The sequence below is a fragment of the Magnolia sinica genome, chromosome 4 (genome assembly GCF_029962835.1).
Source record: "Magnolia sinica isolate HGM2019 chromosome 4, MsV1, whole genome shotgun sequence".
In the NCBI taxonomy this organism is placed as follows: Eukaryota; Viridiplantae; Streptophyta; class Magnoliopsida; order Magnoliales; family Magnoliaceae; genus Magnolia; species Magnolia sinica.
The window spans coordinates 1,788,576-1,850,065 of NC_080576.1; the positions used below are offsets into that span (position 1 = coordinate 1,788,576).

Here is a 61,490-nt window from a genome sequence, read left to right on the forward strand (position 1 = left end):
TCAAGAGCCGAGAATGGGGTACTACGGAGGCTGTTGTGTCTAGAACCGACTATCGGATTCCTCGTGAGTCCGGTTACCGAGTCTGGGACGTGACAGTTCGTGTAAACCCCTAAGTGTGGTCCATTTGAGTTTGGATCAAGCTGATTTTTGTATTTATTTTCTCACACGTGGTTTGTGAGTTTGAAAGATATACACCATGGTGGGCCCCACATGAGTTGTGGTTTTGGATGATATTTTGTCTAGCACCTTGATTGATAGGGCATGGACCCAACAACTGTTAAACATAGACAATTTAAATTAAACTACTTAATTAACATGGAATTCACATTTTGATGCTTTTTCGAAAATGTTTTCAAAATGTTACCTCATTAATGATAGAATTGTCATTGGACGGCCTCCGCTAGATGATAGGTCAATGGCCGGGGTAAGCTCCACCCAATATTCATGTAAAATCCATCCTACCAGGTGCTTCACATCCATGTTAGGAAAGGGTCAAGCAGCCTGCATAATAGGAAATAGCGTACAAGGCAACACTCGTCCTCTAAATTGTTTTCATTAGTGTAGATCAAGTGAATTGCAAATGAGTATAATTCTTGGGGCATGGACTTCAATTTTTATATAGAATATCTAATGGTTGGAGTGGATTTCATATAATTGTCAAGGTGGGCCCCATAAAAATCAAGAGTGCACATATTTCTCCCAACTATTTCCTTTTGTGTGGCTCATGAGAGTCACGGGCGACCTAATTATTTGTCTCTAGGCTTAATATTAGACTAAATATCTAATGGCTAGAGTGGATCTTATATAAACATTCAGTGGGCCGCTCAAAATCAAAAGTGGCCTTATAAATTCAGTTCTTTCTTTAAAAAATCCCTCTTGATGTCTAAGTAATAAAAAAATAAAATAAAAAATCATTGATTTAAAGTCAGCCACACCAAATAAACTAGTTGAGAGAGATTTTACAGAGTTGATCATGATGATGACATGATATTCACTTCAATCATTAATTGTGTCATACTATTATTTAGACATGGAGCCTAAATGTAAAGTTCATCTATTTAAGTGATCTTCACCAGGGGAAGTAGTTTGAAGGGTGATCATTGAACTATACACTGTTTCAAATCATGTGGTCCACTTGTACCTTGGCCTAACATGAGGTGATGCACTTGATGGCTATGATGAATTTTAATGTGATTGGATCCACCCAAGCAGCCAACTTGTTTGCTTGGATTGATAAATTTTGTCAAATAAATAGGTAGCTTTTTGGAAACTTTTTGTAAAAAGGTACCAGAATGTAATTCCTCATTAATCATGTAGTTTGTTGTAAAATTCCTTTCAAAATATCACAGGGTATGCTCCATGGTATTGCCGAGGATTTCAGTACCAATAAAAATCCCCATGAATTTCTAAATTTCTAAAATGGGCAAACTGAGCTGATGGCTCTTAAACAAAGCTAAAGTGCCAAATGACAACTATTCAAAAATCAAGTAGGCCATACCATAGGAAACAGATAGAATGCCCACCACTAGTTTTTTGTAGTGCCCATCGTGGAGTCTACATTTCCTCTAATCCATTCATTTTACTTCTCGGGGTGAAAGCATTCTTTGAAAATCACGCTGTTAAGGGTGAAAATGAGTTGGTCAGACAAAGAGGTCGGCTCCGATGCCCATAAAGGGTCATATGGTCAACCTGTGCTAGTCATGACCAAGTAGCTCCTAAGAAATGATATTCTTGTGTTTCAACTGCACGATGTCGAGCTTTCCCAAGACTTTGTCCATGCTCGAGCTGATACTCAAATCTTCTGGAAGAGCCATTGAAGCACGATATCGTATAAGACCGAACACGCCCTGCTCGGACAGCTTGCAAAAGAGCCCCTGCACTGAACGATAAGATGAAGATGATGATCATCCTGGATTTAGCCTTATGACCTACTAAGGAATGGAGCTCGATCCCGATGCTCGAATGCAACACTTGAAATCAGGTCGGTAGGTCGGCATTTTGTTCAATACTAGGGGAAAGCTTGGTGACGATCATCAAAAGCCTAGGTCGGTAAACTGCTCCTCGGGACAGCCAGGCAGGCCAGCTTGGCTGCTCAACCACGGTCTTCCAAAGCATGATAAGAGGATCCCCAGTGGTGAAAGGGACACTCAATCCTACGCACAAACCTCTCTCGAAAACCATACGTTCTATTAGATGTAACTTGCCTGTCTGACTTTAGTATCGGATAGTCCTCTGTTACAGCTAGAGTCACCATCTTTGTCTTTTCTTGCAAGTGTCAAGTGGTTTAATGAGAACGTGTAGATTTCCACATACACATGCTATTTCAAAAGGTAAGTAGGCCATAACTAGTGAATTTACATATTTTAGGCATAAGTTCCCGTTGGATGGCACTCCTGGGTGCTGATTCAGTTGATTTTTCAAAGTAAAGCCAAACGAGAGGTGCTGTGCGTGATGGACGGGTGAATCGCATGCAGGTAAAGCCATAGCCCACACAGATAGGGGTGTCAACGGGCCGGGCTCAGGCTTTAATTTTGAACAGGTCCAGCCTATCGGCCGGGCCGGAAACAATTCAAAATCCGGGCCGTGGCCTACCCAGTTGACAGACCTACTCACAGAGAGAGATATGCATGCGCAGGTCTCGCAACAGTTTTCGTAAACACTTTGCAATGAGAGCGGAATAGATGTGACCCCCGGGGCTGTGTGGGCCCACAGAGATGTTCGTGACAAATCCACTCCACCCATCTTTTTTAAAAGACGACAGTAGGAATAAATCTAATAATCAGACGGATTAAAAATTCAGATGGGTGATACCATGCTAAACAGTGTAGATTGAACGTCTGGGGGTGATGGAAGTTTTGTATCAGGATAATATTTGTGACTGCAGTTTATCTGATTGGTAATAACCCTAGTAACGGTTTGGATGGCATATAAACATCATAGTCAACTCTTCAACGGTGGACATATCCGTTCCCATTTTTTCGTATGGTATGGCCCACTTGAGTCTTGGATCCACATGATTTTTAGGCTTCTCTCCAATTGTGGCCTTTTAAAACAGATGGACGGAGTGGATTTGTCATGAACATCTACATGGGCCCCACACAGCCCCGGGCACAGAGATATCTCTGGACCCGGGGTCACAGGCAATCCGCTCCCCGTTGCAATATGCCGGGATGCATTAGAGAAAAGCTCCTTGGTGCACACTTTGAAAGTGTACTCGCATCGCATGTGTAAGACCGGGCTATCTTGTGATGGGACCCACTGCCTTAGTCCCATGCATAAAAAATCAGGAATTTCACCAGGTGGGCCATACATGCACAAAGTAGGCGAGCCGTGTCAAATTTCCATTAACCATTCATTTGCTTCCTACAGGTATGGCCCACCTAGTGATCGTATAAGCCTGAATTCCAAGATCCAAGTTGCTTGGATCGCCTGATGAACCTATCTAAAAGATTAACACGTGTACGTGGGGTGCGAGGCGAGGGAACTATCGAAGTACACTCGAGCGAGTGCAGAACTAGCATTTCCCCTGCTCTCAGAGCAGCTACGGCCTTCGCTCCATTTCTCTCGCTTCTTTCAACGGAATGAAGTGAGAAGCTCTTCTCATTGCAGCCTTCTCCAGATCTGGAATCCGTTTTTTCCTTCTCCGGTGATTGTTAAGATATCCCTTCTTTCGCTCCAGAGGTCCTCTTCTCTTCCTTTTTTTTTTCTTCATACTCTGTTTTGGAGATTTTCGTTCGTTTTGATTTCTATGAAACAAGTGATTATGTTTTCTAGTCTTTGCTACGATCAGATCTTTCATCTTCTTTTTCTTTTTCTTCAATTCGTGTGAAAACTGTTATGGATTCCTGACGTTTCTTCTATTTCGAAAATCTATTATCCTGTTCTGAAATATAATTTGAATCCATGGCTTCCTTTTCTTCTTCTTCTTCGTCTTCCTCTTCTTCTTGAAACCGGAAGCTTCGATTCGAGATGCATGCGAATTTCATCGTTGTTTTTGAGTTTTCTGGGATTGAGTAACGACATACGCTGGGATTGGCTGCATTGACCGGATCTCGAAGAGATAATACGGGGTCTCTCCACAGAAGAATTCTGAATGTATGTACAAACACGCAAAATGCAAGGATGCGTATGAGGAAGATGAATTTCATCGTAGGAAGAGTGACAGAGAGGTGTCGAGAGAATGCAAGGTGCACCAGCGACCATGCATGCGTTGGTTTGTGATCCAAGTCGCTCATCGGGTTGGGCCCACCAAGCAGATTCCCTGGGCTAAAAATCATTCCAGTATGTTCATCCGAGTGGGCCATGCGAGCGGGCTGTTCGTTCCTATCTCAGCCATCCATTTCTCTCACCCATGCGTGGTGCACCAGATGTGGCTATGGCATACTGATTCTCAGCTCAGTGAATTTACACCGTGGGGCCCACTTGATGAGCAGCTTGGATTCGCATTCCCACTTGCAGTGGCGAGTGGCTTGAAAGGTTAAAGAGAAAATTCACTAGAAAAATGGAGCAGTACATGGTGGGCCAGAGAGAAGGGTCACGATGTTGAGATCGTGGTTTTAATCTCAGTCCGGTCTGAAAAAGGAAAAAAACAAAAAACCAACAGTAACTTTTTTTTTAAAAAAATGTTTTGACTAACAAAAATCTCCATTTCAAAGACATTGGAGAATTCCGTTATGCATGCATATATCTTGGGCATGTGCTTGTATTTCTCCAGCAGCGATCTGTACAGGGTTGGTTTTGCATCATTGAACACGAGTCTCAGCTCTGTTGAGCGCCAAATCCAATTAATTTGCCAATGGATAGAGCCTTGTTAAATTACATTTATTACAGATTACTCGGTGTTAAATAACGTTATTACAAATTATTGAAATAGAGTCATATATTTTTTATGGTTATTGTTTGGATTCACGTTGGTCTTTTATGTCTTTTATTTCCTTCCATCTACTAACAATATCAATCTTAGAAAAAAAGAAAGAAAGAAAGAAAGAAAGAAATATATATATATATATATATATATATATATATATATATATATATATATATCTTACAAATGACAATTTCCATGCCCTTTGATTTTTACATAAATTGTTTTGTTCTTATCTTTTAGTCCATGTAATTATACTGAAGTAGCTGGTAATTATTTCAGGTAAATCATGGCTCCGAGAGTGAGTTCTGCAGAAAATAGGACAAGGAGCTCTGTGTCTATATTCATCATAGTTGGTCTCTGCTGCTTCTTTTATATTTTAGGTGCATGGCAGAGGAGTGGTTTTGGAAAGGGAGACAGCATAGCGATGGAGATTACTAGGCAGACAAATTGCAGTATCCTGTCCAATTTAAATTTTGAGACCCATCATGATGGCTCCGCGGATGTCACTGACATTCCAGAATCAAAAGCTGAAGTATTCCAGCCATGTGATTCTAACTATATCGACTATACTCCCTGCCAAGAGCAAATGCGGGCGATGAAATTCCCTCGAGAGAATATGAATTATAGAGAGAGGCATTGCCCTCCAGAAGAAGAGAAATTGCATTGCCTTATCCCAGCGCCCAAAGGATATGTGACCCCATTTCCCTGGCCAAAGAGCCGTGATTATGTATTCTATGCAAATGCTCCATACAAGAGTTTGACAGTTGAGAAGGCTGTTCAAAATTGGGTTCAATTCGAGGGCAATGTATTTAGATTTCCCGGTGGAGGGACACAGTTCCCTCAAGGGGCAGACGCGTACATCGACAAACTTGCTTCCGTAATCCCAATTGATAACGGAATAGTCAGGACTGCGTTGGACACTGGTTGCGGGGTACGCTGAATTCTTTTGAATGCCGTCTAAATGCCTTTCCACCCACACGATTGCTGCCTACCTTATTGAGGATTTGGCACTTATTTTGTTTTATTTCAAAATATGTTGTGGCTTTAAACTTGGGTCTCATTCAGTTCTAATATGTCTGATGGTACGAGTTTTGCTGATAATCACCTTGTTATTTAGTCAATGGTTTAAAAATTCAAAAACTTTAAATTGGGCTCTCCAGATTGCTCATTCTGAGAGTTGATTCAAATTATCGAGCCTTTTGGGTTTTGAAAAGGATTCGACAGTCTAGTTTTGGAAGTTTTGAGCTTTTTGAGTACTTCACCAAGGGCTTGCTTGATAAGAAAAAAAAAAGATAGGAATGTTGTGTCTTTTTCACAATGGGGCATTTCACTACATTTGATTAGCAAAAAAAAGAAAGAAAGAAAAAGGATTTGGCATAGCCACCATTATCCTTTTCTATAGTCAAATTCTTATGCACAAGAGACCGGGTGACCATTATTTAAAAAATATGATATTTCCACATGCTATTCAAATAGACCCTAAAAATGGGATCCATGTTTCAAAAGTGCTCATGGAATTCATCATTGGATAATTATTTCATTTTCTTTTCTTTTCTTTGCCCACTAATCACCCCAAAGGTGTTTTTTCTTTTCCAATATTGGCTTTAGAAAAGAAAAGGAAAAAAAAATGAAGTTCCCCTTTAACTTGACCTTTGGACCAAAACAAGTTGACTCCTCAAGTCTTTTGAGCACTATATAGTTATAAAAACTTCTTTTTGTAGTTGATCCACTAACTATGGAAGCATACATAGGTTGCAAGCTGGGGTGCATACTTGTTGAAAAGGAATGTACTGGCGATGTCCTTTGCACCGAAGGACAATCATGTGGCACAGGTGCAGTTTGCTTTGGAAAGAGGTGTGCCTGCAGTTATTGGCGTGCTTGGAACCATACAGCTTCCATATCCATCTAGAGCCTTTGATATGGCTCACTGTTCACGGTGCCTAATCCCATGGTCATTAAATGGTGAGGACTAATTAACCACAACTCTTTGATTTTGCACCGACTACAATTAAATCAGGCAATGCAGGGTCTAAATTAAAAGAAGTACTTTTAATCTAGTTAGTTGGCATCTTTGGATGTGATCTCGTGTTTTGTTTAGTAACAGACTCTTACAGCATTGCTGGGATTTCTCTTGCAGATGGAATGTACATGATGGAAGTAGATCGGGTTCTAAGGCCTGGTGGATACTGGATTCTTTCGGGTCCTCCAATCAATTGGAAGAATAATTATCAGGCATGGGAGCGAACTAAGGAAGACCTCCAGGAGGAGCAAAGGAGGATTGAAGAGTTTGCCGAACTTCTTTGCTGGGAAAAGAAGTACGAGGGTGATGAAATTGCCATATGGAGAAAGAGAACTAATGCTTATTCTTGTCCTGCTAGACAAGGTGATTCTAGTGTTGCCATATGTGGAGCTGCAGATGTGGATGATGTGTGGTAAATTTCTATTCTGATGTTTTTCTATTTTAGCTACTGTCTTGAAGGAAATTGGATTGAAGTTGAATTATTTGTATGTTGAACAAGTACAATAACTCATTGGGACAAACCAACGCCATGGCTACATATGCTCTTCGTAGAAAGCAAATTCATGATGGATATGGTTGCAGAGTGTAACCACATTTGAAAACAATATTGTGTTGTTAGACTTGCTAAGATTTCAGTATTGAGTGTCTTTGGTTTATCGAGTGTCTTTGGTTGCAAATTTGGAGCTTTTCCAGTGAAAAATGCACTCTAAAGATCCACCAACATTCTCTATCATTTTTACCCATCTCCATGCGAGCTCTAAATACTAACATGGATTAGCACCCATTTTTTTAATTCATCTTAATTGCAGCTACTGTTTCTCCTTTACCATTTTTCTGTCATCAAAATTGCATCTCCTCTACTTTTATTACTTCTTCTTCTTCTTTTTTTTTGGTTCCATCAGTTTTGCATCCTGAATTTTTTTTGGGCGATGTCTTAGGTATAAGAAGATGAAGATATGCATTACTCCTATGCCCAAGGTTGACAGGCCAGAAGAATTTGCAGGAGGCGAGTTGAAGACTTTCCCAGATCGGCTCAATGCTGTCCCTCCAAGAATAGCTTCTGGATCTATCCCTGGTGTTTCCATCGAGTTTTATCAGGAGGATAACAGATTGTGGAGAAAGCATGTTAATGCTTACAAGAAGATCAACAAGTATATTGACACCGGAAGGTATCGCAACATGATGGATATGAATGCAGGTTTTGGAGGTTTTGCAGCAGCACTTGAATCTCCCAAATCATGGGTTATGAATGTGGTGCCTAATATTTCTGAGAAAAATACACTGGGAGTCATCTACGAGAGAGGGTTGATTGGCATATATCATGACTGGTATGACTTCAGGAAATTTGGGCTGTATTTTGATGTAGAGTTATGTCATCATATGTTATTCCAAAGAATCTTTTCTTTTGTAACTGATGATAGTTTGCCATTATAGGGTTTTTTTTTTTTTTTTTCTGAAGTAATGGCCCTTGATAGAGTGGAATGGCTGAAAAGGATTCATGTAGCCGACCCAATTAGTTGGGATAAGGCTTAGATGATGATGAGTAGTTGACAAATAAAGACGTAGAGATCTTGTGATGGATGCAGAAACTGGAAGGAAAGATTAGTATATCATTGTCTTACATATGCTTGTTGTTGCAATCTGCCAACATGTCTCTTATCACTCATGCACTGGACGTACATTTTGCTTGTTTGGGTTCCACTCTGTCTTTTCAATGGCCTTGCATTTGAAATGAGGTTTTCATTTCATGTAAGGAAGCAAGTCTACTAATAAGTTGTATGACATTGTTGAAAGCATTGGTGTAAACTAATAATGCATATTTGCATAGTATTATATTGCCTCAGTGAAAATTTTGGTATTCACTTCCCTAAGTTTTATGGCGATTATATAACAGAACTGTCCGGAAAGGATAATAATTTGAGAGGTAAATATCTCTTGAAATGTGGACGTGCCATTTCCTCATTTGAAGGTTATATGGCAGTAGATTATGAGAATAATGTGAGCTCCTGAAAGGAGATTGCTCTTGAACTGACCTCATCTTACAATATGTTTGTTTGATTCATATAATGAAAGAACGACTCCCTGAATTTCAAGAGTTGCAAGATTTAGCTGATGATATAAAATTGCAAGTAGTGGAGTATTGACAATATGAAGTCATGATTGGTGAAACGTGTATTATTGCAAGTAGGTCGTGTCCTTGCAATGACTTTCTCAATATGTGGTTGGAGAAACATGGGAGTTCTGTAAGGAGGTTGCCCCATTGAAGTGCTTTCCAAAAGTTTGTTTGTTTTTTTTTTTTTTGGGCTTTATGTGATATAAGAACAATTATCAGAATTGCAAGATCAGCTCCATCCGTGTGCTATTTATTTTTCTCACATGTAGCTTTTGGCCTCGTCATCATTGTCTGATGTTTTTTTTTTTTTCTAATCCTGGTTCAGGTGTGAAGGTTTCTCCACTTACCCAAGGACGTATGATCTTATTCATGCCAATGGGCTTTTCAGCCTTTACCAGAGCAAGTAAGTCAATATAAGATTCAGTTTTTTGTACTGTGCACAACACATCACCAATGTATGGTTTTGGACAAACTGAGTGAGATGACGCAACTCTTATGTTTAGTGCAACTATAGACCCTTCAGGAACTAAAATATCTTGTTTTCTGCTGACCTTTGGACATGTGGGTGTATCGAATTGCAAACATTCAGTTTAATCATGAGGAAATTACAAAATCAAAGCCAGGGCTCAAACGGCTGGGGCCAGTGTTGTCTTAGGTCACGCTTTTGAACTGTCCAGGCTTGGCCGTCATGATGAGCATATTCAAATTTTTGCATTTTCTACAGCCCAAGTCCGTCCCACTAACAGTCCTAATCAATGGCTAGGGCCGTCAATGAGTACCTGGATCTGCTGGTACCCCATGGATCCGACCGAATTTTAATGGGTCCAGTTCTGGGCCCCTTTTTTTGGACCCGTAGAGAAATCCGGTTGGGTTTGGGTCTCAACTTTTTTTAACCCTGTTAAAAAACAGGTCTAATCAGATTTGGGTTAATGACCTGGTTAAAATCGGGTTCGGTCAACAATGTAAATGCTCTTATTTGTCTCAAGCCCAACTCATAACCTAGATTTAAAGATCTGATGGGTACCTGAATTATCCAGTTCTTCAAGAATGAGACCTGAGCCTAGCCGGTGACGGGTAATATAGGACCCAACCTGTTGAGAGCCTTATCAATAGTGTCTCCCACTTCCTAGTGACCATTCTCATAATCAGTAGGTAGCTGCAAATTACAATTATGTTTCTATTGAATCCAGGTAATGTAAATACAATCTGGAGCCTATATCCTTAACATGAATTTTAAGGAAGTTACAGTTTTGATTATATCTACTTCACTAGAATAATAGTTGCATTTCAATTCAACGCTGCATCGAAACACTCCTCTACTATTCATAATAGTGTCTCCCCTTCTGCTGGGCAATCTTATGTTTATGTCAATTGAGCCCCAGGTGTAAGCTAGAGGACATTCTTCTGGAGATGGACCGAATTTTGCGACCTGAAGGGGCTGTCATACTCCGTGATGGAGTCGAAGTCCTGATCAAGGTGAACAGGATCACTGGGGGGATGAGATGGAAGACTAAAATGGTGGATCATGAGGATGGCCCCATGGTGCCTGAAAAGATATTGGTTGCTGTCAAGCAGTATTGGGTCACCGACGGTAACAGCACGTCTAGCAAATGAAATGAGAATGCAATTTCAGAGACATGACTCTAGCAGGCAACGCCACCGATCTCTTGCGCATTTTTCACCAGGGAATTTTCGGCAGGTGGTTTGGACAGATCTGAAGAGTTCTAATTTAGTGTTAAATCAAAGTGGTATTTTTGTTGTTATGGATGCTTAGCCGTAGATTATGTTATTAATGATTCTTTATCCATCTGTTTGCTGATATTCTTGCAAAACAAGGGTCGGGCTGTAGGGCTGTACCTCTCAGATTTTGATTTTTGATTGGACGGTTTGTAAACTAAGGCTTTAATTGGTTTTCATCTAATGAATAAGTGGATCTTGGAATTTGATTGGTCTTAATTCGATCGTCTTAGCTGCCATATTCGTGAAAACTCTTGAGCAATGTTACATCCATGTAAGGGCCCACCAGATCAATGGTCTTGAACCACATGTAGCTGGAGTCTCTGGTAATGGCAGGGAGGGGGAGATTGGAGAGAAACGTTCAGCTACGGTGGCAGGCAAAAATGGCAACGGTTCGATATAGATGGGTAAAGATTGAACAAACCCCACAGCTAGAATTGCCTGCCATTGACCATTCGTGTAATGGCCCACCAGATCGATGGTCATTAACAGTGGATGCCCTTTGTATACTTTGGTAATGGTAGGGAGAGGATAAGGTGGAGCCATCTTTCCATAGTACACATGGAATGGAGATGTATACGGTCGGGTCCATCCATCTATTGGGTCCAAATATCCAACTGCTCATGCATGAAAATCAAACATGTTTCCCTCCAGTGGCAAGCCTTCCTTGGATTTCCAAAACTGAATTCATAACAAGAAATCCCTTTTTCTTTTTCTTTTTTTTTCGACAAGAAATCGCCGAGCCCATGCACAATTGTCCGCAGGTGATTGCATGCCAATGTTATGGTCTTGGATGACCTGCCTAAAAACAAGTGGCCAAACGTGTTTTAACCATTAGAAGTTACTCAAAGCTCTCCGTTGTTCTGATAGATATATGTGCCATAATGTCGATGTCTGGCTGCAAGAGTCGCACGCCTACACTCAAATTAGGTGGACCGCAGTTTACAAAATGGATGGCCAAGATTTTCTTAGCTGTCCATTCATTTCTAACACGGCATCTACATACAGGGACCCTCTAGATGGACGGACTGGATCTCACACTTGTGTGTGCGCAATGGCGTGTCTTGGTGCCAGGGACGACTTGGTGGCCTGGCCGGGCACCGGTCCTATATGTCAAGCCATGCCTGACCGGCTCTGGGCCGAGTTTAGGAGCCCAGGGACTGACCCGGCGCATTGCCACCCTAGTCTACTCCCGGTTTAACTTGCGAGTCGCTTGTGAAAACCCGAACGAGTCAAGTCCGAGTCACCGCTTCCAAAAGAATCTTCGTGGTGTAGCAAGGTCTTAGGGTTTTGGCCGGAAAAACTCCCGCCAACGGAAGCGGATTGGCTGGTGTTAGTCACACCAGCTATGTAGCTGCTGTATTGACGTCAGCAACTTGTGTGGGTCTGATCATGACGTCTGTGTTATATCCAAAAAGTCCATCCATTTGGCGAGGTTTTTATAAATCTTGAGACGGAAAATAAGACAGATATAACTATCAAGTGGACCACACTACAAAAAGAAGTGGGGGATTGAACGTCTACCGTTGAAACCCTTTTTGGAGTCACATAAGTTTTAGATCAATATGAAATTTGTTATTCCTCTTCATTCAGGTCTTTTTAACCTTATGAACAGATTGGATGGAAAATAAACGTTATGGTGGGCCCCACGAATTGTTTAATGGTGAAAATCATTATCTCCCCTGCTATTTGTGGTGTGGTCCAGATGATTTTTAGATATGATTAATTTTTTGGATAATGATCTAAAATGATCTCTAAAAATAGATGAACGGTGTAGATATAATAAATACATCACTGTGGGGCCATGTAAACTTTGATCTCCTTTGAACCGTTCGTACAACTCGGAGCTGGAGGAGCGTCAGTGCTCGTCTTCGCACGACACGTACCTACAGCAGCTATATAGCTGGTGTGTGGTACACCAGCCAATCCGCTTCCCCCGCCGACACTTCACCTCTTTTCACTCTCCTCCCCTTTCTCGCTTGCCCTCCTTTTCTTTCTGGACAGGAAATTCCCTTAAATTACCATTTCACCCCTCAAGCAGAGTTACAATCTGTAATAAGCTATTATCTCCTCCCTTTATTTTCTTTCCATGGCGTGGGTTCTTCCACATTAATGGCGAGAGTTCCTGCAAAATCATCTCTCTCTCGAATATATTCTTCCCTCAAAACCATTTATACGGTTAGGGTTCCTCTATGCACTCCGTCTACCCTTTCAGAATGCCGTTGTCCGAATCCCCGAAAAATTTCGGATTTTCTTCCTTCAATCGATTCCCAAAGCCGTCGATTTTCGTCGGGTTTGATACACCTAGAAACCTTAAGATTAGGGTTTCAGGGTGTGAAATTCAATGGCGTTGATCTTGTCAACAAGAAGCGGTTCTCGACATCGATCGAAGAAAACGAGGACAATCATCTCAACCAGGCGGCAGTGATCGAAAACAACCGGACCGATGTGGATTGCAGTTTTAAGAGCATCGCCTTTCGTGATCCTGTCGAATTGTACCGAGAGATTCGACATACTGAAAAGGGCACGAAGCAGCCCCGATCTGATTGGGAAACCCTAGTTCAGGTCTTCCGATCGTTTGCAAAATCCGGTTGGGCTTCCAACCAGGCTCTCGCGATTTACATCAGTGGTTCCTTCTTCCCCACTGCTGCCCGCAAGTTCCGGTCATTCTTCTTAAAGAAATGCCCCGACGATGTTGGGAAGTATCTGGTGTCGGTCGGCCCGTCAGAGACTTCCCATCAGTTTCTACTCCCGATTTTTGTGGAATTCTGCTTGGAAGAATTCCCTGACGAAATCAAGCGATTCCGGAGTATGATCGAATCTGCAGACCTCACCAAGCCCCACACATGGTTCCCATTTGCGCGGGCAATGAAACGAAAGATCATCTACCACTGTGGACCCACAAACAGTGGTAAGACATACAATGCCTTGCAACGTTTCATGGAAGCGAAGAAAGGTATTTACTGTAGTCCGCTTCGGCTCCTGGCCATGGAAGTATTTGACAAGGTGAATTCCCTCGGCGTATACTGTAGTCTCCACACTGGACAAGAAAAGAAAACTGTGCCCTTTGCAAACCACGTTGCATGTACGGTGGAGATGGTGTCCACCGACGAGTTGTATGATGTTGCAGTTGTGGATGAAATTCAGATGATGGCCGACCCTTATAGAGGATATGCATGGACAAGGGCCCTGCTGGGATTGAAAGCTGACGAAATACATCTCTGTGGGGACCCAAGCGTTTTGAAAATCGTCCGGAAGATATGCTCAGAAACTGGGGACGAGCTGATCGAAAACCATTATGAGAGGTTCAAGCCACTAGTAGTGGAGGGTAAGACCCTGTTGGGTGATCTCCAAAATGTGAGACCAGGTGACTGTGTTGTTGCGTTCTCGAGACGGGAGATATTTGAAGTGAAGATGGCAATAGAGAAGTTCACTAAACACCGCTGCTGTGTCATCTACGGTGCTTTGCCGCCAGAGACCCGGCGGCATCAGGCAAACTTGTTCAATGATCAAGGCAATGAGTATGATGTTTTGGTGGCAAGTGATGCTGTGGGAATGGGGTTGAACCTCAACATCAGGAGGGTTGTCTTTTATAGTCTTTCAAAATACAATGGGGACAAAATTGTGGCTGTTGCAGCCAGCCAGGTGAAGCAGATTGCTGGAAGAGCTGGTCGGAGAGGAAGCCTGTATCCAGATGGGCTTACAAGCACCTTGCATTTGGATGATTTGAACTATCTGATTAAGTGCTTGAAGCAACCATTTGATGAAGTTCAAAAAGTTGGTCTCTTTCCTTTCTTTGAGCAGGTGGAGTTATTCGCTGGGCAGTTCCCAAATGTTACCTTCTGCCAGCTTCTGGAGAAGTTTGGTGAGAACTGTCGTCTTGATGGTTCGTATTTCTTGTGCCGGCATGATCATATCAAGAAAGTGGCACATATGTTGGAAAAGGTTCAAGGATTATCCCTACAGGATCGTTTTAACTTCTGCTTCTCTCCGGTTAATATTAGAGACCCAAAAGCGATGTACCATCTTCTGAGGTTTGCTTCCTCTTACAGCCAAGATCTTCCGGTAGGTATAGCAATGGGAATGCCCAAGGGTTCTGCAAGAAATGATTCAGAGCTCTTGGATCTAGAGACCAAGCATCAGGTTTTATCTATGTATTTATGGTTGTCATATCACTTCAAGGAGGAGAAATTTCCATTTGTTCAAAAGGCTGCATCTATGGCAACGGATATTGCACAGCTTCTTGGCCAGTCTCTTGCCAAAGCTTGCTGGAAACCTGAATCTAGGAAGGCAGGGAAGCGGAAGCCTGAAAAGCAGGAAGATAGTCACGAGAGACCGAGATCACTCATCCAAACATTTCAAAAGTAAGTTTTTAAAGACTTTATAGGTTTCCAGGGCTGCTCAATTTACATATCAACATTTTCTGCTGACATAGTTCTTTAAGATGCTGCTACTTTATGAGATTGCTTCTACTTTTCTCTCTCTTATTCTGTCTTTGGCTTGATATCTTTATTACATGATATATTATTAGGCACAGTTCAGTCCTTTAATATTGGGCATGCTCCTTCTTTTGGAGTGGTGGTATCTGGTGATTTCCACATTCTAGTATCTCATGCACATCCAGTAAAACATTTTGCCTCCCACGACACCTTACCATACTTGGACTGACAATTTGTACAGTATGCTCAGGTTTTTCAGTTTGTACAAGAGCTACCTATAGTTTCGTGATCCAAACTGTTGATATTATGCCCCCACTATGTATGGTCCATTCAACAAAATCGCCTATATGGAAAAATCCTTTCGCTTTGTAGCCAGCAATAGATGATTAAGGAAGAAAATACATTACAGCAACAGTCCACAAAAATACACTCTCAGCCCAAGCTTTGTATAATACCACTGCCTCACATGTTCCTTGTTGCTTTCACCGAGGAACAAGAGGATTTCTGCCCAAATATCTTGGATACTATGGATTAGTCGACGTATATCACATTCTAACTGTCCTTTATGGAGGGAAAAGAGGAATGGGAGAGTCCTTCTAGATGAGAGTCCTTGGGGCACTTCATCAGACATTATACTACTAATGTATCAGAAGATCACTATCGACTAAAATACCTTTTGTGTCTTTATTTAGGCATATCTTGCACTCTTTGATAAGTAATCATGCTGACCTAAAATATCTTAGGGGGGAAAAACCTAAGCTCAAAAATCTTGCCTGCTGCAGAATAAGGTCATGCTAGCCAGATAATGGGGAGTAGAGGCAGGGTGCAACTTTGTTATTGAACACACCCCGTTAGTCCAACTTCCCTGTGACATAGCATGCCAGTCTCCTGCCTTCCAAGTCACAGAGGAATGGGAGAAGGAGATTTCTGTTCTGTTGCCCTGAACCGCAAGGAAGGGAGAATTTGAGTATATTTGAACAGCAATTCTGTTTGGAGGCATTAGTGGAGCAATCCCCATGTTGGCTGCTGAGGCAACCTTCTTGACTTGAGTGTGTTGATTACTGAGACTTTTGGGTCTGACACTTGCCATGATCTAGCAGGGGTTTTCAAAAGATCTCCATGTTGGCATTGTTTTCATTGCACTAGGGCATGGAATGCCCATGTATGATATTATGGAGATTTTCTGCGACAAATGAATCCATCATTGGGAGGTAGCTCTTGCTGATAGGAATGAACATTAAATCAAACAGTTCACCTGAACATGCCTCAAAACCTCCCTAGTCCACACACACAAAAAAAAAGAAAAAGAAAAAAAAGAAAAAGAAATCATCCTTGAAAGCATGCCAATCAATTACCATCTAGTGAAGGAGAATTCAAACCATGAGATGGAATATCGTCACCGATAGATGCCTGATTGTGGAAATGCTCCAATGTGCAGAATGTGCACATGGATGTTGGCTTGCAGTTCACTTTTACACAATGGCCATTCTGCTCAATTGAAATATAGCCACTTCCATAGTTACCCTTGGAGATGAAGTGACATTTATATTGAACACAGTGATGAAGAGAATAAAGAATTTCTTTATTCACCAGGCTACTGTAAGGAGTTTTGTGGTGCTCTTGTGGTAGATATGAATTTGTAATTGGAAGGAGGGGGATGAAGGTTGACACAGGAAAGAAAATAAACACAAAATTTCAAGTCTAAACCAAACAATTGAACAGTTTCATGAGTTTTAATATCTGTTCACCACCAGGATTCTTTCTCACTATCCATTACAGCATAATTGTACAACACCCTGTCTCTGTTCCATATCTTCTTTTTCTTTGTTTCTTTCTTTATAATGTTGCTTACATTTGAAATTTACATGCTTCATCAATGCTGATACAAACTCTCTCTAACTGTGACAGGAAAAGGCACAACCAATCCTCCCAGTCTCATGCTGCGAAAAAGGTTCCTGCATAATATACATTTATCAGGTCCGTGTATCATTACATCCCTGATTATTGTTGTTGTGAACCAGTTCATTGATGGGATTTGAGAATTTTCTCAGAGCTCCTCTCTACCATAAGAAAAGAAAAAGGAAGAGGAAAAAAGAAAGCATCCTTGTTGATTGAATGTTGACTTTCCGTATTTAGCTTCCCTTGCTTTCTACCATGGATACCTCTCTATTTTCTTCAACCACTGATATTTCCTAATGAAAACACCACAAACTTTTTTAAAAAATAAAAAAATAAAAAAAATTAAAGATTAGAGACTTACGATGCATTTGGATGAACGTCCAATTGAGTTGCAATTATTAGTCAGGGAAACGGTAACCAGATTATAATATCCTTCCGGAGCATTCATATCAAGTCCTGAGGGTCAGAACTCCAAAATGCAATCATGATACTTTCCAAGTTGGTCTTTGTAAGGAATGTAACTGCCATTTGGATTTACTTGTCATGGATGCTGGAAAACATCATTCATGTCTGTCAGTTCTACTGCACTTCATGTTCTAATAATTTTTAATCTGACACTTGCAAAAAAGTCACAAAGGTTGTAGCCGGTAACAACTATGTAAAATCCTATTTCCTTATTCTCTCAGCAGTTTCAGAACAGAAAGGAGGCTGCATTACCTTTCTAAACCGTTCTAACAGCTGTTAAGCTTGTAATGGGCTGTGGTCACTTGCACATCTAACCTGTGAAGGTCAGAGGTGAGATAGAGGAAATTGAACCATTGTGCAGGAAACACCGGGCTCTTGGTTCAATTTCCTACGATTCTCACGTTCGGCTCAAACATTCTTCTGCAACCATTAACTAGCGCTTAGGATCTTCAAATAACAGAATGCCACAATTGGGATGACAAAAAAAGCATGAGTATCACCAACACACTCTGCCAGAGTATCAAATTACCCAGTTAAAAAATGAGAGAAACTTTGATACCATGGCTTTGATGGATAATACACGGGCAGTTATATTGTATCAAAATAATTCAAATTAAACAGTCCAAATTATGGGTATAAGTTCATTTGATTATCTGACTATGAGATTGGCGGACATTGGATGGACAAGATATCCCAATGGTCCTATTTCAACAAACAAATGTCCATGAATAAAAGGTTAGGATTGTTCAAGCAATGATTTTGGGACTATGATTTAGTAACAGAAGTTTTCAAATTTTAGCTGGTTTAATGTTGTATTCATATAAGCATAGTGTGCAATTTGTGGGTGTCCATACATCAGGGTGGGTTGTCAATGGGCTGGACTCGGGCCTAGCAAAATAAAATTTTTGAATAGACTCAGCCGGAATAGTTCAAACTGGACCAAAGACCTAGGGACCATTGACAGCCTACATAGAGCAGGGTGCTTTACCTCCATAAATCATCATGATATCCATTTCTTCTCCGGATGATTTTGTTGAGTATTTGAGCCATTATTTCATAGGGAAGATATTGAAGGAAATTGAACCATTATACTAGGCAAATGGGCATACTAATACTACAGCCAATAACAATGATTGGAAGGCGGCACTTGTGGACCAAAATCAATGAAGGCAAGAGTTAAGACATTGGAGGAAATTAGATATTTTCATGGACAACAACATGTCCTTGGGTTCAATTTCCTACAATACTCACTACCACCGTTAACAATCTTTCTTTACAAGAGTTGTGAAACATAAATAGGATGGCAAAGAGGAGGAGGCTTTGGTGTAAGGATTGTCTAATTGCAAAGTACGAATGTAAGACATGAGGGAAAAAAAAGAGAAGACTTCTAATGCACCAATGGTTTATTCTTCTACGATACTCACTTCCAACCTAAACATTCTCTGAGATAAGAAAACAAGAATGTAGAGGCACGGTGTAAGACCTCCAAACCCAAAGAGTGGGTGTGAGATATTGGAGGAAACTAAACATTGACATGCACTTATGACACATTTTGAGATTTTGTCTCCTACCATACTCACTTTGACCTGAATATTCTTTCTTTTCTAAGAGCCGTAAGGGAGGACCTCTAATTGCAAAGGACCGATGTAGATATTGGAAGAAAGTAAACCTCAACATGTGCCAAAGGCATGTTCTCAGGTTTAGTCTCCTACAATACCCACTTCAAACTCAAACATTTTCTTATTTATTTATTTATTTATGATCTGAGATCGGAGAACAAAATATAAGGAATCTAGAGGCACATCGGAGGACCTGTAATTGCAAGGGGCAGATGTGAGATATTGGAGGAAATTCAACCATATTGGAGGAAATTCAACCTTTCGGCATTCCAATGGCTGGTTCTTATTGGAATGTTTGAGTCCCTTGATATACATTGACACACCATGGTCAAAGGATCTAGCTTTTTGAGAAAGTGATGATTTGACATGGCTGTTTATGGTGTGTCCCTCTACCATAGTGTGAGTTGAGTGCTCCTCGACCCTTGCTCGGTATATTCACGTGCAGAGTTCCACCCTTCATGTACGAGTGTTGGAGTGTTTGTGTCCCTCAATATATATATATATTGATACACCGTTCTCTTATGGCTCCAGCTTTTAGAGAAAGTGGTGATTTGACAGTTCTGAGGTCCAGTCCCCTACAATACCCACTTCCAACTTAGCATTCTTTCCTTTAGAGACGAATAAGATGGAGATAAGAAGAAAATGAAGGAATATACGGACATAATGTAATACCTCTGATTGCTAAGGGTGGATGTGAGATATTGGAGGAAATTAAACCTTTACACATCCATGACTGGTTTTTAGGTTCAATCTCCTACAATACTCACCTTCAACCTACACATTCTCTGATTTTAGAGAGCTATAAGGTGGAGATAAGAAGTCATTAAAGGAACGTAAAGGTGTTGTGATGGAGATAAGAAGACAATAAAGGAATATAAAGGTGTGGTGGAAGACCTCTAATTGCAAAGGTTGGATGTGAGATATTGGAGGAAATTGAACCTTTACATATACCAATGGCAGGTTACTAGGTTCAATCTCCAACAATACTCACATCATACCTACACATCTCTCATTCCAAGAGTTGTAAGAAAAAAAATAGATATAACTTGGATTCAGGAGAATGCCGGATGTGAGATATTAAAGGAAACTAAACCATTCAGCTTAACCACCCTTTCTTTACACACAAATGTAGAAAGTGCTGCTGTTGATGCTTTAGTCTCCTGCAATTCTCACTTACAGCTTAACCACCCTTTCCCTACAATTCTATGTTTGTATGGAGGTGTCTCTCCTATATATAGTTGCATCACACAACCTAATGAATAAATACAGAAATAAATAAATAAATAAAAACATGCTTTTTGGATGTGGAGAAAATGCTAATTGCACTCCCGTGAGTGCAGTTTCACCCCACATGTGTAAGATCCACTGTTTTGTTTGTGTGACACGGACACCGTCCATCAGGTTCGCCTTCTGATGTTGACCGTGCAGCTCAAAATAGTCCGACCCAAAACTCCAGTGGGCCACTAGATTGTGTAGAGTTTTGGATTAGATTGATTTTTGAAGTGTCTATTCATACTAGCGGGGTCTTACACACAAACCTATGGTTCGGGTCCCTCCACATTGTTCAATTTGGAATGGCCCACCTGATTTGTGTGTCTGGATGATTTTTGTCCCTATAGATCTAACATTGAGGGGCTCATCGATGGACGGAGTGGATGTCACACTCATTACATGGTGGGCCCCACCAGGTTCGGGTGCTTTACCCGCTGCCTAGAACAGGTGTGGTATGTGATTCCGGTCCTCTGTCCTCAGAAGATTCTCAACAAGAGTCTGTTTTACTGTCCTCTAGGTGGTACCATCATCTCTCGGCAGTACACGGGGCAGGGTGATATGTCAATCAGATCCGTCCATCTGCATGCCCAGATGGGATAACCAATGGTTGAAAATGATCCATACATCTACTTTAACTTATCATCTCTCTCTCTGGCACACATAAGGACCTTCTATGGATGGGCCACAGCCCAACATTTTCCACGATCATGCGATCCTAACCGATCAGGTTGGAGCATTTTCTTTGCATACGGTGACGGCCATTGATCAGTCATGGAGAGGCGAGAGTTACCTCATCTTGAGGAGCTTCCCACATTTTATTTAAAAAACACGTTACCTTCCATAAACACGTGTGGCGAGACTCTCATCCATTATACACGTGTGCCACGTCAATCCCCACCACCCAAAAAATTGGACCGACTGAGTCTTTAATTGACTCGAACTGATATTTTAATAATCAAATTTAAAATATTTAGGTAGTCGAAAAATTCTTAAACTTAGACATGACAAAAGTACCAAAAATATCCAAAAGAAAAATTACACTCAATGGAATGATGCTAGAAACCAAGAACTCTTGATTGAGGATGCCTGTTTGGTCGAGTCTTGATATTAATTTGAAATTTATTTAAAATTTCAAGTTGAATATACATAGATAATTCTTAAAATATTAATTAATTAATAATAATTATTTTTAATTACTATATTTTTGCAAAATTTCGCAAATAACATCCTGGGAAAAAAAAATACAAATTTCGAAAATCTACTGAGATATTCCCGAGCCAAAAACGAGATTTGCCACTATAGTTTCAACGGTTGTTCGAAAACCCAGAACTCTTGACTCACTCGTTAAACCAACGAGTGAAGACTCGGCCAAGTCACCATGTCTCTTCATTTTTCATCAGGGATGTCATATTATATTTTTAGTCAAACTTAAGAATGTAGAATCACATAAACAATGTGTTTGCCATGATAACAAAGGAGATGAGGTTGCCATGATTCACATTTAGGTGATTCTTCTGGCATGGCCCATACTCCGTAGGGTCCACCACACTGATGATCTAGTTTAGTGGGCCACATTTCACATATTCAGCAGTATTTTTGGCCAATCCGACTCAACTCGGGCAGCCCCACCCCCGACAGTACAAGGCTGCGTAAGCTCAGCCCCACCCCCCAGCTGGGCCAGAGTCACCTCCAGTAAATGGAAAAACAAATCATTCTGAAAGACGAGAAAAATAGCAAAGCCAGTTTTATTTACAAGGTAAAAGATGTCTCCAGTGCGGACATTCTGGAGTGTTTGGGCACACCTCAAATTGCAATTCATTTGCAACTTCACAGAATACCGTTTCAATAAGGGGCATTTGAGAAATTATATTGTTTATAAGTTTAGATGGCACAATATCATTTTCTTGAAATACCATTTAGCGCCCTTACAGAGCCACCACTTCTATTCCCAAGTAGAACCCAAATTGGAATTTGAAAAGAGGGACCAGACTCACATTTACAACTTAGGATAATCAATCGAAAGTGGTTCTTGAGAGGCATGGTTAGTCAAATGTAGAAACAATTATATGGAAGGATCAAAATTCTTACCTAAGTACAACAGGTATAGTCCATTGATCGTATGGTTAGAAATGTCCTGTCAAAATCATTCTTAAGAGGCACCCACAATCAAAGGTGGTTTTTAGGATGACTGGGCCTTTCCTAGTATGATAAATCTTAACCCTCCAGTTTCCAAACCATTGATCAAACAGTTGGAATCATCTAAACAAATATCTTTTTTTTTCTTAAAAGATAATTACTGGAAAGAATTTAATTATTTCAGTACATATTTTATTCAGTTGCCATAACTATCCAAATAATGTCCCATCAGACACTCAAAATACATTTGGATAATCATTGACTTAATCAAACATAAGATCATCTACTAACCTGATAAGTACAAAATTGTTGGACCCCAACCCTTATTTAGAAATAACTCCACCACCACCACCACCCCTCTTAACTATCAGCATTCATTGAGGATTTGAGGTCCTGCAATGACATCCAGAGAAAAGAAAATGGTGACTGCACTGATCTGCCAGCCGTAGCTTCTCTGCAGTGAAAAAATCTGGAGCTTTGTTGGAAAATCAGAGGAAGTCTGGTTGGCCTGTAGACGTAAGGCATCGATGCCACATCCGGCTGTTGGGGTCCACGAATCTCGTAGATTTGATGACTTCTGGAATGGGCAGGTAGACATAGTGGGTGTTGCATATACCGACCGTAATGCCACTGTACCCCGCGAATGCACCATGAACCTGTAAGGATCATGCAATCATTATATATCATGCTTATGAAGACATTATATGGGCGGCACAGGCATGCATATGTACATGTACTCATATACAAGCGGGACATGGTTTACACTAAAAAGGAACCAAACAAAGCTGGTTTCATGTAGATGGGCCGAAATGTATGACTGTATGAGGTTGAGAGGGCAGACGTGACTTTCTTTTTTTCTTTTTCCAAGTGCATCTTCCAGATTTTCCTCAATATAGGATACTCAAAACTAAGAAGAACTATAGAAAAAACCAGGCAGAACAATGATTGCAAGCATACTAGAAAAAGTTCGGTCATAAATCTTACAACATTCTGGCCAAGAACAGTGCAGAGGATAGCATCAGATGCATTTGCACGACATGCTCGTATCATGTAAGTTGGATCTATGTACTTGACATCAGCTGGGAGTCCTATCTCCTTGAAATGCCTTTTGATCTGTGTAAAATAACAAACACATTATCGATAGGTCATCTATATAATTTTCTTAGAAATGTCACTATTGCAGTAACTGTATCCAAGAAGTATTAACCATATCAAGAAAGTTGTGCGTGGTTATCGTGACTTCAATTTTTTTATTAACGTATGACTGCTACAATAGCCAATTTATGGATTTTGAATACGCAAAAGGAAGCAAGGTGTTGCCTTGCCACAGCATGCATTAGCATCGAAAGAGTCGTTAAAACCGCACCAACTGGCTGGCTCATACTCTTGAAACCAATTGCAAGAGAACTGGGCCTCTACTGATCCAGAGAGATTTGAAGAGCAGATATGGAATATCTTTTTTTATGCTGGTGGTGGTAGGTTTTGAATGTAAAACATATACCATAACAATATAGCTCTTATGTAACATAACCCCAGATCTGCGATCTCAATGGAATCTAGACAAATTCCAAACAAACTGGAAAGGAGTAAGGAGAATCAGGATCTCAACATGTTGATCATAGAGAACCTTACCTGCTGTTGAATATGTACACCTATATCTCCGAGTACCACATTCCCTGATGCATCTGTAGCATTCGACTTATTTAGCAAATCCTGAATGTCAAAACAAGAACAATTGTGAATGCAATTGATTTATAACTTCAAGAAAACATTGAATTTTTTGAAACTTCAGCACCTAGCATTCAGTGCACACACGGTACATGCATCTCTTTTTGGATTTTATTTATTTTTCCTTGAGAAGTAATAATTTTTATTAAGAAAGCCAAAAAGGCCAACAAACAAGTACAGAAAAACAACAAAAGCTGGCATGGGTGTGTGCGCATGTGCGTGTGTAAAATAAATGAATAAAATCAGCTGCCAAAGGCTCAGGGATCCCACTCCCTGAGCAACATTAAAACCTTCCTAATACAGTGGAAAATCATAAAATAAACAAAAAATCCCTTCGGCAAGACACAATGTAGGTAGTGAAAAGATACAAATCTTATCATTTGTAAGATTTTCCTTTTTATGAGCAGCAACTAAACTTTGCGATGTTAGTTTGCGAAGTATGCATTTCCAAGAAGGAAATATGTATGAAATCATGAACCAATTTTTTAAAACACACACCCCCACATCCCACACACCCACCCACACCACATGGGCACTCGATCCCTAGTCGTAGTGTTGAAACAGTCTGTCTACCACTGAGCCATGGGACTGGACCCAAATCATGAACCATTTAACTTGCATTAAAAAAAGCAAGAAGACGCACGCACTAATTGCAAGGAAGATGGTTAGTAATGACCTCTATATACATGTTACATATCTATATCTATGGATAGGTTACATGGTATGACTACATGTTGTCTAAGATTTTCGTTTATGCAGAACTTGGATTGGCTGCAATATAAATATTCTCAAACTGGACTCAGCTTAACACAGTGTTGTGACTTCATTACAGTTCCAACGTCCCTACAACCTTCCTCAATTCTGTTCTTTTTAAATAATTTTTATTTTTATTTTTCCAGAGTTTTATGATCATTCTCAACTTTTGGATCTTTATTTCACTTACAACCTAAAGTTCATCCAACTGCCTTTTTACCAAAGGTGTGAGGCGAAGAGACAAATGTTGAGTTATTAGTTCATGCCACTATTGTTTCTTGTTTTACTCATCATCATCATCATCTAAGCCTAATCCCAACTAATTGGGGTTGGCTACGTGCATCCCTTTCCACCATTCAACTCTATCAAGGGCCATATATCCAGTTAGACAATAGGTCATCAAATATTCTCTTAATACCTCCACCCACATGCTTTGGGGCTTTCATCTTGCTCTTTTAGAGCATTCAACTTGTACCAACTCACTCATTCTAACCAGCGCAGTTCTTGGTCTCCATTGCACATGACCAAACCATATAAGTATACTCTCATCTTGTTACCTATTGGTGCTACTCCTAAATTCTCTCAAATGCATTCATTTCTAAATATATCCTTCATTTTCTTGTCATTCATCCATCTCAACATCCTCATTTCAGCTACGCTCATCCTATGGACACGTTGTTCCTTAACTGCCCAGCATTCTGTCCCAAAATGCATGGTTGGTCTTATAGCCATCCTATCTATAGTTTATTGATAGGTTGATAATAATCAATGAGTTTTTGTTGTTTTACTACTATAAATATTTTTTATATCTGCATATGCTCTTCTCCATTTTAATGCCCTTCAACTTATTGAAAATATGATCAATTTCGAGAGCAGCAGAATCTAACCTTGTTTCATAAGCTGGGATTCTGTCTTCATCTTCTTCTTTTTTCCAAACATGAGTAGCTTGTCCAAGTTATTTATGCTATAAGAATATCCTCATTCCTCAGTTCCCCAAATTACTCTTTTTTTAAGGTAACAAAAGTATATTATAAACATGTGCCAAAAGGCAAAGGACTACACAGAGAAGGCGAGAACCACCCCAACTATTTACATGAAGAAAGAATAATTAATTACCCCCTTCCTCTCCAAATTACTTTGCTAATGGCAACAGATGAAAGATGATTATGTTATGATGCAAGAAATTGGAAAAACTGAAATATCAAAACATGCTTACAATCACTTTATTGTTCAGTGATAATATGCATTTGAAGTCGCACTCCAGTCCCATGGACCATGGTTCTCGGATTGATTACCAGTATAGCTGAGGCATAAGATCATCTTCGGTTCTTTAATGTGACAGAATGATAGTGTTCAACCAAATCAATTGCAGGAGAATTGGATGGATTTTACAAATGTCACTCCATGACAGCATTCAAGTTGGTTTCTTGCATAGATCTTGCAAATTTCTTAGTCCATGATGGACCTGACATCTTATTTCACCATTCAAAATCACAAGGGTTTGAGTGTGAAACCTCTTCCAGGTAAAGATTATTTACTTCATTCATGGTTTATCTTCTACGCTTTTTATGATGAGGTGAGAGATTTCAAGACAAAATATCTAGAACTATTTCTCCACTAATTGGATGACAACTTAAGACAAGCAATTTTCAGTCTTCCAATGAAACCTGGGGATATTGACTATAGCCACTGTCACAAATAATGTAATTGCAGTAGTAACCAAACTCATATAGAGGATGCATACAAATTTCACTTACTTGCCCTGCTCCTTCAGCCGCACAAATGACAGCTGATCCTTTAGTCTGAATCAGATGCTCGAGATGCCTCAAGACACCATATGGACCCTCCAAATTAAAAGGTACCTATATTTGGGCTATCAATCAATGACTCCATAATGATTATAAGAAAAAGAAAGTGTACCATTAATGTCACACACCTCAGGAATCAAACAGACATCAATCTGTCCACTGGAAAGTGATGCATGCATAGCTATGAAACCGCTGCTTCTTCCCATTAATTTCACCAATCCAATGCCATGGTAAGCACTACGTGCCTGAGTCCAGCATAATAAAGAAAAATCTACTCATGTCAAATAAGATGCAAAAGACAAAGCAACATCATCTAAGAGAACTGCCTTTCTTCATGAGTTCCACAGGAGTCACTAGCGATTTGCAAAACTGGTTACCTCAATATATGCAGAATTGATTGCCCGTTGAGCTTCTTCTACAGCAGTATCAAATCCGAATGTCTTGTCCATCAAAAGTATATCATTATCAATCGTTTTCGGGACACAGACAACAGAAACTTTCATCCTTCTCTTCCAGCACTATATGTGAAGAAAGCATTGTGTTAGCCATAAAAGTAAACTGCATCCTAACATGGATTGTACCATCATGCTTTGATGAGAAACTACTACAGCCCATGCTAGCAAAAAGGGTGGAAATTGGAAATAGAGAATTGGGGTTTAACCAGAAGAATATAATTGATGGTCAATCATGACAATTCACAGGCATAAATGTCACAGTTGAAATAGTAAAAAGGCTTTCTGTATGCAGAATAAAGTTTGTATTTGTTATTAAAAAGCAGAAGAAATAGAACTAAGTACCTCATTATGAATTGAGTTGGCCCCTGCATGGGTGCCATCGCCACCCAGAACAAAAAGCATATTAATTCCCCTGGCCTGGAATAAAAACTCAGTTACCATAAGTAGGCTTTGACACAAACTTAAAGTGAATTAAAGATGAGAGAATATAATAAGCATTACTAAACTAACTTACACCTAACAACCAATAATGAACCTATTATACCTGTATGCTATCTACAATATCACTGACACTGGGCCCCCCACGAGAAACTCCCAACAAACTTCCACCAGCAAGATTAATGTTTTGAACCACTTGGCGTGAAAGCTGAAACATCGAATGATAACATTGAAATTATGGAAAAGAAAAAATTGATGATTGATGGCATTGCTACATTAACTGTCAATCTCACAACTCAATTAACCACTCACCGGAATTTCAACCAAGCTCTCATCAGAAAACCCGCGGTAACCAAATGGGATTCCAACAATCCTCTTAACACCATAGATTTCAAGTGTAATTACTATCTGCATAATCATGTGAAACTAAGGTAAAGAAGGATTCCTTTGCTTATGGCGGCAGCATATCTAGGAAGAAACTGTGAATGGCTTAAGAAAATCGAATGTATAGAACAATCAACATTCTCATGGTAGCATTTCTAGGAGACAAGTTATAGAAGAATTATAAGTAAATAGTTTTTCTTTTTCTTTTTGTTCTTTTTCTTTTTTTTTTTTTTGGGGGGGGTGGATCCTTTAAAAGTGGACAGGCAAAAACAGAACATGCATTTTTGCCCACCAGGTAGCCACCTTGCTAGCTTGCTTAATAATTAAGTTATCACTGGATGGAAATAACACGAATAGTTAAAATATATACTCGCCCTATCAGTGACAGAAAATGAAATGGATGTATAAAACTAATTAATAAGTTCACTAATTGAAAGTTTTTTTTTTTTAATACAATTTTGGTGTTTAGCAATTTCCTTGTCAAATTCTTGATTTATTAGCTTTAAAATAATAACCATCCAATTTAGTCACCGCTCTCCAAAAAAATAAAAAAATAAAAAATCATAATTATCCAATCCATAAAAATGAAAGTAAAACATATGGTCTAGATCGTTTATGATTTTAAAAAATGATCAAGTGTTCAATATGAACTGGTGATCATATGGTCACCACCTTAGCTCAGATTGCTCATGTCCTTCAAGAATAAATTTGACTTATGATCCTAGTCATCTGAAATATAACAACAACAAGGAAGGTCCACATTGATTGTAAAATGGCTCCATAATTTGGGACATCCATGTGAAGGTCCCACCTTCGATTGCTAATGTCTCTCACATTGTTTGAAATCGAGTTCAAGCCGAGTCAAGCTGATTTTTTTTAGCTCGAAGAAGTTCTAAGCCGAGTTTGAGCTTGCTCGAGCTCGTCCGAACCTTTAGCTCGAAAAAGTTCTAAGCCGAGTTTGAGCTTGCTCGAGCTCGTCCGAACCTTTAGCTCGAAAAAGTTCTAAGCCGAGTTTGAGCTTGCCCAAGCTCGTCCGAACCTCTCTCTCTCTCTCTCTCTCTCTCTCTCTCTCTCTCTCTCTCTCTCATGTCTGGCGTCCGTCGAGAAATCTCCTCAATCATATAGTACTTCGGATCCAGAAATCTCTTCTTCTCCAAAAACACCGAGAAGAGAGAGCAAAAGCATAGATTCACAGCAGAAAAAGCAAGGAGAAGATGTTTTCTACTTTCAGCGGCGACGAAACTGCTCCCTTCTTTGGCTTCCTCGGTGCCCGCTATTGCCATCTTCTTCTCCTGTAATTTCTTTTCAATGGATATGCGCACCTCTCATTGGGGCTTGCTGGGTTGTCGACCGGGATGGCAATTGGGATCGTCGGTGATGCTAGTGTCCGGGAATTTATTCCTCTCTATTCATTTTCTTTTGTAGATTTGGAGGTAGAGTCTGGTGACTAAGCCATTAGCAGTTCTCTAGGTTTTTTTATTTATTCATTTGGATTTTTGAAGATCGGGTCTTTTCTAACTTGTGTATAATGTGGGAATTCTCAAACTCGAAACTCAAGCTCAAACTCTGCTCGAACTGGCCCGAGTTGCTGACCGAGCTAAGCTGAGCTTCCAATCCAGGCTCAATGACCGAGTCGAGCCAAGTTCAAGCTGGGGTATCTTGTTGGCCGAGTCGAGCCGAGCTGGGCAAAGCTCGACTCGGATCGACTCGTGTACACCTCTAGGTCCCACCTTCAATTGCTTATTTCTCTCTTTAAATGACAAAGACACTTCATAACTAAGACATTTTAAGTTTCCAAATTCACAAACTGGTTGTTGATTAGGAATACCCCTTTGCAAATTGCCGAATTCATAATTCGATTAAAAGGCAGCGATGCAAACACCTCAAGAACAGACTATGAATCAGTCAATTAAAAAACTGACAAATTCATGAATTAGAGTCCAAACTCCCTCTAAAGAAGGGGAGCACGAGACTAAAAAAGTGGAATTAATTGGCTTTTGATATTAGCTATTTGTGAATCTTAGAGACTGCTTCAATAGCATCCTTTAAAGGAACTGTAGGCAAAACTAGAAGGTAAAGACAGCAGGTATTGAGTTTATTGGGATCGATGTATTGAAAACACACATTTACTCCTTTTATAGTAAATACCTTGCATTTCTATTTATGTTCTACCACAAAATCTGCACATACTGCACCTCAATGGACTTTACAAAGAAGATGGAAGGACATGAAGAAGATATTGGAGAGTCTAGAGCCTATTTTTGGTCATGCTGAATCCTGGTACGTGATAATATTCATCAGATGTATTGAAGTTAACAAAAGGTGAATATAGGGACAATATGCACATACAAACCAAGAAAGCATAGCATCCGCACCAAGTGCTGACTGCTGACTGTTGGCAATAATAGAATAGACAATCACGAGGCCCCAGGTGCAGTTGCGTTTCTACGTCTTGCCAGTCGGAGCAAATCTGCCCTATATAGTACGCTTGGGTGCCGTATGTGGACAACTTTTGGGTCTATGATTATGAGTGTCTTTCAGATGTGGTCCACTTGAGCGTTGGATATGCCTCATTTTCGTACTCATATCTTAAAATAATATGAGAAAAGGGATTAACGGTTTGGATGTATAGATACATCACGTGGGCCCGACCACGACCTCTAGGGACGGGCAGTTCGCAATCCGACACCAGCCAATATTCCTTTTGGAGATTTAATATTATATGGCCCCACAATAATATATTTATTATATCCACACCGAACCATTTGGAGAGATTATTTTAGATCAAGTTAGGTGTGCAACCTGTAGATAAGGTCATACAGACCTGTGTGAAGAGGAAAAATAAATATCATATTTATCCAAAACTTCTCTAACCATTTCATGGTAGACTTTTATTGTCTATTGTTTGGGGTGTGGTCCACTTGTTCTCTGGATCTGCTTTTAAAGCCTTACAGAGTCACCCACTTTCGTATCCAAGTTGGTGGTGTACGGTACACCACCCGACCCAAAATCATTGAAAGAGGGCTATGAAAAATTCATGCTTCTTATGATCTTTGAGGATTTCGCTTGGATTTCTTCGGACGTCGATAGATTTCTCTCCTGTTGACTGATTTCTTTTAGAGAAAGAGTTCAGTGCCTAGAAGCAATCTGGAAGTGGACGATATATCGGCCGATATTGGGATTTTGAATTTTTGGTATCTTCATAAAATTGGCCGATATATCGGCCGATAGTATTAAAAGGAGAATATAGGGACAAAATGCACATACATGCCTTTCTACGTCTTGCCACTCGGAGCAAATCTGCCCTATATAGTATGCTTGGGTGCCTTATGTGGACAACTTTTGGGTCTAGGACTATGAGTGTCTTTCAGATAAGACAGATCAAGTTAGGTAAGTAAGCAGACTTAACATTTTTGTCGCCATCATCTTTTCATACGTACAAGCATAAGATTGCTTGAATGAATCCAGAGGCATGAAAAATTCATGCTTCTTATGATCTTTGACTGATTTCTTTTAGAGAAAGAGTTCAGCACCTAGAAGCAATCTGGAAGTTCGCTTTCTAATTACATCATTGAGACCAGGACAGAGCCCTCCACAAGTAACAATTCCAGCTTTAACTTCCTCGGGTTCGAAGTATATTTGCCTACGTGGCCCTGCACGATGCACCCTAGGGTACAGTGCAAATCATTAGTAAATATCAAAACTTGATATAAGATTAGCAAGAACACCTAATGATGCCATGAACTTCATTAAAGTGATATGGGGTTCAATAAAAAAAAGAAAAAAAAGAAGAAGACGCATTACATTACTGACACTAAAACAGAACATAATTCCAAGGGAATGATGATATGAATTGGCAGACAATTTTTCTTAACACCAAAAGGGGGCACTGTGAATAGAAAACCCACATCCTCAAGTCACTTGCCCAAAAAAATAAAAATGAAAACAAAGGAACTGGAAAGGAGAAGAAAGAACGATACCATTGCTCAACCCAGCTGCAATCAGGATCAATGCACTCAGCTCCAGCCGAAGTTGGCGATGAGTACTTTATAACCTGATACATGCCTATATGTCAAAGAGATGCAACATTTTTCACACAAAAACCCCAAAGCTACTCTGTAAACTCCAAAAAGATTCCTGCCTTGCTCATAGCATGCACAAGTCACAATGCAGCCACTGCATATGCTTTTAGATGCCCCACTAATGACGTTTATCTTGAGCTACTCAAGAAGATGCGATTGTGATGGGACACCATCTAAATTATAACCTATTCATGTATGAGCCAAACATGCAAACCATGTGATTGAACATTCATTCAGACATTTGAAGAGTCACAGAGTCACAAGCACATATCTTGATGAAGACTCATCTTCTTTTTCTTCTTTTCTCTCTTTTTTTTCTTTTCTTTCTTCTCTCTCTCTCTCTCTCTCTCTCTCTCTCTCTCTCTCTCTCTCTCTCTCTCTTTTTTTGTTTTTAATTTTATGGGTGGGGGGGAGATTGGTTCATAAATGAAGTGCTAATCAACTACAAAAGAATTACAAGGCAGCAATTGAGCAGAAAACACTAGTCTTGTAGTGTTTATAAGATTTCACTCTACTCATATAGGATATGGTGTAAATCCATTCCCAGGAGGAACAAAAACTCACCTTTAGAAGTGCCCTATCATCATCATTCACATATCCATTTTGCCTTTCCTCTGGAGTAATTACACCATCCACTACTTGAGCACCTCTGTTAAAGCCAAATTCAGAGGTCATTATTATTATTATATTTTAAAAAATGAAAAATTAAATAAGCCGAGGAGAGATAAGGTTTGAATTTCCTGGGAAAACCTACACAGCACTTCAGTTCAATTAAGGGAGAAATATGTACTAAGTGGATATTTCAAATGCATCAAGGCTACTCGAAACGTGCATTCTTAAGGCACAAAATTTCATGTCACCCGAGCAATCATTGATACAAAAACGAGCAAAGTCACCTGCTTTTGAGGGAGAATGTTGTCAGCCTTGGCTTTAGGTCAAAGATATCCCTCAAATGTGGCAAATTGAACCTGTCCTCAAATTCCTCCTGAAACCGCTTCTTCCAGTCTGGATCCTTAAAATCTATCTCTGGATTTGTAACAAGAGCCCTGACTTCAGTGGAGAAACCAATCTTTCTCCTGCATCTCCCATATCCTCTCCATCTCAAACAATCAAAACTGTATAAGGAACGGTCTCCATCTGGAGATGAAGTATATTGGCCCGGATTAACAAAACCGACACTGTTGAATGAAGACGCAAATGCCATTCCTTAAACAACCAAACTGTCCAATGCTCTGATACGATAAATCTTACCGCTATAATCCTGTGGTGAAAAATATAAAAATTTAAAATGACATCCTAGAACTCTTACAAGCCCCAGTAATTAAACAGAACACAAATTCATGGCAAAAAATTTCTTAGTTCAAAAACCTAAATTGCAGGACAGCAGTTCGTTCAAGCAATCAATCAAACATAAACAAGCTCAACTTACAAAGATTCCAAACTAAAAGTCGGGTTGCCTAGGGGTTTGGATAACAGGAAAATATGAAAAGCACGCAAGTCTACAGCTGTGAAGAATCCAACCAAATGCAGGTAAATTCAAAACATTCCATTCCAGACCTTAATTCCTTAGAAGATCAGCTCCAATAGAGAAATTCAGAGCCAAAACCATAGAATTTCCAAAACACCAGTTCAAACTAAAGAGACTGACCAGATCAACGGAAGATCTCATGAAAATACCTCAGATCAGGTTCGAATCGGTGGAAATCAGAGGCGAAACCTCAGGAGAGGAGAGGAAATGAGATCGATCGAGGATGTCGGCGAGTATGAAGAAGAAGATAGATCGATCGAGGGTTGTTTGAGTCAGAATTTTTAGGGTTCTGGCGTGGAATTTTACGCCACAAAGCTTTGGAAAAGAAGCTTTTGAAATTTGAGCTTTCTGCTTTCGAATGCGCTTCTTCTTCTGCCTTTTGAGCTTGAGATGCGGCGGAAAAAACCAACGGTTCACATCGTTTTCATCGAGTTTTTTATTCTCTTTCTTTTGAGTTCGTTTAGAGTCTTTCACGACTAAGATTGAGCGTGTGTCGCAGCTCAATGGGGCCCACATGCTGATTGTTACAATGATCGGAGCCGTCCATGTTGTGGACTCTTTTCTTTAGAGCCAAGATTTACAAAATTAATCTGAATGCTTGCTTGTGGCTATCGATGTTTGACTTGAATTTAGAACACTGGAAATAAGATTTCCAATGGCTAGCATTGAACTAGAAAAATCAGTGGTTATCCTCGGCACTTCGTTTGTTTTCCATCACACGTAGCATGCAGGAGCGCGCCACAAGCGGCTCGATCCAATCCAATCAACTTTAACACCAAGCGCCGAAATAAGCTCAACTAATAAGAATATATATTACAGATTTTGAGAAGGCCTATTTGCTTGCCCACTTTCGAAATTTTATGATGATTATTCAACGGTGGGATTCTTCTTCCCAAGATGAGTTGTTTTATACCTTGAATATATAAAAAAAAGGCTTTTAGAATACAAGTGTAATCAAACAAAAACAAATTTATGATTGCTTCTTAGCGCAATTGTAATAATGGGTCTCTTGAAATAATTGTGTTATATTTAATAAAGAATAAAGTCAATATATAAGTATAGGCTTAGGTTACAACTAAAGATTATAAATAAGAATTATAGCCACACAATTGTATAAAAGTAAAGTGATACACTTGATTAACTGTTTTTTATTATTAGTATTACGTTGTAATTCTTTGCTCTATTAAATTTCTCCACTATTTATAGAGTTTTGTTGAAGTTTATTTTTTTCAAATCATTTTTCCGTTAAAGTTTTTCTTTTGCGACTGTTTATCTTCTAACACTTAAGTTTTGTTCCTTTCACTTACTTTTTATATCTCGGACTGCTCAACCATGTTTCTCTTTTCACTCGTGAGACTTTTGAATAACTCAACCATATCACTTTACTAACCATCCGGTATGTATAAAATTAAATTTATGACAACCATGAATTAACAAAATGTACTCTAAGTATTTTAAAGATATTTCATTCACCTCATATTTCTCATACAATACCTACATGTTGCTCCCAAAAATATAAGTAGTTCAAATCTTGGCCTATTCCCGTTATATGGCAGTTAGCAGGTGGTGACCATCCGTGAATAGTGAGTCCTGATAGACCATGTGTGTCATAACCTTTAGAGCAGAGATGGAATTATACGGTGGTGATTCGGGTGACGAAATATTAAAATCCGTGCCGCGGCACATGCGTGAGTCTCACACGTATGAGCATCTTCAGCACTTATCAAGTGGGTCCAGCTACAAACCTTTCATTGATTGAATATCTGATCGCCTTGCTGATTAGGTGGGCTACACGTGCATAAGTAGTTTGATGATAAACGACCAAAATTATTTCGGCTCACGAGATGATCGCTCTAGATATCATCACATGCTTCGATTGGCCACTCTGAGTCAAGCCTCCCTAGAGATGGAAACCGAAACGGTTGTCTTACACGGAGCCCATGTAGACCAATTTTGTAGAGCCCACCATGATGTCCGCGTGACATCCACTCTTTATCAATTACTTTGACTCATGTTAGAGTGTGAGCTCAAAAATGAGGTGAATTCAAAATTCAGGTGGGATATACCATTAGTGAGGATTGAACTCTTGGGTTCAAGGCCGGGCTTGAGTTTTTAAAGGCCAATGTGAGGGATGGGCCAAGCCGAAGCAAAGAGCGAATGGCCCGACACAATCTTTTATTATTATTTTAAATATATGGTTTTATTTTAGTAGGGAGAAGGCTAAAACGACCAAAGCATTAGGGCACGGATTTGGTATTACCTCCCCTAGCTAGAGACTGACAGTCATGTTAGGAGAAGGAGCTCCATGAGGCCGCCATGGTGTAAATGTTTTATCCATCCATTTTAAGAGATGAACTTAACCAAGATATTAAAGAACGCGGATTGCGTCCTACCCCCGCCCATCTTCGGCGGGGAACGGGCAGGAGCTTTGAGTGACCACCGTGATTTATGGGTCTTATCCACACCGTCCATCCAATTTTATGTATTATTTTATAGGACAAGAACAAAATTCAGACAGATCCAAAGTTCAAGTGGGCCACACCACAGGAAGCAATGGTGATAATGATTCTCACAGTTGAAACTTTTCCCGGTCCACTGTGATGTTTATTTGCCATCAAACCTATTAATAAAGTCACGTAGACGTGGATGAAGATAAAAAAAAAACAAATATAAACTCCATCCTAAACTCTATGGCCCCGGGAAGTTTTCATCCGTAAGACTTTAATCTCGATTGGGCTTATATGCTAAAGCTACGGGAAAAAGAAATGAATGGACTGTGTTTAAGACCCGTACATCACGGTGCAAGCTCATGCCCGTTCCCAACATCTGGAGACGAGCAGTGTACGGTCCTTGCATTAAAAGCCTTGGAATTCACGGAAGGCACGGAGGGCGTCAAGTTGTGCTATTAAATCATTGAGATCGTAAACTAGAGTGTCTACCCGGGACGCCGATTTCCGAAAGCCTTTCGCAGTTAGTTCTTGCCGAAGGATTCTGGTTGGGCCCCACTATGATGTTTCTGAGAAATTCAACCCGTCCATCCGTTTTTTGGTTTCATTCTAGAACATGTGACCAAAATTAAGGTGGATCCAAAACTCAAATGGGCCACACAAGAAGAAACAGTGGGGATTTAATGACCACCATTGAAATATTTATATGGCCAAAAGTTTTGTATCGATCTAAGTTTGTGTGTTTTCACTCCATCCTAGTTAAAATGACCTTATAAACCGTTTGTTTGGCCTACAAACGTCAAGGAGAGCCTAGGAAGTTTTCAACGGTTGGAATTACTTTCATCTTTAACGGCCCAGTTGAGTTTTGGATCTTTCTAATTTTCGATAGCATATTCTAGAATGAGCTTAAAAATTGGATCGACGTGTTTAATTTCTCGTAAACATTACAGTGGACCCCACCTTGCATCCCATTAACCTCCTACTAAAGGCTTTCCAGGAAATCCACTTCCGTCTGCCCGCGGCTCAGATTCTATGGGCATGTGGCCCACCGACCCATGCTTACAAGGGAAAGGATTGGCTTCTCCGGAAACGGATTGGCTACTCCCCCTGACACCAGCCAATGGCTGGTGGTCGGTGCTCTGTAGGGCCCACCATGATGTATGTGTTTCATCAATTCCGTCCATATATTTTTACAGATCATTTTACTCTATGAGACCAAAAATGAGTTATATCCCAATCTCAATTGGACCACATTACAGGAAACAGTGTTGAATGAGTGTTGACCATTACAAATATTTTGGGGGCCATAAAAGTTTTGGATCAAGCTGATTTTTGTTTTTTCCCTTCATCTAGGCGTGTATGACCTAATCAACAAATTGGATGTCAAATAAACAGTACAGTAGGCCTTAGGAGGATTTTAATGGTGGATATCCAATCACTATTGTTTTTATCTGGTGTGGTTCACCTGAGTTTTATATACCTCTCATTTTTGGGATAAAGCCCTAAAATAACATTTAAAAATGAATGAACATAATGGATGAAACACATACATTATAGTAGGGGCCATAGAGCATCGACCATCAGCCCCAGGGATGGTGTCAGGGGGAGTAGCCGGGAAAGCCACCCGGGCCGTGGCTGGTGGTCGGTGCTATGTGGGCCCCACCATGATGTATGTGTTTCATCCATTCCACTCATCCATTTTTAAAGGTCATTTTAGGGCTGACACAAAAATAGGGAGGGATATAAATCTCAGGTGGACCACATCACAGGAAAACAATAGCGATTTGATATCCACCATTAAAATCATCCTAAGGCGCACTATACTGTTTATTTGACATCCAATCTGTTAATTAGGTCATATAGGCATAGATGAAGGGAAAAAACAAATATCAGTTTGATCCAAAACTTTTATGGCCCCCAAAAGGTTTTTAATGGTCAACGCTCATTTGACACTGTTTCCTGTAATGTGGTCCAATTGAGATTCATATATAGCTCATTTTTGGTCTCATACCATAAAATGATATAGAAAAATAGATAAACGGCATGGATGAAACACATAAGTCATTTTGGGGCCGACGGAGCACCGACCATCAGCCATTGGCTTGTGGCAGGGGGAGTAGCCAATCCGTCCCCTGCCACCGGCCCCTTTTTGCAGATCATTTTAGGGCTTTATCCCAAAAATTATATGGATAGAAATCTCATGTGGACCACACCACAGGAAAACAATAGTGATTGGATATCCATCATTAAAATTCTCCTAAGGCATACTGTACGGTTTAATTGACATCCAATCTGTTGATTACGTCATGCAGGCCCAGATGAAGGTAAAAAACAAAAATCAGCTTGATCCAAAACTTTTATGGCCCAAAAAGGTTTTTAATGGTGGACGCTCATTCAACACTATTTCCTGCAAATGTGGTCCACTTGAGATCGGGATATACCTCATTTTTTGTCTCGTCTTATAAAATGATCTGAAAAATAGATGGACGACATGGATGAAACACATACATCATTGTGGGGCCCACGGAGCACCGACCATCAGCCATTGGCTGGTGGCAGGGGGAGTAGCCAATCCGTTCCCAGTTCCTAAACCCACTGGACGGGGACGCAGATTTCCTGCGAAAACCTTTGGCAGGAAGTTCCTGCGCTGTGATGCTACGTGTGGCCTACAGTGATGTTTGTGAGAAATCCACACCGTCCATCCCTGGTGGAGCTCATTTTAGGACATGCGACCAAAAATGAGTTGGATCCAAGACTCAAGTTGGCCGGACGAGAAAGAAAACCGGGGAAAACAGGGGGTTAAATCAAAGTAAATATATCAAAGCAATCCCAGGGACCGAAGCTTGATGAAGAGGTAAATCTCTCTCCTCCTTCCTTCAGTGGCCCCCACCTGTGCAAGTCCCCATCTGCTTTTTGTGCCAAAATTCATGCCGACACAGGAAGCCTGTTTGTATTTGGGCTGAAAGTTAGGCCCATGCAGGCCTTGGACCTTAATTGATAGTGGGCCTGGGCCTTAATAGCCCTGCCTAAATCCGTACCATTCACGCCCCTACTTAGATAGGCCCATGCCCGAGTCCGATTCAACCAAGTAGACCCCTGACAATTAGGTGCTGTTTAATAATTTTAAAAAAAATTTACATTTAGGTTGGTGTTCAACAGATTTAGATGGCCATCCAGACTCTGTCTTGCAAACGGGCTCAGCCCAATCAACCGCGCTCAATGACTTGAGACGCTTAAATTATTGGGCTGAGCCCATCTCCGTGAGTCGGGTCGCAATGCCCACCCTGCCGGCCCAGCCCATTAAGCCATCTGGCCCTTAGAAATATATCAATTTCTCACCAAGTGGGCCCACCTTAGTATCTTAAATGCATCACAGTGTCTACATATAGGACTGATTCCCCACAACACAAGCAGCACAGAAGCTTCTCTCAAGTGAGATTTTTGCTCCGCATTCCCACCTTTTTCGATACATCTCTTCATTTGCATCTTTTCTGAATTTTCAGGAGAAAACGAATTTTCTCTGTTTGCGTCTCTTCGTTCTCTTTTCTTTTGTAAAGAGACTGGTTCTCTTCTTCTACAGCATCTTAGGCTTCCTGAAACCAAATTCCTCCACTTGGGTCCTTCTATATTATTCTTGCACCTTATTCAAGTGAATTTCTTCCCATTTTTCGTCTTTTATTTTCTTTTGGAACATCTCAAGCTTCTTCAAATCAAATTTCTTCTCTTGGGTCCTTTTTGTTTATCATTTTTTTTTTTCTTCAAAGGGAGTGGATCTTATAGAACTAGCTTCTAGAGTCAAAAGTCTTCTCTTGGGTCTTCTTTTTATTTATTTATTTTTTTTTCACTTTTGTATACCTTGTTCATCGAGTGTCTATCACGCTTATTTAATTGAATTCCTTTCCTTGGGTCCTTTTTTTTTTTTCCTTCCGTTTTATGAGATCTAGATCTTCTAGAGAATACAAAGCTTCTTAAAATCAAACACCTCTCTCTCTCTCTCTCTCTCTCTCGGCTCGGATTTTCCATACTCCATCCATTTACTCTCTTTCTCAAAATCAATGGCTGTAGCTACAGTAACATCGGCCTGCAATGCCACCACTTCCCAAAGCTTCTCCTTTGAAAACAATAACGGGGCCCACCTCCGCGACGCCTCATTTTCATCCTATCTGAGCAATGACGACGACATCTTCACTCTAAAACTCGGAGAGTCGACTCGGAGCCTGACTCCCATCACAACCACATCCCCAGAGCCTGCGTATCAAACAAGCTTGGAATTGAAGTGCAATCAAGAGACCGAGATCGACGTCTTCAGTGCAGAGAAATACTTCAACGGAGGAATATACAAGGAGGAAACGGTAATTCCTGAGATGGTCGGGAAGCATCATCCAAACAAAGACGAGAAAATCAATATACCACGACCAAAGACTGCAATTAAGTCATCGACTCCAAGCGTCCGCTCGGAAGCAAGTTGGAACAGCCAAAGCGCACTGTTGCCAAGCCTTCGAAAAGACCCGTCGATGAATGCACGGAAACAGGCGAGCGGTAAGCGATTTTTCATTGGTTTTGGTTGCAACTGTTCTGGTAAGAAATCCGTTGACATTGATGAAATTTCAAGCCATTCCAAGAAAATCGTCGATCTTGGGGAACCTCGAAGCACGGATATCTTCATAAAAGAACCATCTGATGTCGGCCGGAATCTGACAGTTTTTGCCGTGAAGAGGCAAAACCGGCCCGAGTTCCGGCAGAGAGAAGAGATGGATTGGCCGGTGACTGAGAAAGGGGGCGCTGGGTTCAACAGAGAAAACTGTTTTGCTTTCCCAATTTCAAATCCCGTGGCAGGAAATGTGACCGTTGGAGGGCAGTTGGAAGTAGAAAAGGCGCGAATCTCGTTGGAGGTGTTTGGTACCCCTTCGTTTAGAAAGGAGGACCCGGACTCAAGTCTCCAAACGAGGTTTACCACGATGACTTTAGACACCGGCCGGAGAATCGAGAATATTCCGGCTCCTCACCGCAACAGCGGTGGTGGTGACGGTGAGGATGATCTACGAAGCGATGCGAGTTCGGATTTATTCGAGATCCGAAGCCTTTCGGGTTCGGGCCACCCGTTTTTCAATCCAGAGGCACCCGACGATGCGTCGACTACATGCTACGAGCCGAGCGAGGCCAGCATAGAGTGGAGCGTGGTCACAGCTAGTGCCGCTAATTTCTCAATAACATCAGATTTTGATGATCGACGGTTAATAGAAAATGATCCAAATGCAAGAAATAAGATTACAACCGCTGCCAAAACCAAGTTAAAGGAAGGACATCATCGCCAAGCAAGTTCATTGCTTGGTTGCAAGGGTGACAAGGCAGTGAAGGTTGCTACAGATACATACCGGATCACACCAAAACCCGACCCGCATAGGCATCGACGGTCGGATTCGATGGCATCGTTGGCGAGATTGCAGGGCGAGAGGCGGGTCATGGATTTCGAGTCGGCACATGCTCAACTTGCTTTCGGCACACGCTCGCTTTCACGGTCCCGATCGGCGCACATGTTGCATTCTCTTTACATGCATTAGGACTTGTACTACATTAGCGGACCACTTGGAGAAGAGTATGTATTTTTTTAAGAGTAATGCAAGTTCTCGTGGCTGATTATGCTTGGAGTATGGAGGTTGATTTGTGTCCGTTGATGGACGGTTGTAAGGCAATGGATCAAGGTGGGCCGGAGGAATATTGTTTGAATTTCGCTCCTACTAGTTTTTGCAAGCTTGTGTAGCGGTTGCTTTGTTAAAATAAATAAATAATGCATGTATTTTTGAAAGCTTGTGTGTACTCAGATGTTGTAAAGTTAACTGAGTAATGGTGACTGATTTCATATTTTTTTCTTTTTATTGTTCTTATTTTTTTGATTGGTTCATCGATGAGAAATAAATGTGTACTACATCAAACACATTTCCCAAAGGCTTGTGCCCCACGAAGATCCCATCATGCAAAAAAAGTCACCCAGGTTGATGTTGAAATTTTGGTTTTAAAAATCAAAATATTTTAAAATTTTTATTTTTTTGCAAAAACCTAATATTAAAAATTTCAAACAAAAAACTAAAATTTCTTTAGTTCCAAGTTGAAAAGGATGAAAAGAAATTTGTGCTTTATAAATAATTGTGTTTGTAATATTCTTACTTGGAGAATTAAAGGGTGGGATTAGAGCTGTGCAGAATCCGACCAAATTCGACAAATCTGAACTGAACCAAAGGCCTAGATTGGTACAGATTGAGTAGAACTAATCAGATTCGATCGTACATCGGATCGAGTTTGAATCGTGGTCAATTCGGACCAATCCGATTGGAAATTGAAACGAACCCTAACCCCTCTTTCTCTACCCGAAGGAGGCGCCGCACCCACCCATCTCTCCTCCTTTTTCTCCCTCTTTCTCCTCCGATTTTCCTCATCTCCTTTCGTCTCTCCTCCTTTCTCCCGGTTTCCCACATCTCCTCCTTTCTCTCCCTCTTTCTCCTCCGATTTTCCTTCTCTCCTCCTTTCTCTCCTTCTCTCTCCCAGTTTCCCACATCTCCTCCTTTCTCTCCTTCTCTCTCCCTAGACTCAACTCGATCCGACTTGATTCGGTTTCTCAGATCGAGTCGGACTCAGTTCGAGTCAGGCCAGCAAGGATTCAGATCGGATTGAGTCAGCGCTGCTGGACTCAATCCGATCTGACTCGACTCGATGCCCACCTCTAATTGCGATGCTTAATTTATATACATGGGTGTGGCAATGTTGCTATAATGATATTGGCACTAGACTACGCACTTTGCACGTGTCATCGAGTCAGTGTATAAGCTTGGGTTTTATCATAAGCTAAGGAGAATGGTCGGATCCATGGATCAATCAATTCCAACAAATCTTATTTGAATTCATCAGGTCTCACCAACAACTCTTCTTAAAAGAGCTAAAATTTATTTATTTTTCAAAATTTTAATATATTTTAACAATCCACTCATCACGTGGGCTGCCTGTGGTTTGATCAAATTGACAGCTATCCATTGCTTTCAATGGTGTAGCCCACCTAATAAATGCTTCATTTTGATTTTTGTACCATGTTTTCTCCATAGTAAGACCAGCATTTTAGACAAGTTGGATGGAATATTGGCACTTATGGACTAATTGGACAGCAAGCCATGGTCCAACTATGATCAGATACAACAAGTCTCTCCAAGTTTATAGGATATATGAGGCGTGCGGATCATGATCTGAACCATTCATTAATCATTAAGCTCCTTTAGTGCGCCATAATCCAAAAATCTCACATTGATTAGACGATCCTGACCAAATAAAAAGTCAATAAAAATAATCATTTACCCAGCTTTTGTGATTTACACCATTTTTTATTTGGTCAGGATCATCCAATCACTGTGAATTTTGGCCTATGAGAAGTTCGTGAATTTCATGGATGATTATAAACGAGAGTAGTAATTTTCCTCCCAAGTGTATTTGACACCATTCATCCATGCATGCAGTGCCAGTACGTATATATATAAATGAAACTTAACTGTTCATGAATTACATTATTAAAGCATGTTATTTTCTTAGGGTCGTTGAAGAGTAATCCAACTCTACAAGGTACGCGGATTGGCCACTGCCCCCACCGGCACCTAGCCAGAGACAAACGGTCTTGGCAGGGAATTTGTGGGGCCCACTGTGATGTATATTTTTTATCCACGCCGTCCATCCAGTTTGAAAGATCGTTTTAGGGAATTTTACCAAAAATGAGACAGATTGAAGGCTCAAGTGGACCACACCAAAAGAAACGGTGAGATTAATGCCTACTATTGAAAACTCATCGAGGCGCAAAGTTTTGGATCAAGATGATATTTATATTTTCCCTTCATCCATCCAGGTCTTTGTGACCTTATAAACAGGTAGGATGGAAAATAATCATCACGGAGGGCCTAGGAAGGTTTTAACGGTAGGTATTCAATCCCCACTACTTCCTGTGGTGTGGTCCACTTCAGCCTTTGATCTGTCTCCTTTTTGGATTCATTCTCTAAAATGATCTATCAAAATGGCCGGACAGCATGGATAAAACACATACATCACGGTGGCCCCACAGTGCCCCTGCGAGGACCGTCCGTCTCCAGCTAGGTCTGATGGGGTAATGCCCAATCCGCGTCCTCTGCCAGTTCTTCCCGTTGGTCCTACCCGGGTGTGTCTAGGCACGGAGCATTGCGTGTAATAAAACTCATGTACACGCCACACCTGCCAGAATGGCACATACATGTAAGATCCAATCCATCCATCAGATTGGTCCAATCTTCTACATGTTTTCCCAAAAATAAATCTGATCAAGTAGCATGTGGGTCATAATATTGAAAACAGGTAGATGGGTTAGAAAACTTTAGCTGAGTTTTTAATTGCTGTACATCTGTTCCTCAAACTGAGGCCCACCTGACCAGTGGGTCAACCTGATTCTTGGGCAAGCACATCAATATAATGATGATTTTCCTGATGGATGGATTGGATCTCATATGCACCTATAGTGCCATGCGGCGCCTGCATGGCATGTACATGAGCTGTATTGCACGGTCGTGTACGGTTAGCAAAGCTCATGCAAGAAATAGAAGACTTTCACAACCAAAGTCTATGATTTTCTTTGAAGCTGTGGCTCTTCTAAAAGAGCTTTATCCCTATCCACACCTACCCCATGTCATGCAAAAGTGCAGCAGCTCAGAAGCATCAAAGATGGATTTTCCCACTAAATCCAATTTCCTAGTCAATTACAACTTCTTTTATGTTCGTAGTGCATAAAACCATGGCCACCCATTTCCCTACCACTGTCCACTTCCTCCTTTTTATTCAATGCTAAGTCTCGTACAGGTTTTGGAATTTCTCTTTGGCTTAATATCAACTCCCAAAAGCATGTCTGCCCTTATTCATCAAAACTTCTTTTCTACTTGTAATTTTTGCATCCAATGCCATGCTTAAGGGCTACAAACCAAGACCTTTGGGTTGGGTTGTGTCCATAAAATCTAAATTATAGGCCCACCCCATGCAGATGAGCATTGGAAAATGCGCGATTTTGGGGTCCTCGGTATTGAACTTTTGTTGTCAATGCCTCGTGCCAGGACCACCGTCGGCACATGGAAATGCTCGACCAGGGAGCTTTTGGCATATGTTCACAGTTTTGGAGTGGATGAGATGGTTTGATTCTTCCTTCACCCCAAAAGGCAAAACGTAGCATGAAACTGGCACAGTTATCCTGTGCCCACGAGCCCATGTTACTGCATTTTGGAGGTCCTACCACTATGTGAAAGAAAGGAAGTGAAAAGGACACTTTTCGCTACTCGGCGCGCGAGGTGACTCAGCAATTTGCAACTGGGCCATGACATTGATTTCTAATACGATAGATAGGCTCAGCTCTGGTGTTTACAGTTATGAGGAGAGCTGTAGACCAAGGAATGTTTTTGGATTTGGTACAATCAATTCACAACAACCACATCTATACATGACCATTTGATGGTGTGGAAGCCTCTATTTAATTCCTCAACCACCATCCAACTAAGGTGGGACCCATGAATCCATTTCCATTATTCATGCTATGGAAACCTTTGGCTGGAGGTGATTTAATTGAGATTTAGACTACAAAAGCGAAATGATATTACACCGATGATGGATGTTTCTAGCTGCCCATGTGCTCGAAAGAGACTGATACGCCCCTTCAGCTTCAAATAAAACTCTAGGCTCCCTCAGCTCGATGCGACATCGAGAAAATATGAAGAGCATTCCCACTGTCAGTATTCAAGTTAAGTAAATCGGAACCAATGTCAATACTCACCTGATGAGTTCCTTTCAATTACATCTTGAAAGCAACACAATCGAAATTTAAAGCCCTAGCCCTCAATGTGATAGCTAAGGGTATGTTTGGATACAAGAAATTAAAGTTGTGTTTCCCACAGGCTATTTAGTGTGGTTTTTTTTTTTTTTTTTAAACAAACCCTCACACACTCACGCTGCAGTGGGATTTCACCACCTGTGGGCACTCGAACCCTTGACTGGGTGTTGAAACTCCCGAGAGTCTACCACCGGAGCAAGAGTAAAGACCCCACAGGCTATTTAGGTTACGATGTCTTGACTAAGCTATTTAGGTCATGTCATTTTGGACTAGTATTTTATTCCTTGTTTGTTAAACATAGGGAAGAAAGAACAAAAATGGAAGGTGGTTAAGATGGCAGGTAGCACGTACTACTAATGCACGTACTACTAATAACACACATGTGCATTGAAACATGTGACACATGTAAGATACTTGAAGATTGATGGTGAAACGTGATATTTATTTGCTGTTGAAACAAGGAAGTTGCATACATGGCGCATTTAGCATTTTATCATTGCTAATTGTTAGATTTGAAACATTGTGTCCTTATTTTCCTTGGTTATTGTCAGGAAATAGATTTGGCAAACTATATTCAAGCTATCTAATCCAAATAGCTTTTAGAGAATAAAGCTTTCTTTGTATCCCAATGACCATTGCAAAAATTGCAACTTGAATATTACTCAATGCAATTCCATTTGATAGTGCAACCAAACGCGCCCTAGGGGTGGTTATTGGTTTCACAATGGTCAACGTCTCTATCTTGCATGACTACATTGATGAGACAACTAAGCATTGTTGTGGCCGCAAAATCCCAATCTCTTCCCATTGCTGTTCACACATTCCCACCTCATCATTCTTACAGCCTACCTACTTGTCAAGACAAGTCATAAATAGCAAGGTGCCCGGATCACTCCACTTGGAAAACAATGGCACGAGACGCGTGATTGGCCTGGATACTGAAAAGTGAGGGTGGATAAGAGAGAAATTCTACGAAAGCGAGACAGATCACCAGTTACATCCAATTCTGAGAGGCGACGGCGAATTATATAAGCAATTACACATGACAAAAGCGATGCTAAAATCATGAAGTGGGCCATGGTGATCTCAAAGGAGAAAGGAAGATTTCTGCGGTGGAGGAGCGATGACAACCCGATCATTTGAGCCAGGTACATCCGTCGACGGTGACGCAGCATGTTGTGAGCAGCTATAGGCCTTACGTGGAGCAAAAACAAGCCTATGAAACAAGACAGCTAGAGGTAATTAAAGCACTATAAAGATATGTAAATGAATGGAAGGATGCGGGCCAAACATTCAAATCTTAGTAATTTTGTAATTTTTCCATTAATGTCGATGAGTGGATCTGATCAAGTATGTGGACAGGCTAGAATTGCCAGATATTGAGACATGGTTACCATAGTTTAAGAAAATAAATTTGGTCCCTTTTGAAATGATCCCAAGGTCACTAAAACAGATAAAAAGACTGTGTCCAATAACACTTCATATGTCCTATAAACTAAAGAAACAAAGGAGAGACAAAAGGAGTAGGTCCAATAGCTCTAGAAATAGGAATTCGACTCTTTGTCAAGATCCAATGTATGTGCATTCTAAGCTCTAGCACAAAGAATCTAGCTTTTCTTTTTCTTTTTTGATTAATGCTTGAAATGTAATAAAAAAAATATAGAAAATAAAATGAGGATAGATAAACCGAATCACTCCATCGTGGATGTTTCAACCTTTGTAGAAAGGGTAATGTGTTATTGACAAATTAAAAGAGAATTCTTCAATAAGCTAGCAAGATCAATGTTCTAAGAAGTGGACAACCAACCTAAACTAACATTACATGAAGTATGAAACGAAGTGATAACAGATTCGAGTGAGCGAGCGAGGAAGCATCAGTTCCAAAATGCTCTTAGGCATAAACCATAGTTTAAAATCTTGAAAACTTGACTTGTATCGGCTTCTAGACAGGTTGAGTTGACTCGGAGACTCAAATGAGTCATTGCTCGACTCGACTAGATGTTTAATAATTAAATTAATATTGTTTCTAAATATTTTAAACAGTCATATTTATAGATAAAATATAAAAATAAGAAAAGGTTTACAAAAGTATAGTGCTTGGCTTGTTTGTCAGAGACTTCTATCCTTCTGCTAGAGGTTAAGTTCGAGGCCGAGTCATGCTTACAACCAAGTTTATTAGTGAATCAGTTCAAAATCCCATCAAGTCGAGTTGACTCAGCTGAGTTCGAGTTCACCATGTTTTAGAACTATGGTGCAAACATAAGGAAGTGAGAGCAGCACCTAGTTAGAAAGAGATACATCCATAGAACAGGCAAATGGATGATCTATCAGCTGATTTATGAGTCCAGTTTGATATCTTAATGGTCAAAACTCAACTATCAATGGACAGGATCATCTTGTCAAAGAAATTTAGGGTCTTATGCGCAGCCAACCATAGGTTTGTTTGGGGCCACCATTGCATGTATCTTTCATCAAACCCGTTCATCGAGTGTGATTCACAGTATGAAGGTAAGATACAAAATTAATCTTGAAACAAAACTCAAGCAGGCTGCATTGCGTATAACCTTTGCAGGGCGGCTCAAAGGGGTAGGTTGGTGAGGCAATTGCGTTAGGCCCCCTAATTATGAAGGCCCTATATTATAGTGAAATTAAAATTTCTTAATTATGAAGATCCTATATTATAGCAAAATTAAAATTAAGATGAAAAAAAAAAAGCATAATTTTTTAAAAATAAAACTTATTGAAAGACTTACAAAATAGGAACATTTAAAAATTAGTCTGCAGCTTTGAAAATGAAAATAAAAAACAAATCCTATAAATTAGCATTATCAATAATAACAGTCTAACTTTATTGTCTCTTTTCAAAATAATAGCATCATTCTCAATAAATTTTTCTCCTAAAACCTACGACCACAACTACCTACTTTATTGCTAATTAAGTTATCAAAAAATTAAATTCTAACATCATTTTTTTAAATTAAATTCTAACTTTAATTTTCTCAAAAAAGCTTCAATTTTATAACTGGCCCCCAAAAATGTTGAGCCGCCCTGGACCTTTGAGGTCTTAGTTACCAATGGTGTGGCGTATATGAGTTTTTTTTTTGTTTTTTTTTTTTATTGAGATATTATTTTATATATATGTACGGTGAAATAAGAGTTCTCAAATGATGGATGGTGTGTTTTCCACGTATACAATATGGTGGAGCCCATGGAGTTAGGGTGTTTTAAAAGTGTGTAAAAGCAGGTGTTTTGGGTCCTTACTCTTGCTTGGGTGGTAGACTCTCAAGAGTTTCAACTCCAGTTCGAGGGTTCGAGTACCCATATGTGGTGAAATTCCACTAGTGTATGTGGGAGTGTGTGTGTTTTTACAAAAATAAAAATAAAAATTAAAAAAAAAAAAAAACAGGTGTTAAAGAGAGTTTTGGTTCCGTCTCTTTCGTATCCTGTCTAGTGGTATCTATACAGAGGAATCCGCTACGACACATGTTTTAGGCAGTGCGTAAAACACCCAAGCTTCATGGCCATGTGTTGTATATGTAAGATTCATTCTGTATGTTTAAGATGCATTCCATCTATCAAGTGAGAAAAGGAGCTAAACGACGGGTTTTCTGGCACGAGGACAGATTCATGAGCTGCCTTCTCCTTGTCTAGATAACACTTTGCAGGTTAGTATTTCGTGGACGGTTTATTATAAGTTAGAATTAAGTGAACGGTTTAGATCATATTTGAGAGGCCAAACATGAGACGCATATGATGGACGGGTTGGATGTCACACACGCATTATTTGGGGCACACAATAGCCATGCCACCACTACATATGGATACACCAGTGCCATAAGGCACGGTCCTCTGTTTTGTTGATATGAAAATACTAGTTGAGAGGAAATACAGCAATGATCCACATTTAAGGGGGAGTAAAGGTTAGATAATTGAGATCATATCAATTTAGGGCCTCTTTGGATTCGCGTATAAGAATGTATTGTATTGTATCTAACTAGTATTTATGTTCGATCAATTTCAAAATATATCCAAATCAACATGTCATAAATCAATGTTTGGATAGGAGGTATTGTTCGGGCAAGTATACAAATTCTTGTACGGATCAATGTTTGGTTATGACGTATTAGGGTTGCGTATTGTATATACGTATAATATTGGTAACACTTGTACGATGATGACTATTTTTAAGTTCTCAAAATGGGAACTCAGGTGGGGCCGACTGTCATGTTTGTGAATAATCCTACTCGTTCATCCATTTTGTGATTGAATTTTAGTACATGTTGCCAAAATTGAACCGTCTCAAAAGCTTTGTATGTGTAATATAAGATAATCTGTTTTACCTGATAATTTTAGTGCTTAAGCCCAAAAATGAAGCATATCAAAAACTGGAGTGGAACACACCATAGGAAACCCTGTAAAATGAACATCTACCATTGAAAAATTATTGAGATTGAACATATACCATTGAAAATTTATTGGGGGCTATAAAAGTTTTGGATCAAGCTGATATTTGTGTTTTCCCTTCATCCATATCTATGTAATCTAATGATTAGGTTGGAGGACAAACAAACATCACTGTAGGCCTTAGGAAGGTTTCAATGGTGGAAATCATTATTCCCATTGTTGTTTCGTATGGTGTGGTCTACTTGAGCTTTGGACATGCTTCAATTTTGAGCTCGGCTAGTAAAATGAGCTGGAAAAATAGATGGACAGCATAGATAAATCACATACATTCATGGGGTTGGCTTGACAGAGTTTACTCAGTACAATAAAAGCCCATTGAGCAGTCCGATTACTCTTTCATCAAATCCATTCACTAGATGTAGCACACGGTCACGAAGGGTGGGACACCTAAAATATCAGGTCAGTCCAACCATCATATATGGACCAAACCAACGGTTGAGATCCCATGCTCATTGTTACCTGTGTTGTGGCCCACCTGAGTTGTGGATTTTTTTTAAAGATAATTTTAAGGGATCCCATCATCATGGTAGCCTTTGGTAATGCATACATTGGATGGCACATACAGAATCCGGTGGGCCACACAGAATGATGAAATAGAGAGCATGTTAACGAATTGATTCAGGGAACATTATCGTTTAATAAAATATTTCAGTCATGCAAAAGCCTGAAAAAATAAACAGCATTTGCCTTTATATAATAGTATAGAACTATATAGAGATTAAATTGGCTCGTTTGTCCAACTGATCAACTGGGCCACTGCTGCAATTGTATTAAATAGCCCTGACACTTTGAATCAAAAGCCATATAGGGTCTCATACATCTATTTAAGATGGCATTAGTAATAAAAAAACATTATGTATTGAGATCAATGTTTTAACAAATGGGCCAGCTTAATTATAGTTGAGTCAATTCTAAAATGTTAATTTCTTACTTGTGGCAAGTAAAGGATCTAAATTCTAACCAATAATAAACAACTAGGAAGTTAAAGAGGCACCTGGTTAGAAGGATGTACAATTAAAAACTTGACTTAGGTCTATTTCAATTAAGATCATGGGCTAAATTAAGGCGCTGACCAAATTAGGTGGATTGATGGCTGGATTTTTATTTTATTTTTTTATTCTTTTAGTGCTAGAAAAGTTAGGGTTGGAGACCTTACCCACCTTTCCCTTATTTATAATATAAAATTAGTATGGCAGTTTGAAGGCTAACCAACATTATACAATGCAGACACGGTATGCTCTAACAATTTGAATTTAGAAGCTATTTGTTTTCTAATTCACTAATTTTAATACTTGAAAATAAATATTAATTATTTTCCACCGTAGTTTGAGCACCGTTTTCAAGGTAGGGTTCACGTTTTGCATTTTGAATACTAAAATTGAGGTGAAATGTGAATTTCACGTGAGACCTACTGTGATGCATATGACTGGTCTATGCCGTTCATCTATTTTGCTAGCTGATTTTAGGGCATGAGCTCAAAAATAAAGTAAATCTAAAGGTCAAGTGAACTGCATCATAGGAAACAGTGGGAATTAAAGGCCTATTATTAAAATCTTTTTTAGGGTTTAATATTTGTTCATTCTCCTTATCCATGTACGTTTTACCTTTTGAATGGGTTAGATGATAGATAAACAGTCTTCTAGGCTCTAGGAATAAAAAACATTTCAATAGTAGAACTTTTATGATCATTGTTTCTTGTGGTGTGGGCCACTTGAGCTTTGGATCTGTCTCATTTTTTTGGCTCATATCTTAAAATGTTCCGGTAAAACAGATGAATAGCATGGATATCTTATATGCATCATGATGAGGCTCACAAATTTAAGTCGATACTTTTTTGATTAATTTTTAAGACAAAATACTCACAAAAATCAAACATGCCTATGGTGATTCATAAATAGGTTAGATGACCCATTTAAATTGTTTATTTGTCCAATTGGCCAAATTCGGGGCACTTGGGGTGCCATTCAACCATTTTAGGGAAGAAATTTATGGATATTGGATAGGAGCTAAAACCACACGCTGTGGTCCACTTTTAATTGATGCAGCAAGAAGCTCAACTTCCACGAAATTGGCATTCGATTCAGTTCCACTCCAGGGTACATCCAAACAGGCCGAAGGCATTTACTTATTTTTTTATTTTGCATTTGTAAAATCATTCATGGGAGAAAAACTCCAGTTTCTTTTTTTTTTCTTTTTGTCCTTTTTCTTTTTGCCCTCATGGTGGGACTCCTGAGAATGGACACGGCATTTATGGAGGTGGCTATGTGATGTGATTGCGCTTTCTTTTCTTCTTTGCATAAGCACGGTTGCCGATTGCGTACTTCCTCCGCCCATCTCAAGTTGGGAACGGGCAGCAGCTTTGAGTGGCCACCGCAATGTGTGGGTATTATACACACCGTCCGTCCATTTTTTTCATTTCATTTTAAACCCTAAACCCAAAAATGAGGTAGATGCAAGGCTCAAGTTGACTACACAATGGAGATTAAACTCTTACAATTGAAAACTTCTCCGGGGCAGATGGAGCTGATATTTGTGTTTTAGGTATATATATATATAACTTTATGAATAAGTTGGATGGTGGATGGCAAATAAATAGCACGGGTGATGATCATTATCACCACTGCTTCCAATGGTGTGGTCTACTTGAGCCTTGGATCTGCCTCACCTAAAATGCTAGGAAAAAATGGATGGACGGTGTGGATAAGACCCATACATCAGTGGCCATTCAAAACTGCTACCCGTTCCCAGCTAGAGACCAAGTAGGACGCAATCCGCCTCCCGTAAGCACACAGTCACAAGGACAATCAAACCATCTTCATCAAGCATCATGGTCTGTACAATTAAATTGCCTCACAAACAGCTGGCCATAGATGGCTCATGACCAATACCATAAATGGCAACTGATACATGAATTTATTTATCTATAATATGTACAACTGTATAAGTGTGAACTTATTTATTTACTCTCAGGAGTTTCAACACTAGATCAAGGGTTGAGTACCCATGGGTGGTGAAGTCCAAAGCGTGAGTGTGTGGGGGTGTGTGTGCATGTGTAAAATAAAAATTTTAAATTTTTTTTTAGAAAAAACAATTTTTTTTTTTAAAAAAAAACACTTTATAGGTGTGAATCCTCTCCCATGACAAGTTAGCTTGTAAAAGGGAGTTTGGCTAAAAATAGTTTTTGGTCACCAAATGTCCGTTTTGGAGGTGTGTATGAGCAAGCTCTAATTGTAAAATGAATCTTGTTCTATTATTGATCAAAGATTTATATATGAAAATAGTGAATCAGAATATTGAATGCCTGTTTGTGGCTAGTTCAGGTTCATCCAAAGGGTTACATCCTTCTTTTATTTTGAAAATCTGTCCATTCAGCTTTTCATTTCTTATTATTCTAGTTTTTTGGTTTTTCAGATTTATTTACCAATTCAAGTCAAGGTTATAAGTGGTTCAATTTTTTATTTTTATTTTTGAGTTAGCTTGTTAGTACACCCCACTGTCAGTACACACTTCACTGTTAGCCACCCACAATGGGGAATTGGTACCAAGACCTCATTGTTGAAATGAGGTATCTTCACCCAGTCTACCGCTTGAGCTATGGATAAGGGTGTAAGTGGTTTGGACTTATGTACATTAAATGCGCCATTAAGACTGCGCTTAGTTATTGTATTATAAAGGTTAACTGTCCAAGACTTCTATGGCATTGAGGAATAATTCGAAAGAAGCATATTCAACTTGGAGTGACTCCAAATCATAAATTGAGTTAAATTTTGTGCGGTAATCATGCCTTAATGTTATATGTTTATATTACTTCTTTATTTTCCATTTTCAAATTGTCATTTTGACATGGTTTGCTTTGTTTTTAACTATCAAAATGTAACAAATGAAACGTAAATAGGTATTATCAACTAATAGGCTTCAACTTTTGATTTTTATTGTTTAAAAGATTTTTATTATTGGACGCGAAAGCAACCTTAAGGCAAATCAAATAAGTAATAGAGAACAAAAAATTCAAGCGCGCACACATAAAATACACAAAATTTTATATGAAAAAATTTTGTCAAAAAAAAAAAAAAAATCACAGCACAAAGCGACAATCAACCCACTATAATCATAACAAAGTCACAAGAAATAGAACAACTTACAATAAAAATTCTAGCTTTCCTCCCAAACCTCTCAAATATTCGTGCTAGGCTCCAAATCCCTTGTTTCTACCTTAGTTCTCTAACCATAATTACAATTAGGAGAGTATTTATACAATTCCTATAAGATTAAACATATAACCTACACTTATTTAAAATTATACGTTCCATCAGTCAAATCAATAAAAACAAACTCATTGAAAATGTACAAAAGTGGACAACGTGCATTCGATGATTCATCCCCTAATTCAAGTGAACCAAGAGGATACTAGACAAACTGAAGCAGAGGTCTTCTCTACACTAGGATTAAAGGTACTCAATCAATAATAATGAATGTCAATATGTTTTGAGATGTTACACGTTGGCTAACAACCTAAGTCAGGCCCAACAGGCAGAATTGAGCTTGTCATGATTGGGCTTATAAAATGAAAATTCAGCCCACCATTGTTAACTAAAGCAGTGAATGCGGGTCTAAGTTTCAGACCTTAATTAGTGGGGCTAAACTGACGCCCGGGTCCGGCCTATGGGCCTCAACTCTCAGCCCACTGGGGAAGCGGATTGGCTGGTGTACCTCCCGGCAGCTATATAGCTGCTTTATTGACCTCAGTAAGTTATGTGGGTCTGATTCTGAGGTACGAGTTATATCCAAACCTTTTATACATTTGGGGAGCTTGAGACTAAAAATAAGACGGATGTAACTATTAAGTGGACAACACTGCATTAAGCAGTGGGGGATTGAATGTCTGCCATTGAAATCTTTTCTGGGGTCATAGAAGTTTTGAATCAGTGTGAAATTTGTTTTTCCTCTTCATCCACGTCTTTGGGGCATTATGAACAGATTGGATAGAAAATAAATGTTATGGTGGCCCTAGAAAATCATTATCTCTACTGCTATTTGGGTGTGATCTAGATGATCTTTGGATATGATTCAATTTTTGGATAATACTCTAAAATGATCCGTAAAAATAGATGAACAGTGTAGATATAATAAATACATCACTGTGGGGCCATGTAACTTTGATCTCCTTTGAACCGTTCGTACAACACGGAGCTGGAGGTGCGTCAGTGCTCATCTTCGCACGACACGTACCTACAGCAGCTATATAGCTGGTGTGTTGGTACGTGGAACACCAGCCAATCCGCTTCCTCCAACTCGCGCACCAATAGCCACGTGGGTGAACTCTCGTGAGATTCACACTGTCCATACGGTACGATGCACCGTGTTAACTGATAGCCTATTAGCTGTTACGCCAGAGGAGCTTAGAGGATGTTACCCTAATCGTGTGCGGGCCCCTTTGATGTATTTTTAGTATATCCACACCGTCCATCTGTTTATCCATCTCATTGTAGGACGTCATCCGAAACATTAAGAAGATCCAAGTCTCAGATGGGTCATACCACTAGAAATAGTGATAAATGACTATTAAATTTTTGTATGGGCCATGAAAGTTTTGGATCAAGCGGTTATTTGTATTTTCCCTTCGTCCAAATATTCTTTACAGTATCAACAGGCTGGATTTCAAATACACATTACAAAAACCTTACAATGAGCACTTTGGAATTTTTAACGGTTAGACACTCAATCACCACTATTCCTGTGGTGTGGTCCACATGAGATTTTAATCTGTATAATTTTCTAAAATCTGTGCCAAAATTGTCTATAGAAACAGATGGACGGTTTGGATGTTAAAATAATAATAATAATAAATCAATGTAAGCCCATGATAAGGGAAACACCCACTGAGCTTTACCCGGGTCATTTTTTTGGTTTTTTATTTTATGGAGTGGCCCTTTTCACGGGTGACCGAAATTGGTGGGATTTGATTGGATTACATGTCATTATTAGACATTGAACTTATTCAAATATGATCTGGCATCAGCTGGTAGCCCAGTCAAATCCCACTGGAGAGAAAACGGGCCCTCCCATCAAACACTCACAATTGCCATTTTGATCAAAACGGCATTTAGGCCTGTATCACCGTTTTGGAGAGCGATCCAAATGGGCCTTGCCATTATGCTATGCTTAAAATAGGTGATGTAGACAATTCCAATCCACTAAATGATATAGTGCGATGGTCCATGCCAATTTGAAAATTGCTAGAGACCCATCTCCTCACAACCGGCACTGATTTTCAGCTATCAGGATGGTCCATGATCGTCAGAGATTTCCTTCTCATTGTAGATGGAGCATACACTAAAAATACACCAATCAAGCAATCTTAACCATTCAATTTATAAATATTAAATAGATTGTTAAAAGTAAAATAGTGAGCCATCTAAATTCAAGGTAAAAGATCATTTGTCTTCTTAGTGTAACTTACGAGTTATGCCCCGTCCACATTTGGGTCAGTGATTTGGACAGCCTAGATTTCCGCACAACTGTGCTATGTAAGTAGAGTGTCAATGGGCTGGGCTTGGGGCTGCAAATTGGAATTTTGACCCGGCCCAAAAAAGTTCAAAATCTGGGCTGACACCTATCCTAGGCACGGCCTGTTAACAGCCCTGTATGTAAGTTTCAAAAGTCCGGACGTAGATTGTGTCCTACCCTTGCTAGGACCGGCTCGATCCTGACAAGGGCTCTTTAAGGCCCACAGTGATGTATATGTTTCATCCATGCCGTCCATCCATTTTAACAGATCATTTTAAGGCGTGAGTCACAAAGTAAGGCAGATTCAAGTCTAAAGTGAGCTGCACAATAGGAAGCAGTGGAGATAATGACAAGCATTATCTACCTTGATGATTATTTCCCATCCAACCTGTTTATAAGATTATGTTACTTAATGAAAGAAAAACACAAATATTAGCTTGATCAAAAACTTTTGTGCCCCTAAGTTCGCAATGGTAAGCAAGCATTCAATCCCCATGGTTTCTGAGGTGTGGTCTGCTTGAGATTTGGATCTACATCATTTTTAGGCTCATAGACTAAAATGATCAGGAAAAAATGGACAGACTGCATGGATGAAATACATACATTATGTGGGCCCCATAGAAACTCTGTCAAGACTAAGTCCGTTCTCACATGATAGGATTGGACAAAGTGTCGTTAAGCACCGTGGAAACGGTGGTAAAGGGTAGAAATTGGTCTTGGCTAGAAGTGTGTTTTCAAACCACATTACGACCCTTTCCCATGGATTGACCAAAATGGACATCGTACTAACTTCAAAATTGGGGGGCCCTATCATGACGTTTAGATTACTAAGTGTATCCCTTAATTTAATTGTAGAGCCAAAAATTAAATCCGTATGTGATTCAAGTGAGTCATGCCTGAAATTTTGCGAAAGGTCCACCCACCCTTATTTCTTGATAATATGAAATTCACTCCAATCATTACATACAAAGCTAAAATATAGGCTTATGGGGAAAGAATCATGCCCATTGTCAATTAATATGGCCTGCACGAAAGAAAACATTTGGGAGGGTGAGGGTTACTATATTCATTTATAGCCCACCTGAATCACAGAGCAAATTGATATTTTAGTTCTACCTCTAAAATTAAGCAACATGTCTAATGATACGAGTCACATAAATATCATAGTAGCCATGTACCTCAACGCTGACTTCTCCACATGAAAATGATGATTTTCTACTTAAAAAATTGGTGTGCCTCGCATTAATGTTTATGTGAAGTCTAACCCTATCACTAAGTGTGCCACTCCATTTTAGCCATAAATCTCAAAAATCAGCCTGATTCATGAGTCAAGTGGGTCATATGAAGGGAAACAATTAGGAGAAGCATACCATGTATATTATTTACAATCTTAAGGTCCACCTGAATCACGAACCAAGCTGACTTTTGGGCCTACAACTAAAATTAAATGATACACCTGGTGAACGGAGTTAATTTTACATAAACTTAAGGTAGACCACTATTGAGATTTTAGTTAAATGCACATCATGCATTCAGAAAAGTGTCCAACATAAATTTTGAATTCATGTGAAATCTATACAATGTCAAACATCACTGAATATTCCAATTCATATGGATTTCATGGCGCAAAGGTCACCACCACCTTTTCAGGAGTGTGGATCCTATGTGTGAAAGGCATAAGAAATTGCAGGGTCTTCATTTCTCATTGGTTCACATCATGACCAATGACACCACATGTCACAACACGTGCTGATTTTCTCTCCCAAATAGATACTCTAGTATATAACCCAACTTTTAATGTGTGAAACTTTTCTATACCCCACCATGATTTGTGTTAGATTCATATTGTCCATCAATTTTTTCAGATTATCCTATAATACAAGCCAAAAAATAGGCACATCCAAAGCTAAGTAGGCCACACTAGAAAAAGTAATTGGGATTAAACAACTAACGTTGAAACCTTCATAGGGTCTGTTGTGAGGTTTATTTGTCAACTAATCTCTTCTTAAGGTCATACAAAATTAGATGAAAAGATAATACAAATATTAGCTTGTTCATATCCTTCTATAACCATAAGAAGTTTTCAACGATAGGCATTTAATTCTCATTGTTTGTTATAGGATGTCTCACTTGAGCATTGGATCTACCTTGTTTATTGTCTCATGCCATAAAATGGTGTGAAAAAATGGATGGACGATGTGAATCTGATACATACATCATGATAAGCTCACAAAACTTCCATGTGTGCCAAAGCTTCCCATTTTCTTCTATCCCTATAATGTGCTATGCTACCCGGTAATTAATAGTATTTCTTGAAGTGTGAAATTTATGTGAGCCCTATGATGATGATATATTTCTTAGATTCACACCTACATCCATTTATTCGTATGTTTCCTGGATAAAAATAAGGTAGATCCAAAGCTCAAGTGGACCACACCACAGGAACACTACGAATTAACACCACCATTGAAAACTTTTTAGAGTTACAAAAGGCTCTTATCAATCTGACATTTGTATTTTATCTCCATGCAGGTATGTGGGTTCTTATAAATAAGTTTGATTGCAAATAAGCCTCCTGGTTAGCCTTACGAATATTTTAATGGTAATATGTTCAATCTCCCCACTTTCTTTGGTGTGGTTCACTTGAGTTTTGGATGTACCTCATTTTTAGGCTTATGTTATGGAATTATTTAAAATTTTTGATGAACAGTGTGGATCTAAGACAAAAATCATGGCGGGAAATAAAATTTCCACAGGCAAAAAGTTACGTTGTGCAGCACGGAGAGAGAAATTCAACGTATTTTTTGGACGCGGATTGTGGCTATTGACCCTGCCGCTAGCCATTATCCGGTGGTCGATGCTCTACGGGCCCCACCATGATATATGTGTTTCATCCATGTCATTTATTCATTTTTTCCTTATCATTTCATAATATGAGCTCAAAAATGAGATAGATCCAAATCTCAAACGGACCACGTCATAGGAAAAATTGTTGATTGAACGGCTAATATTAAAACTTCTTGGGCATTCAATCACTACTATTTTCCTGTGGTGTGGTCCACCTAAGATTTAAAATTTTCTCATTTTTGGGATCAAGCCCTAAACTGATCTGAAAAAATATATAGATGGCGTGGATAAAACACATGCATTATTGTGGAGCCTACAGAGCACCGACCACTAGCCAAACGGTGTCCCTATTTTGTGAACTGAGTCATCGGCAATGACATGGACCAGCGACTTTCTCGTCTTCAGTACAGATGATTCGCGCTCTTCTTCCAATGCTGCCTGAGCATTCTAGCACGACAGGTAGCGGTAAAATAGTTAAAAGTAAAATAGCGAGCGGTTTAAATTCAAAGGAAAATGCCAAATCATCTGTATTCCTAGCGTAATATCTGGACCATGCTCTGTCCACGTTCGCATCTGTGATTTGGACAGCCTAGATTGCCGTGCCACACCACACCTATACTATGTAAGTTTCAAAAGTCACCACGCTTTTTACAATGATAATTAAATATTCTATTCCAGTACAACTGCAAGTTGTAATAGAAACTAGAGCCTAGAAACCGGAAGCGGATTGGCTGGGGTACCTCACAAGTCACACCAGCTATATAGCCTGTGTATTGACGTCAGCAACTTTCGTGGGTTTGATCATGAGGTATGTGTTATATCCAGACCGTTCATTCATTTGGTGAGCTCGTATTAAGGGTTAATATGAAAAATAAGACGGATATAACAATCAAGTGGACTACACAGTAAAAAGCAATGGGGGATTGAACCTCTACTATTGAAATCCTTTTTGGGGTCACATAAGTTTTGGATCAATACCAAATTTGTTTTTCCTATTTATTCAGGTCTTTGTGACCTTATGAACAGATTGGATGGAAAATAAACGTTATGGTGGGCCCTACGAATTGTTTAACGATTAAAATTATTATCTCCACTACTATTTGTGGTGTGGTCCAGATGACCTTTGGATATGATTCATTTTTTGGATAATGTTCTAAAATTATCTCTAAAAATATATGAACGATGTAGATATAATAAAGGCATCATTGTGGGGCCACGTAACTTTTATCTCCTTTGAACCGTTCATACAACTCGGAGCTCAAGGAGCGCCAGTGCTCGTCTTGGAACGACACATACCTACAGCCATGTAGCTGATGTGTGGTACACTAGCCAATCTACTTCCAAACCTTCTTTTTTTTAACACACGCACACACTCACGCCAGTGGAATTTCATCACCTATGGGTACTCAAACCCTTGACCGAGTGTTGAAACTCCGGAGAGTCTACCACCCGTAGAGGTAGGCATCGGTCCGGATCGAAGCGGATTGGGTTCAACCCAATTAGATCCGAAATGGCAATGGTTTGACCCGAACTCGATCCGATTCGACCTAATCCGAACAGATCCGATACATGATTCACCTGACCCGAACCGAGTCCGACTCGGTCAGAGAA

General features: G+C 39.8%; 4 protein-coding genes across 5 annotated transcripts; 3 read left to right on the top strand and 1 right to left on the bottom strand.

The window, feature by feature from the left end:
* Positions 1-3,528: 3,528 nt before the first annotated feature.
* On the top strand, positions 3,529-10,956 carry LOC131242110 (probable methyltransferase PMT2). Its single transcript, XM_058240533.1, has 7 exons — positions 3,529-3,681; positions 5,147-5,798; positions 6,619-6,829; positions 7,005-7,299; positions 7,826-8,215; positions 9,326-9,403; positions 10,383-10,956. The coding sequence occupies exons 2-7, from the start codon at positions 5,154-5,156 to the stop codon at positions 10,612-10,614; spliced, it is 1,851 nt and encodes a 616-aa protein (XP_058096516.1). The 5' UTR covers positions 3,529-3,681; positions 5,147-5,153; the 3' UTR covers positions 10,615-10,956.
* A 1,713-nt stretch (positions 10,957-12,669) lies between these two features.
* LOC131242109 (DExH-box ATP-dependent RNA helicase DExH18, mitochondrial) lies at positions 12,670-17,307 on the top strand. 2 transcript variants are annotated; one of them, XM_058240531.1, is made up of 2 exons: positions 12,670-15,101; positions 17,085-17,307. In XM_058240531.1, exons 1-2 carry the CDS (start codon positions 12,850-12,852, stop codon positions 17,137-17,139), a joined length of 2,307 nt encoding a protein of 768 aa, XP_058096514.1. In that variant the 5' UTR covers positions 12,670-12,849; the 3' UTR covers positions 17,140-17,307. The 2 variants fall into 2 exon arrangements, with proteins under 2 accessions (XP_058096514.1, XP_058096513.1); XM_058240530.1 differs by lacking the exon at positions 17,085-17,307 and adding an exon at positions 16,615-16,877.
* Positions 17,308-22,680: 5,373 nt separating this feature from the next.
* LOC131242111 (ATP-dependent 6-phosphofructokinase 5, chloroplastic-like) lies at positions 22,681-34,162 on the bottom strand. The gene is made up of 14 exons (XM_058240534.1): positions 33,893-34,162; positions 33,112-33,476; positions 32,780-32,864; positions 32,114-32,187; positions 31,692-31,800; positions 28,062-28,160; positions 27,856-27,957; positions 27,654-27,728; positions 27,234-27,374; positions 26,985-27,101; positions 26,806-26,910; positions 24,200-24,280; positions 23,552-23,680; positions 22,681-23,223 (listed from the first exon to the last, which is right to left on the bottom strand). Exons 2-14 carry the CDS (start codon positions 33,417-33,419, stop codon positions 23,056-23,058), a joined length of 1,593 nt encoding a protein of 530 aa, XP_058096517.1. The 5' UTR covers positions 33,420-33,476; positions 33,893-34,162; the 3' UTR covers positions 22,681-23,055.
* Positions 34,163-39,585: 5,423 nt separating this feature from the next.
* On the top strand, positions 39,586-42,063 carry LOC131242112 (protein PHYTOCHROME KINASE SUBSTRATE 1-like). The gene has a single exon (XM_058240535.1). It carries the CDS (start codon positions 40,246-40,248, stop codon positions 41,749-41,751), a length of 1,506 nt encoding a protein of 501 aa, XP_058096518.1. The 5' UTR covers positions 39,586-40,245; the 3' UTR covers positions 41,752-42,063.
* Positions 42,064-61,490: the final 19,427 nt, after the last annotated feature.

Coding starts and splice junctions, on each gene's coding strand:
- LOC131242110 (XM_058240533.1), top strand. CDS start 5,154: ATGGCTCCGAGAGTGAGTTCTGCAGAAAATAGGACAAGGAGCTCTGTG. Junction 5,799..6,618: donor CGTTGGACACTGGTTGCGGG/GTACGCTGAATT, acceptor AAGCATACATAG/GTTGCAAGCTGGGGTGCATA. Junction 7,300..7,825: donor GCAGATGTGGATGATGTGTG/GTAAATTTCTAT, acceptor GCGATGTCTTAG/GTATAAGAAGATGAAGATAT.
- LOC131242109 (XM_058240530.1), top strand. CDS start 12,850: ATGGCGAGAGTTCCTGCAAAATCATCTCTCTCTCGAATATATTCTTCC. Junction 15,102..16,614: donor CTCATCCAAACATTTCAAAA/GTAAGTTTTTAA, acceptor TCCAATGTGCAG/AATGTGCACATGGATGTTGG.
- LOC131242111 (XM_058240534.1), bottom strand. CDS start 33,419: ATGGCATTTGCGTCTTCATTCAACAGTGTCGGTTTTGTTAATCCGGGC. Junction 32,188..32,779: donor ATGATAGGGCACTTCTAAAG/GTGAGTTTTTGT, acceptor GGCATGTATCAG/GTTATAAAGTACTCATCGCC. Junction 28,161..31,691: donor GTCTCAATGATGTAATTAGA/AAGCGAACTTCC, acceptor CACATGATTATG/CAGATAGTAATTACACTTGA.
- LOC131242112 (XM_058240535.1), top strand. CDS start 40,246: ATGGCTGTAGCTACAGTAACATCGGCCTGCAATGCCACCACTTCCCAA.